The sequence below is a fragment of the Gigantopelta aegis genome, chromosome 7, assembly GCF_016097555.1.
Source record: "Gigantopelta aegis isolate Gae_Host chromosome 7, Gae_host_genome, whole genome shotgun sequence".
NCBI lineage: Eukaryota > Metazoa > Mollusca > Gastropoda > Neomphalida > Peltospiridae > Gigantopelta > Gigantopelta aegis.
The window spans coordinates 31,326,895-31,398,983 of NC_054705.1; the positions used below are offsets into that span (position 1 = coordinate 31,326,895).

The 72,089-nt window shown below is 40.0% G+C and overlaps 4 protein-coding genes across 4 annotated transcripts in view; all 4 read left to right on the top strand.

Annotated features, from left to right (window-relative positions):
* Positions 1-3,131, top strand: part of LOC121376944 — a 4,500-nt gene extending 1,369 nt beyond the window's left edge. The window contains exons 2-3 of the mRNA XM_041504753.1: positions 1,653-1,796; positions 2,438-3,131. Of these exons, the coding sequence (XP_041360687.1) occupies positions 1,653-1,796; positions 2,438-2,661 (368 nt within the window). The 3' untranslated portion in view covers positions 2,662-3,131. The remainder of the gene's footprint in view (positions 1-1,652; positions 1,797-2,437) is intronic.
* A 5,745-nt stretch (positions 3,132-8,876) lies between these two features.
* LOC121377047 lies at positions 8,877-17,532 on the top strand. The gene is made up of 3 exons (XM_041504898.1): positions 8,877-9,170; positions 14,436-14,588; positions 17,253-17,532. The coding sequence occupies exons 1-3, from the start codon at positions 8,903-8,905 to the stop codon at positions 17,489-17,491; spliced, it is 660 nt and encodes a 219-aa protein (XP_041360832.1). The 5' UTR covers positions 8,877-8,902; the 3' UTR covers positions 17,492-17,532.
* A 13,787-nt stretch (positions 17,533-31,319) lies between these two features.
* Positions 31,320-40,484, top strand: LOC121377090 (dipeptidyl peptidase 1-like). The gene is made up of 7 exons (XM_041504962.1): positions 31,320-31,499; positions 32,337-32,445; positions 32,966-33,244; positions 34,655-34,804; positions 36,602-36,844; positions 37,590-37,816; positions 40,146-40,484. The coding sequence occupies exons 1-7, from the start codon at positions 31,371-31,373 to the stop codon at positions 40,377-40,379; spliced, it is 1,371 nt and encodes a 456-aa protein (XP_041360896.1). The 5' UTR covers positions 31,320-31,370; the 3' UTR covers positions 40,380-40,484.
* A 3,617-nt stretch (positions 40,485-44,101) lies between these two features.
* Positions 44,102-53,534, top strand: LOC121376889. Its single transcript, XM_041504673.1, has 3 exons — positions 44,102-44,452; positions 48,426-48,578; positions 49,400-53,534. The coding sequence occupies exons 1-3, from the start codon at positions 44,200-44,202 to the stop codon at positions 49,597-49,599; spliced, it is 606 nt and encodes a 201-aa protein (XP_041360607.1). The 5' UTR covers positions 44,102-44,199; the 3' UTR covers positions 49,600-53,534.
* Positions 53,535-72,089: the final 18,555 nt, after the last annotated feature.

The following is a 72,089-nucleotide window of genomic DNA, read 5'->3' on the forward strand; positions in this document are numbered from 1 at the left end:
ATTATCCCCTGTGCCAGTGCGTTAATATCTATGTATGTCAACCTCGACATATATACAATATATAGATATTCATACATCAATACATACACATGCATGAATACATACATACAATATATAGATATTCATACATCAATACACACATACGTGTATACATATTGTAATACAAACACGTCACATGACAGACACATATCACACATACATCACGCACATAATTATATACATCACGCAAACATAATCATATCACACACATTCATACATAAAATCACAGACATCGTCATCACACACACACACACACGTGCATTGTACATATATTACACACATGCACGCACGTACGTCTACCTCTTTACCTATCTACATACATATTTGTACATACACGTACGTACGTACGCACGCACGTACATGCGTATATGTACTAACATGTATGTAGATAGGCATGTACGCACACGTACATCCTATCTACATACTAGTGCACACACACACACACACACACACACAGAGAGAGAGAGAGAGAGAGAGAGAGAGAGAGAGAGAGAGAGAGAGAGAGAGAGAGAGAGAGAGAGAGAGACACACACACACACACACACACGTACTTTGTTGAATATGAACATGCATGTGGTTATGCCATTAAAACCCCCAAATATGTTGCATTTGAAATCTGGCCAACTGTTTGCGCGGAATGTGTCGGTCAGCTGTTGATGAGAACTGTAAACAAATCATACAAGTTGTCGGCTGGCACGGCCCATATACCGCGGTGTCGTCGCAAAACGCCGAAATCACGTTTTCACCTAACCACGGCACCTTTTGGCAGTTTCGCGGCGTGCCCAGCGTTTCCCAGCTCACCTGTGTGTACACTGGTTACAGCGGAATGGACTGATACCTCGTTACTGTTAAAGGGTCAGGATTTAGTTCAGTCGGCAGAGCACTCGCCTAAGGTGCAGTCACAGTTTGTCTGTTTTGTTTAACAGTACCACTAGAGCACATTGATTCAGAGCTCGAACTTAAGAATTTTTTTACCCATGGCAATTTTGTAAAGAATTGGTATGGGTGAAACGGCCCACCGACGGCAATTTTGAGCCTGCCTATGGCAGTTATTTTTTAATTGACATTTGCAGCAAATCAACACGACTGAAAGGTTATTTTGCTGTATGTAGACATATTTCAAATGCACAAATGTTGAATACTGGCAGATAATATGCACCAGGTGTATACATTTTGTCATTGTTCAGGAGTTTTACCGACAGCACTTTTGTGCCGTCGGTGATAATCTCTACCTATGGCAATTTATATCTCAACGACGGCAATTTGGCAATTGCCGTCGTTAAGTTCGAGCGCTGTTGATTACTCATTTGGTAGACTTGACAGTCGTCATAGTAAATCCGCTATATATTTTTTTTCATTAGCAGCAGGTGATCTTTTATATGCACTTCCTCAAAACAAGGCAGCACATACCACGGCTTTTGATTTACAAGTGGAAAACAAGTCGGAGAATGGGCCTAGGCCGTTTGTTAATGTTTGTTTTAAAAGCATCTAAATAATTATAGGGGGAAAACAATAGTTATATAATTATATTCACAATGAAATTTAAAAACTAAAGATTTAGTGGGGCATGTTCCATATCTTGGCCTTAAAAACAGTACTTCTTTGTTTTTCAGCGTGGTTACTGGGCATTCAGGTTGTGATGTCCTTGACCTTCCTGCTAACAATTGCGACGCTGTTTTTCGCCCTCATGTTCATCTGTAAGGCGTGCCCCGCCAAACAACACACGCGCAACTGTGCCATCTTGAATATGATTATAGGTAAGTCAGAGGTCAGAGGTCAGGTCAGAGGCTGGGTTCTAACGATGTGATGATCAAGTATGAAACCTATAACCAGTTGAATATAGGGTGGAAAATGTTACATGTAATTATTCCTCCTGTCAAGAATATGTGACTGATGCATTGTGTTTGTTTTTATATGTACGTAAAGAAAACAGTTGATGAATTAAGTTTGTTTGTTTTGTTTAACGAAACCACTAGAGGCAGTGTTTTTGTTTTTTTCATCATTTGGTTATTTGATGTCAGACATTTGGTAATTCTGGCAGATGATCTTAGAGGAAACCCGCTGCTTTCTTTCATTAGCAGCTAGAAGTCTTTTATATGCACTTTCTCACATACAGGACAGCACATACCATGATCTTTGACATACGAGTCGTGGGCACAGATTGAGGTAAAATTAGCGATATTTGCAGGGTTTGGTCCCAACAATTTGACTTTCATAAGATCAAGGAACTTTGATCAGTTATTGCAACACACAATCGAAAATAGAAAAAACCGGCAACCGATTCACAATACACAATAGTTTATTATTATTTGTTTAACCTCAGTAGCTCATATTTCTGTATTTTTGAATCTGTTTGTATATTGTGTTATATTCTTATCCACGTTTTTTTTTTTTACAGCGATGGCTACCACAATCTGCATTATCGTGTTTGGGTTGAAAACGAAAGTAGACCGCCAGTGGCTGCCTCATCCTGATTCCAACTTCCTGTCGTGGTCGTTTGGGTTCGCCGTGCTCTCGGCATTCTTCGCCACGTTCGCTGCGATGTGTTTCACGTCGGAGACCATACGTCTGATTGCCGAAGAGAAGAAACCAAAACCTACTGTGGCACGACAACCATTTTAAAAATATAAAACAATTAAGGACATAGCAGGCGCGTGTGCAGGAATTTTAACGGTGGGTGGGATCTAGACTAGCGAGCGACGTTTATAGGAGAGGTCAAGTTATGCTCCCCCGGGAAATGTATTGAAAATAATTGCTTGAGCAAGTGGTGTTCGAAACCTGAAACCATCTCCCCAGCACACGCGTCTGCATAAGATTAGGGAGTTTATGATCAACGCTCCCCAACTTATTTTCTATTCCATTGGGTGTATCCAGATGGGGTGTAATATGTGTCTTACAATGAGGACATCTTAAACATTTCTGCAAATTATTTAATATGCAGAATTTCACATTTTCCAATTTAACTTGCAAATCCAGAAAGTATAATATAGGATGTATTACAAGTAACAAGTTTTTATTGCCATGAGTTATAAAACTTAGCAACATATACATGTATGCATAAATATATTTGTATACCATATACGTATACAGTAGAAAGGTGTTTTTGTTTTTCTCTCTCTCTCCTCTTTTTTTTTTCCTTGAATAATTTAATATTTACGAGGCATCAAAACTTGCGAATGCACGATTTTTCTAGGGAGAGTGTACAACTTTTAAAAAGGGCAATTACAGTATTCAAAAGTAAAGGAACATTCATCACATATTGCAATGTTTCTCTAATACACACAAGCGACCACGGTATTTCATGTGCCCCATTAAAACAATAGTATAAATTGTAATCATCCATTAAACACTGGTGTAGCAAAGTCCGTGGTATGTGCTATCCTGTATGTTGGATGCTGCATATAAAAGATCCTTCTCTGCCAATTGAAAAAAGTAACCCATTGCGTGGCGGCAGCGTGTTTCCTCTCTCTTCTGTGTGGTTCCTTAAACATATGTCCGACGCCATATAACCACAATTATAATGTGTTGAGTGCGTCGTTAAATAAAACCTTCCTTCCTTCCTTCCTTCCTTGCCTTCCTTCCATTAAACACATGAGGCCGAATTTACGAAGCCTGTTTATGTCTCACACGCTGTAACTACATACATTTACAATGCTTAAACACCTGTTTATGTCTCACACGCGTGTAACTACATACATTTACAATGCGTAAACATCTGTTTATGTCTCACACGCGTGTAACTAGATACATCTACAATGCTTAAACATCTGTTTATGTCTCACACGCGTGCAACTACAAACATTTACAATGCTTAAACATCTGTGTTTAACAAAAACAGGCTTCGTAAATTCGGTCCTGGATTTCTCAGGCACTTCAAAATTCTAGGGAAGGGTTATAACCTCAGCTACTTGGAATTCTCTCTGTATCTGCCACCGATTCTCACCAAGTATATGATTTCTCTCGCTCTCTTCTTTTCTTTTTTTTTTCCTTTGTTCACTTCACACCACCTCATCTGGATTCACCACTGAACCTAACAACATACTTTACTATATTTACTGTTGATAAACATAATAGGCTTCATCGTTATATATTCCAGTGCAGCGTCGATTTTATTTAATTTTTTAATTTTTATTATTTTGGGGGTGGGCAGCATCAGGGCCGCACCTGACCTAGAATAAGTTGGGTGGCAGTACAAAACGAATTATATGGTTTCTTTCTAAGGATTCCGAGAATTGAAAAATTGCGTAACCTGTTTGTTGGTTATGCAAAACAAATTCGTGTAATCCCTTTCCTTTTTGTATAAGCAGTTATATGACGGGGCGGAACGTAGCCCGATCTGGGATCGATCCCCGTCGGTGGGCCCATTGAGTTATTTCTCGTCCCAGCCAGTGCACCACAACTGGTATATCAGAGGCTGTGGTATGTGCTATCCTGTCTATGGGCTGATGCATATAAAAGATCCCTGGCTTCTAATGGAACAATTTAGCGGGTTTCCTCTCTAGGACTATATGTCCAAAATACCAAATGTTTGACATCCAGTAGTTAATAAATCAATGCTCTAGTGGTGTCGTTAAATAAAACAAAAACTTTCCCTAAATTTAGTGTGTGAACAAAACAAATTGGTTATGAAAAATTATTTTTGCGGGAGCGATGCGCGAACGAAACAACCGTTCTCGCAGTTTTCAGAGGCCTGAATCGAAGGATCTGCTAGACAGAAAAGACATTTTTAAAACTAAAAAGGCACTTTTTCATATTTGTATTTTTCTGTGGGTGCAACTGTACCCCCACCCCCACCCCCACCCCTTTATTTTCCTTCTAGGTACGACCTAGGTCATCATTTGTATATATGTTTGTAAATGTCACATGATTCTCACACAATAATAATGTCCGTACATACTATTATTTGAGATGGTATGCTGTATAATGTTCATGATCATTCATAATTATACATAAAATAACAATTATGTTTTAGTAATGTCATCAATGATATTTTAAAATATTATTTTCGCTATATTTTCAATTTTTGTTTTTTGTTTAATAGCATGAAAAACAATGATGTCAAGTTCGTGAATATTTTAAATCCATGTTTTATAATGGTGCGATCCAGTCCTATTAATAACAGCATAATTATGTCGATTACCTCAGAGATAAAATCTGTTTAGATAACGGTCCAATCAAATTCAGTTATTCTTTTAACTCTTCACAGTGCAGCCTGTCCATAAAGTAATACACCACTTAGTTTTCGATAGGCATATTTCGAAAAATATATGTCCTGAATTTATTGTGTTAGATGAGATGGCATATCTAATTATAGTCATGTGTTACTATGGTGATGTAATGGAACATCCAAACCGTATAGTCTCACTGATAACATGTTACACAAATTTAAGATGTTCACAAATTGTTTATCGTGACATATATTTGGTATACCACTTGCAAAAGGTGAGTAGTATAATAAATAAACATGGGATAACAACCATTGACGTTTTATTTACTATCATACCTGTCTAATACAGTCACCACAAATCATTTACTTTAAATTTACGATCTGATACAGGTGGTTGTTAGGTGGAGGTGGTCGTTTTAACAGGTTTCATTGTAGCAAACATTTCCAAGTGTGGAATTCTGTACAACAGAGCATGGAGTCCTGCATGATTTTTTTTTTTTTTTTTTTTTTTTTTTTTTTAAATTTTTTTTTTAAGGATTTGACGTAATTAAGATTTTTTAAAAAAAACCTGATATGTATGTTACTGACCATATTGTATATATATTTTTATGATTTGTATAAAGAAATCAAAGTTTTTAATAAATCATTTTGTATATAAAATAACGTTGTTTTGGTTATGTGTTGTGTGGGTGAGAGAGAGAGAGAGAGGGGGGGGGGGGGGGGGGGGAGGGGAGAAACATACCAGACCAAAGACAGTGTTAGTTAGTTTCATTTAACGACACCACTAGAGCACATTGATTTATTAATCATCGGCTATTTGGTAATTCTGCATGAAGTCAAAGAAAACCCGCTACCACCAGTTTTTTGAAAATTACTGAGGCAAGACAATTTACACGTAAGCACAAAAGGGTTTGTTTTGTTTAACGACACTACTAGAGCATATTTTATTAATCATTGGCTATTGGATGTCAAAAGTGGTAATTTTGACCTATAGCTTTAGAGAGGAAACCCACTACTTTTTTTTCCATTAGTAGCAAGGGATCTGTTATATGCACCATCTCGTAGGCAGGCTAGCACATACCACAGCCTTTGATATACCAGTCATACCATAGCAAGAAAACAATGTTTCAGGATGGGAAAGACTATAGATGTTTATTTGACTACATCTTGCCAAGATATTTTTAGGTCTGGTTATAATCTTATTTTTCTATTAGCAGCAAGGAATCCTTTATATATACCATCCCATAGACAGGATAGCACACACCACGGCCTTTTATACACCAGTCGAGAAATAGCCAAATGGATCCACCGACAGGGATTGATCCTATACTGACCGCGCAACAGACAAGCGCTTTACCACTGAGCTACGTCCCCCCCCCCCCCATAGCACGAAAGGAAACCTACTTTAAAAAGTTTGTTTTGTTTAACGACACCACTAGAGCACATTGATTTATTAATCATCGGCTATTGGATGTCAAACATATGGTCATTTTTGACATAGTCATAGAAAGGAAACCCGCTACATTAACAAGGAATCTTTTATATGATCCATCCCACAGACAGGATAGCACATACCACGGCCTTTGATATACCAGTCGTGGTGCACTGGCTGGAACGAGAAAGTAGCAGCAAGGGATCTTTTATATGCACCATCTCACAGACAGGATAGCACATACCGTGGCCTTTGATATACCAGTCGTGGTGCATTGGCTGGAACGAGAAATAGTTCAATGGGCCCACCGACGGGGATCGATCCCAGACCGACAGCGCATCAAGCGTGCGCTTTACCACTGGGCTACGTTCCGCCCCGGAAACCTACTTGTGCTACTCCTACCGCTAAAGCAGCAAAGGATCTTTTACATGAACTTTCACATGACAGTACGTACCATAGCCTTTGATGTACCGGTCGTGTGGCACAGCTTGGAGTGAGGAAAAAAAAAAAAACCAAGTTCACTGAGGGCGATCGATAATTCCTTTCCTTTTTTCTTTTCTTTCACTGCATTTCGTCTCTCGCTCTTGGATCGATCCCCGTATGTGGGCCCATTGCAATTTGGGCTATTTCTCGTTCTAGTCAGTGCACCACGACTGACATATCAAATACCGTGGTATGTGCTATCCTGTCTGTGGGATGGTGCATATAAAAGATCCATTGCTAGTAATGGGGAAAATGTAGCGGGTTTCCTCTCTTAATACGATATGTAAATATTACTAAATGTTTGACATCCAAAAGCCGATGATGAATAAATCAATATGCTCTAGTAGAGTTGTTAAAAAAAAAAAAACTTTAAACTTTAAATGCATTTTGTCTCTCGTCTAGATTAAATGTCGCATGACCATTATGAGGCGGGATTTATCTCAGTCGGGGGCGGGGCGTAGCCCTGTGGTACAGCGCTCGCCTGATGCGCGATCGATCTAGGATCGATTCCCGTCGGTGGGCCCATTGGGCTATTTCTCGTTCAAGCCACTGCTCCACAACTGGTATAACAAAGGCCGTAGTATGTATTATTCTGTCTGTGGGATGGTGCATATGAAAATTCTCTTGCTGCTAATCGAAAAGAGTAGCCCATGAAGTGGCGACAGCGGGTTTCCTCTCTCAATATCTGTGTGGTCCTCAACCATATGTCCGACGCCATATAACAGTAAATAAAATGTGTTCAGTCCATCGTTAAATAAAACATTTCTTCATTCCTTCCTGAGGTGCATGCGTCGCAGGATCGAACCACCTCAGTGGATCCATTCAACTGACTTGATTTTTCTCGTTTCAACCAGTGCACCACAACTGGTCAAAGGCCGTAGTATGTGCTTTCTTCTTTTTGGGAAAGTGCATATAAAAGATCCCTTGCTGCTAAGGAAAAAATGTAGCGGGTTTCCTCTGATGACTACGAGTCATAATTATCAACTGTTTGACATCCAATAGCCGATGATTAATTAATCAATGTGCTCTAGTGGTGTCGTTAAAAGAAAACAAACTTTAAACTCGTCTAGACTAAATGTCGCATTACTATTATATTCGGGGGGGGGGGGGGGGGGGGGTGCAGGCTGATTTTTGTGCGAATTAAATGCAAATGATCAAATTAGTCAAGTCATAGGGTTTAACGTGGGCATGGGTATCGGTGCCGGCCTCGGCCAGATCCTCCGTCCAGAACAGGAAAGGATTGGAGAGGAAGGGAGAAGGGACCGCCCGCACTGGGGATAAGGTAGAGATGAATTTTATTTGTAGAATGAAGGAAATTTCATTTCAGGATATTAAAATTTTACGTTGGAACATACCCCCCGAAACCCCCTAGAAACTTTGCTTTGAGCCCTCGATCTCAGTCAGCCTCCCAATCTCAGTCAGCTCTCCCCCCCCCCCCCCCCCCATGTCATGGAACTTTTGTTCGCATTAACGACAAAAAATTAATTGAAATAAAAATAAATGTAACGTACTTGTTTTAATAAATGAATGACAAAATATATAACATTAACAGGTATATTTTATTAATTAATAATACAGTTTCTGAGTGTTTTATAAAGACAATTTTAGAATGAACTATTGAAAACGTATTATATGCACATCGTTTGCTGGTGCAAGGAAAACTGGCATAACAAATATCTGTCATATCGTACAGGTCGCGATAACCTAACCTGTCACCCCTTGTCATACCTGTCAAATTGGACTAGCCCAGGTAATGTTGTCATTTTAAAAATAAAACCAAGATGGCGTCCAGTAGAATTACTTGGCTCTCCATTCTTGGTCTGGTGTTGACGTCGTTGTGCGCGATCTGCGTCGTCATCAGCATGGCGTCGACAAACTGGATCGAGGCGTTACAACAGCGTGACACCGGCTTCGGCAAGATGGGGCTGTGGGAGGCGTGTTTCTACAACTACGTCGACAACAAATCGGGAGGGCTGGGCAAGAGATACAATGGATGTCACGCTCTGTATTCTTTCGAATATCGAGCCATTTGGAGGTGGCTTACACCAGGTGAGAAATTCGTGACATCCCACATCTCCCCCCTCCCTCTACCTCCCTTGGCTTCCCTGTCCCTCCCTCCCTATCCGTCTACCTCCACCTACTTTGTTGTCATGGTCAGCTGACATTCCTCTCTCTCTCTCTCTCTCTCTCTCTCTCTCTCTCTCTCTCTCTCTCTCTCTCTCTCTCTCTCTCTCTCTCTCTCTCTATATATATATATATATATATATATATATTTCCAGTGAGGTATATGAAAACGTTTTATCCCGTTATTTATTACTCTGACACACACACACACTGTCATTCATTCTCTCTCACTGTCGCTCTTTCTATCATTCACTGTCTCTCTGTCAATTCTCTTCTCTTCCTCTCCCAATTATTCTGTTCGATTCAGATTACCTTTCCTCTCTTTAATCATTTATCTTTATTCATGGATGGATGGATGACTCGGCCTTTTATCTGGATGGATGGACGTCTTAGCCTTTTATCTAGAAGGATAGATGGATGTCAGCCTTTTATCAGGATGGATGGATGGATGTCTCAGCCTTTTATCTGGATGGATGGATGGATGGATGTCTCAGTCTTTTATATGGATGGATGGATGGATGGATGTCTCAGCCTTTTATCAGGATGGATGGATGGATGTCTCAGCCTTTTATCAGGATGGATGGATGGATGTCTCAGCCTTTTATCTGGATGGATGGATGGATGTCTCAGTCTTTTATATGGATGGATGGATGGATGGATGTCTCAGCCTTTTATCTGGATGGATGGATGGATGGATGTCTCAGCCTTTTATCAGGATGGATGGATGGATGTCTCAGCCTTTTATCAGGATGGATGGATGGATGTCTCAGCCATGTATCTGGATGGATGGATATCTCAGCCTTTTATATGGATGGATGGATGGATTTCTCAGCCTTTTATCTGGATGGATGGATGGATGTCTCAGCCTTTTATCTGGATGGATGGATGTCTCAGCCTTTTATCTGGATGGATGGATGGATGTCTCAGCCTTTTATCTGGATGGATGGATGGATGTCTCAGCCTTTTATCTGGATGGATGGATGGATGTCTCAGCCTTTTATCTGGATGGATGGATGGATGTCTCAGCCTTTTATCTGGATGGATGGATGGATGTCTCAGTCTTTTATCTGGATGGATGGATGGATGTCTCAGCCTTTTATCTGGATGGATGGATGGATGTCTCAGCCTTTTATCTGGATGGATGGATGGATGTCTCAGCCTTTTATCTGGATGGATGGATGTCTCAGCCTTTTATCTGGATGGATGGATGGATGTCTCAGCCTTTTATCTGGATGGATGGATGGATGTCTCAGCCTTTTATCTGGATGGATGGATGGATGTGTCAGCCTTTTATCTGGATGGATGGATGTCTCAGCCTTTTATTTGGATGGATGGATGGATGTCTCATTCTTTTATCTGGATGGATGGATGGATGGATGTGTCAGCCTTTTATCTGGATGGATAGATGGATGTCTCAGCCTTTTATCTGGATGGATGGATGTCTCAGCCTTTTATCTGGATGGATGGATGGATGTCTCAGTCTTTTATCTGGATGGATGGATGGATGTGTCACCCTTTTATCTGGATGTCTCAGCCTTTTATCTGGATGGATGGATGGATGGATGTCTCAGCGTTTTATCTGGATGGATGGATGTCTCAGTCTTTTATATGGATGGATGGATGTCTCAGCCTTTTATCTGGATGGATGGATGGATGGATGTCTCAGCGTTTTATCTGGATGGATGGATATCTCAGCCTTTTATATGGATGGATGGATGGATTTCTCAGCCTTTTATCTGGATGGATGGATGGATGTCTCAGCCTTTTATCTGGATGGATGGATGTCTCAGCCTTTTATCTGGATGGATGGATGGATGTCTCAGCCTTTTATCTGGATGGATGGATGGATGTCTCAGCCTTTTATCTGGATGGATGGATGGATGTCTCAGCCTTTTATCTGGATGGATGGATGGATGTGTCAGCCTTTTATCTGGATGGATGGATGGATGTGTCAGCCTTTTATCTGGATGGATGGATGTCTCAGCCTTTTATCTGGATGGATGGATGGATGTCTCAGCCTTTTATCTGGATGGATGGATGGATGTGTCAGCCTTTTATCTGGATGGATGGATGTGTCAGCCTTTTATCTGGATGGATGGATGGATGTCTCAGCCTTTTATCTGGATGGATGGATGGATGTGTCAGCCTTTTATCTGGATGGATGGATGGATGTGTCAGCCTTTTATCTGGATGGATGGATGGATGTGTCAGCCTTTTATCTGGATGGATGGATGGATGTCTCAGCCTTTTATCTGGATGGATGGATGTCTCAGCCTTTTATCTGGATGGATGGATGGATGTCAGCCTTTTATCTGGATGGATGGATGTGTCAGCCTTTTATCTGGATGGATGGATGGATGTCTCAGCCTTTTATCTGGATGGATGGATGGATGTGTCAGCCTTTTATCTGGATGGATGGATGTGTCAGCCTTTTATCTGGATGGATGGATGGATGTGTCAGCCTTTTATCTGGATGGATGGATGGATGTCTCAGCCTTTTATCTGGATGGATGGATGGATGTGTCAGCCTTTTATCTGGATGGATGGATGTCTCAGCCTTTTATTTGGATGGATGGATGGATGTCTCAGTCTTTTATCTGGATGGATGGATGGATGGATGTGTCAGCCTTTTATCTGGATGGATGGATGGATGTCTCAGCCTTTTATCTGGATGGATGGATGTCTCAGCCTTTTATTTGGATGGATGGATGGATGGATGTCTCAGCCTTTTATCTGGATGGATGGATGGATGTCTCAGTCTTTTATCTGGATGGATGGATGGATGTGTCACCCTTTTATCTGGATGTCTCAGCCTTTTATCTGGATGGATGGATGGATGGATGTCTCAGCGTTTTATCTGGATGGATGGATGTCTCAGTCTTTTATATGGATGGATGGATGTCTCAGCCTTTTATCTGGATGGATGGCTGTCTCAGCCTTTTATTTGGATGGATGGATGGATGGATGTCTCAGCCTTTTATCTGGATGGATGGATGGATGTCTCAATCTTTTATCTGGATGGATGGATGGATGTCTCAGCCTTTTATCTGGATGGATGGATGGATGGATGTGTCAGCCTTTTATCTGGATGGATGGATGTGTCAGCCTTTTATCTGGATGGATGGATGGATGTCTCAGCCTTTTATCTGGATGGATGGATGGATGTCTCAGCCTTTTATCTGGATGGATGGATGTCTCAGCCTTTTATTTGGATGGATGGATGGATGTCTCAGTCTTTTATCTGGATGGATGGATGGATGGATGTGTCAGCCTTTTATCTGGATGGATGGATGGATGTCTCAGCCTTTTATCTGGATGGATGGATGTCTCAGCCTTTTATTTGGATGGATGGATGGATGGATGTCTCAGCCTTTTATCTGGATGGATGGATGGATGTCTCAGTCTTTTATCTGGATGGATGGATGGATGTGTCACCCTTTTATCTGGATGTCTCAACCTTTTATCTGGATGGATGGATGGATGGATGTCTCAGCGTTTTATCTGGATGGATGGATGTCTCAGTCTTTTATATGGATGGATGGATGGATGTCTCAGCCTTTTATCTCGATGGATGGATGGATGTCTCAGCCTTTTATCTGGATGGATGGATGTCTCAGCCTTTTATTTGGATGGATGGATGGATGTCTCAGCCTTTTATCTGGATGGATGGATGGATGTCTCAGTCTTTTATCTGGATGGATGGATGGATGGATGTGTCAGCCTTTTATCTGGATGGATGGATGGATGTGTCAGCCTTTTATCTGGATGGATGGATGGATGTCTCAGCCTTTTATCTGGATGGATGGATGTCTCAGTCTTTTATATGGATGGATGGATGTCTCAGCCTTTTATCTGGATGGATGGATGTCTCAGTCTTTTATCTGGATGGATGGATGTCTCAGCCTTTTATCTGGATGGATGGATGGATGTCTCAGTCTTTTATATGGATGGATGGATGGATGGATGTCTCAGCCTTTTATCTGGATGGATGGATGGATGTCTCAGTCTTTTATCTGGATGGATGGATGGATGGATGGATGGATGTGTCAGCCTTTTATCTGTATTGATGGATGGATGTCTCAGCCTTTTATCTGGATGGATGGATGGATGTCTCAGCCTTTTATCTGGATGGATGGATGTCTCAGCCTTTTATCTGGATGGATGGATGGATGTCTCAGCCTTTTATCTGGATGGATGGATGGATGTCTCAGCCTTTTATCTGGATGGATGGATGGATGTCTCAGTCTTTTATATGGATGGATGGATGGATGGATGTCTCAGCCTTTTATCTGGATGGATGGATGGATGTCTCAGTCTTTTATCTGGATGGATGGATGGATGTGTCACCCTTTTATCTGGATGTCTCAGCCTTTTATCTGGATGGATGGATGGATGGATGTCTCAGCGTTTTATCTGGATGGATGGATGTCTCAGTCTTTTATATGGATGGATGGATGGATGTCTCAGCCTTTTATATGGATGGATGGATGTCTCAGCCTTTTATCTGGATGGATGGATGTCTCAGCCTTTTATTTGGATGGATGGATGGATGTCTCAGCCTTTTATATGGATGGATGGATGTCTCAGCCTTTTATCTGGATGGATGGATGTCTCAGCCTTTTATCTGGATGGATGGATGGATGTCTCAGCCTTTTATCTGGATGGATGGATGTCTCAGCTTTTTATCTGGATGGATGGATGCCTCAGACTTTTATCTGGATGGATGGATGGATGTCTCAGCCTTTTATCTGGATGGATGGATGTCTCAGCCTTTTATCCTGGATGGATGGATGGATGTCTCAGCCTTTTATCTGGATGGATGGATGGATGGATGGATGTCTCAGCCTTTTATCTGGATGGATGGATGGATGTCTCAGCCTTTTATCTGGATGAATGGATGTCTCAGCCTTTTATCTGGATGGATGGATGTCTCAGCCTTTTATCTGGATGGATGGATGTCTCAGCCTTTTATCTGGATGGATGGATGTCTCAGCCTTTTATCTGGATGAATGGATGACTCAGCCTTTTATCTGGATGAATGGATGGATGATGTCTCAGCCTTTTATTTGGATGGATGGATGTCTCAGCCTTTTATCCTGGATGGATTGATTTCTCATCTTTTTATCTGGATGTTTGGGTGGATGAGTGGAAGTCTCAGCCTTTTATCGGCATGGATTGTTTCTATTTCAGACTGGCTGATCAGCATCCAGGTGATGATGTGCCTCAATCTGATTCTCGGGGTGAGCACCACCCTCATCATCGTCATGTACTTCATCAAGTGTTGTTCGGCCAACTTAGACTGGATACTCGTGCTTTCCTCCAGTGTGGCCAACTTCGTCACAGGTAACCAGCTGTCAACAGTGACACTAGCTTTTTAATGTTAAATAGAGAATACTACATGTGTGGCCAACTTCGTCTCAGGTAACCAGCTGTCGACAGTGACACTAGCTTTTTAATGATAAACAGAGAATACTACATGTGTGGCTAACTTCGTCTCAGGTAACCAGCTGTCGACAGTAATCCTAGCTTTTTAATGATAAACAGAGAATACTACATGTGTGGCCAACTTCGTCTCAGGTAACCAGCTGTCGACAGTGACACTAGCTTTTTAATGCTAAACAGAGAATACTACATGTGTGGCCAACTTCGTCTCAGATAACCAGCTGTCAACAGTGATTCTAGCTTTTTAATGATAAACAGAGAATACTGCATGTGTGGCCAACTTCGTCTCAGGTAACCAGCTGTCGACAGTGATTCTAGATTTTTAATGCTAAATAGAGAATACTACATGTGTGGCCAACTTCGTCTCAAGTAACCAGCTGTCGACAGTGATCCTAGCTTTTTAATGATAAATAGAGAATACTGCATGTGTGGCCAACTTCGTCTCAGGTAACCAGCTGTCGACAGTGATCCTAGCTTTTTAATGCTAAACAGAGAATACTACATGTGTGGCCAACTTCGTCTCAGATAACCAGCTGTCAACAGTGATTCTAGCTTTTTAATGATAAACAGAGAATACTGCATGTGTGGCCAACTTCGTCTCAGGTAACCAGCTGTCGACAGTGATCCTAGTTCAGTCCGTGAAAATTCACACTAAAGGCTGAAATGTTTTATTTAACGACGCACCTCAACATATTTTATTTATGGTTATATGGCATCAGACATATAGTTAAGGACCACACAGATACTGAGATAGGAAACCTGCTGTCGCCACATCATGGGCTACTCTTTTCGATTAGCAGCAAGGGATCTTTTATATGCACCATCCCACATACAGGGTAGTACATACCACGGCCTTTGATATACCAGTCATGGTGCACTGGCTGGAACGAGAAATAGCCCAATGGGTCCACCAACAGGGATCGATCCCAGACCAACAGCGCATCGAGTGAACACTTTTCCACTTGGCTACGTTCCACCCAAATTCACACTAAAGGCTTATATAGACTGGATGCGATGTTTATGTTCCAACAGACCGGCCTTGGTGGTGTAGTGGTTAAGCCATCGGACATAAGGCTGGTAGGTACTGGGTTCGCAGCGCGGTACCGGCTCCTACCCAAAGCAAGTTTTTTTTAACAACTCATTGGGTAGGTGTAAGACCACTACACCCTCTTCTCCCTCACTAGCCACTAACAATTAACAACTAACCCACTGTCTTGGACAGATAGCTGAGGTGTGTGCCTGGCACAGTGTGCTTGAACCTTAATTGGTTATAAGCACAAAAATAAGTTGAAATGAATGAAGAAAGGAATGAATGTAGGAAATGCTATTAAGACTTCTACCACGGCTTATTTTTTGCCGTGGCTATTTTCTTGGCATATAACATTTTGACTAGATTACGAAGTATGTTTCTGACTAAAATTAAAGATTAAATATATTTTGTGATTAGAATATCAGTGTTTTTATATTGGGCTGTGATAATGTTTGTAGTAGTCCAAACATCATGTTACCGCAATTCATCTGATATTTTGTCCGTACATACGAAATTATTGGGAGATAAAATCCGGTTTGTGTTGCTGCAAATATTATTAGCACATTGAATATACAGACATACTTACTGTAAAGAAGTATCAACTACTGTTTAATGTTTAAAATTGAGTATTGATCGCTGAAACTTGTGTATCACATAATGACGTGATACTGAACAAAATGTCCCGATTTAATCATAAGTGTACGATACGGGGGGGGGGGGGGGGGGGGGGGGGGGGGGGGCAAGAGGTCAACCCCGTGCAGGCCCGGTTGCAAATTGTCAAATTCGGTCAAAAACATGATCTTTTAACCATGTATTTCCATCATGCTATCTGCAAAATTAGTAATTCATGTATAAATGTATAGTTATTCGTTTGCAAGCCTGCATAGCTGTTTGGCAGTAAAGAAAAAGAAAGAATTTTTTTATTTAATGACGCATTCAACACATTTTATTTACGGTTATATGGCGTCAGACATATGGTTAATGACCACATAGATTTTGAGAGGAATCCCGCTGTCGCCACTACATGGGCTACTCTTTCTGATTAGCAGCAAGAGATCTTTTATTTGCACTTCCCACAGGCAGGATAGCACAAACCATGGCCTTTGTTGAACCAGTTATGGATCGCTGGTCGGTGCAAGTGGTTTACACCTACCCATTGAGCCTTGGGGAGCACGCACTCAGGGTTTGGAGTCGGTATCTGGATTAAAAATGCCATGCCTCGACTGGGATCTGAACCCAGTACCTACCAGCCTGTAGACCGATGGCCTAACCACGACGCCACCGAGGCCGGTCTGTTTGGCAGTAATGCCCAGGGGCGTCGGAAGCGGTACGGCCGGTACCACTTTTTGGGCCAAGGAAGTCTCTCTCTCTCTCTCTCTCTCTCTCTCTCTCTCTCTCTCTCTCTCTCTCTCTCTTCCCCCCCCCCCCCCCCCCCCTTATAACAATAAGAATTGATTAACATGGACCCTCGTAGACTAGTGTTTTTTTGTGTGATTTTTTTAATCGTTTCTGCAGGTTTCTTCTCTGTTTTCCAGGTTTTTTCCTCGCCGTCTGCACGATAATGTTCGGAGTGAAGGTGGACAATGAGCGGGACTGGCTCCCCCACCCAGACTCTAACTACCTGTCGTGGTCGTTTGGTATCGCCGTGTTCGGCGGCTTCCTCGCGCTGTTTGCCGGGATGTGTCTGTTGGTCGAAGGCTTGAGACTCAGGCTGATCACTCAACAGCAGTCTAGAAGGTCGAACTATGCCATGTCACCCGTGCCCAGATACTAGACACTTGTCTTTTAGTGCTAGTGTCAGGCTATCAACGGCCACGTCGAAGTTGGTCAACTCAATGGTTGCGTTGTAATGTTCCCCCAACACATCGGTCGTAAGGAAGTGTATATGGTGAGAATTGAGTTTGTAAGAGCGCTCAAACTAGCAACTGGACAGTCTTAGAAATCGAGTGATCAGCAACTTGGTTAATTTTGTCGTGACAGTTGGTAGTCTGAATCTAGCATAATAGTATAAATACTAGTTGGATAATAGGACGCGATTCAGTTACATCCGCACAGACATTTCCAGACACGCGCCAAACAGGCCTGTGTGCAGAAATATTTGCAGGGAGGGGGTGGGGGTCTATACTGTAGCAACCGAAGTTTATAGGACGGTCGAGTCATGCTCTCCCTGAAAAACATATTTTTTTTAAAAAGAAGAAAATTTGCCCTTGCATGTTTTACAGAAATGAAACAAAAATGTACAGAGGGTGAGGATTTAGGAGTCCTCCCAATCCAAGAGAAATTTTCTTTTTACAGGGTTCGCAACACGGCACCGGCTCCAACCCAGAGCGAGTTCTTAAGGGCTCAATGGGTAGGTGTAAGGCCACTACAAACTCTTGTCTCTCACTAAACAACTAACCCACTGTCCTGGACAGACAGCCCAGATAGCTGAGGTGTGTGTCCAGGACAGCGTGCTTGAACCTTAATTGGATATAAGCACGAAAATAAGTTGAAATAAAATGAATAGCGACATACAGGTATTGCTTTTACGACGGCACCGACGTCAACTTTTGCGCTAAAGTTTCACGTTTTGATCAGTTCCTTGCAAACTATTAGTCCTAGGTCAGTGAAATTTGGTTTATAGTTGTACCTATGGATGTTCATCACAGTGAGCTGAAACTTGGTTTATAGTTGTACCTATGGATGTTCATCACAGTGTGCCATTTTTATTTATTTTTTAAATTTTAGGCGAGATATTCAATGCATTGGGATTTTTGTTATGGCTCGCCGAATTTCTTGTTTCCGTTAAAATATGCGTGCATGTACTTAACAGCGTCTGTGCGGATTCACTCGATTCGCGGTCTTAGTTGTTTTATGTGACAGAGTGAACGCGTGAATGGGTTCATGTGTATGAAAGGTGCTCATATTTGGATAACCATATAAATACGTACTTCCACGATTGACACGTTTATTTACAAAATAATACATCTTCAGTGTATGCGAAAGCAACTATTTATCATCCCCACAGTAAAGATCACCATTTGATTGTGCCTTATATACAGAGATCCAATTTGGAATGTGGTATCTGTTTTGATGTTCACATTCAATGCCATATATACCTCAGGGTTTTCTTATATAATTCACTTTGGTTTTACATAATAAGAACATAAAATCGTAAAAGTGTTCTATCTTTATGTGCAATTTTTAATAATGTTAAACAAGATATATAAAACTGCAATACCGAACCATAGTGAATACTGAAAAGTTAAAGTTTGTTTTGTTTAACGACACCACTAGAGCACATTGATTAAATAATCAGCTAGGCTATCGGATGTCAAACATTTGGTCATTGTAACTCGTAGTTATCAGAGGAAACCAGCTAAAAAAAATTTAATGTAGCAAGGGATCTTTTATATGCACTTTCAAACAGACAGGATAGGACATACCACGGAAAAAAAACAAATCAGTTGAATGGATCCACCTAGGTGGTTCGATCCTGCGACGCAAACACCTCAGGCGAGCACTCAACCGACTGAGCTAAATCCCACCCCTAGTGAATAATGAAGTCTGCTTTATATATTATCACAGGCATTTTTGAGGTCTCATAACAGACTTTTATAATTGTTATATCGTTAAGTGCTTTATATTAATGTTTGGAATGGACTACTAAACATCAGAATCAGATGCACATAATCATTAAGCACCTTTATCAATTTTGATTTCAATATTTTCCTTATTTATTATTATTATTTACGGTTATTAATAATAATAATAATAATAATATGACAATTCAATAGAGATGAAAACCCCCAGAAACTACTTCCAACGGAGAGCTCAAAAATAGGACACATTTCGTGTATGATTTTTTCCCACGCTTTATTCAAATTCATTTTAAACAGGTCTACGTCTATTCATAAAGGTGGAATGTATATATGATTGTATTATTTTGTAAAAATTTGTTTTAATAGTTTTTAATTATATTTTATATTCGCTGTTTTGTATATGAGATTGAAGTCGATGAATATATATATATATATATACATGTATATATTTGTTACAATGTTTTCTTCTTATATTTTCGTCACAATTTTATGTAATGCTTAGTTAATCTATTGTTGTGTACATAATTAGTTTCAGCAGTAGTTCGTAATAGCGGCTTATAAGAACAATAATTTTTAAAAGATAAAGAAATGGAGAAGCAAATTTATATAATGTCACCTTAGAATATTTTGCATTGAGGTTATTTGTTGTCTTATGTATGATTATTTTGATACTTGGTTGGCAGGGGAACGTGCGGGTGCGGGGTGAAAACACGAGAGAGAGAGAGAGAGAGAGAGAGAGAGAGAGAGAGAGAGAGAGAGAGAGAGAGAGAGAGAGAGAGAGAGAGAGAGAGAGAGACAGACAGACAGACAGACAGACAGACAGACAGGTAGTTAGTGAGAGGCATAGAGAGAGAAAGAAAGAGAAACAAAAAAAAGATAACCTGCTGCCCCACTGACCGATAAATCCGCAAGGAATATTTAATAAGTGCTTTTCCATAAACAGGACAGTATATACCACGGTCGTTGGTGTACCAGTCGTGGGGCACTAGTTCAGGACGATGCCGTTGAAGGCAGTCGAACCTACAACCCATCGCACGTCAGCGCTCTGTAACTGGTTTAAACAATATTGTCCCGTGTCAGACCCCCGATCCTATCGGAGGTCGGACTCTGGATAGGCGTGCTCGAAACCCTAGTGGTACATGGACACATTAAACCACTTAATAATAATAATAAACAATATTTATTGCCGTTCAAAAGAATTAGAGGTTTGGGGATTGGCCAACAGGCGTTAGCCTATATTAGGGCCTCTCGTAACATTTTACAAGCTATAAAGTAAAATATAATATTTAAACTTGTTGCAAATTTACCGACAAAGAGGGGAAATAGATATACATCCTCCAAACCAAACCAAAGAAAAAAGAAAAAAAGATAAGTATTTCGAGAGACAGATTGCGGTGGTTCGGATAATGTGACAGTGTGTCCCGTTTCAATAACACATTTTATATTTAAGAATCGCCTAACGGAGGTTAAGCAGTTTGTTTTGTTTAACGACACCAGTAGAGCACATTGATTTATTAATCGTCGGCTTTTGGAAGAAGAAGTTTGTTTTGTTTAACGACACCACTAGAGCACATTGATTATAAATCATCGGCTATTGGATGTCAAACATATAGTCAATTTGACACAATCATATAGAGGAAACCCGCTACATTAACAAGGGATCTTTTATATGCTCCATCACACAGACAGGATAGCACATACCACGGACTTTGATATACCAGTCGTGGTGCACTGGCTGGAACGAGAAAGAGCCCAATGGCCCACCGACAGGGATCGTTCCTAAATCGACCGCGTATCAAGCGAACGCTTTACTACTAGGCTACGTCCCGCCCCTTGAGGTTAATCAAGTCAAGGCACCATTTTGTGTAGAATACTGTGTAGCAGTATATTGGTAACTTGGTTTATAGTTGTACCTATGGATGTTCATCACAGTGAGCTGAAACTTGGTTTATAGTTGCACCTATGGATGTTCATCACAGTGTGCTGAAACTTGGTTTATAGTTGTACCTATGGATGTTCATCACAGTGAGCTGAAACTTGGTTTATAGTTGTACCTATGGATGTTCATCACAGTGAGCTGAAACTTGGTTTATAGTTGCACCTATGGATGTTCATCACAGTGAGCTGAAACTTGGTTTATAGTTTGTTTTGGGTTTTTTAATTTTAGGCGATATATTCAATGCATTGGGATTTTTGTTATGGCTCCCCGAATTTCTTGTGTCCGTTAAAATATGCGTGCATGTACTTAACAGTGTCTGTGCACATTTCTTGTGTCCGTTAAAACACGCGTGCATGTAATTAACAGCGTCTGTGCGGATTCACTCGATTCGCGGTCTTAGTTGTTTTATGTGAACGCGTGAATGGGTTCATGTGTATGAAAGGTGCTCATATTTGAATAACCATTCAAATACGTACTTCCACGATTGACACGTTTATTTACAAAATAATACATCTTCAGTGTATGCGAAAGCAACTATTTATCACACCACAGTAAAGATCACCATTTGATTGTGCCGTATATACAGAGATCCAATTTGGAATGTGGTATCTGTTTTGATGTTCACATTCAATGCCATATATACCTCAGGGTTTCCTTATATAATTCACTTTGGTTTTACATAATAAGAACATAAAATCGTAAAAGTGTTCTATCTTTATGTGCAATTTTTAATAATGTTGAACAAGATCTATAAAACTGCAATACCGAACCATAGTGAATACTGAAAAGTTAAAGGTTTTTTTGTTTAACGACACCACTAGAGCACATTGATTAAATAATCAGCTAGGCTATCGGATGTCAAACATTTGGTCATTGTAACTCGTAGTTATCAGAGGAAACCAGCTAAAATTCTAATGTAGCAAGGGATCTTTTATATGCACTTTCCAACAGACAGGATAGGACATACCACGGAAAAAAAACAAATCAGTTGAATGGATCCACCTAGGTGGTTCGATCCTGCGACGCAAACACCTCAGGCGAGCACTCAACCGACTGAGCTAAATCCCACCCCTAGTGAATAATGAAGTCTGCTTTATATATTATCACAGGCATTTTTGAGGTCTCATAACAGACTTTTATAATTGTTATATCGTTAAGTGCTTTATATTAATGTTTGGAATGGACTACTAAACATCAGAATCAGATGCACATAATCATTAAGCACCTTTATCAATTTTGATTTCAATATTTTCCTTATTTATTATTATTATTTACGGTTATTAATAATAATAATAATAATAATAATATGACAATTCAATAGAGATGAAAACCCCCAGAAACTACTTCCAACGGAGAGCTCAAAAATAGGACACATTTCGTGTATGATTTTTTCCCTCGCTTTATTCAAATTCATTTTAAACAGGTCTACGTCTATTCATAAAGGTGGAATGTATATATGATTGTATTATTTTGTAAAAATTTGTTTTAATAGTTTTTAATTATATTTTATATTCGCTGTTTTCCATATGAGATTGAAGTCGATGAATATATATATATACATGTATATATTTGTTACAATGTTTTCTTCTTATATTTTCGTCACAATTTTATGTAATGCTTAGTTAATCTATTGTTGTGTACATAATTAGTTTCAGCAGTAGTTCGTAATAGCGGCTTATAAGAACAATAATTTTTAAAAGATAAAGAAATGGAGAAGCAAATTTATATAATGTCACCTTAGAATATTTTGCATTGAGGTTATTTGTTGTCTTATGTATGATTATTTTGATACTTGGTTGGCAGGGGAACGTGCGGGTGCGGGGTGAAAACACGAGAGAGAGAGAGAGAGAGAGAGAGAGAGAGAGAGAGAGAGAGAGAGAGAGAGAGAGAGAGAGAGAGAGAGAGAGAGAGAGAGAGAGAGAGAGAGAGACAGACAGACAGACAGACAGGTAGTTAGTGAGAGGCATAGAGAGAGAAAGAAAGAGAAACAAAAAAAAGATAACCTGCTGCCCCACTGACCGATAAATCCGCAAGGAATATTTAATAAGTGCTTTTCCATAAACAGGACAGTATATACCACGGTCGTTGGTGTACCAGTCGTGGGGCACTAGTTCAGGACGATGCCGTTGAAGGCAGTCGAACCTACAACCCATCGCACGTCAGCGCTCTGTAACTGGTTTAAACAATATTGTCCCGTGTCAGACCCCCGATCCTATCGGAGGTCGGACTCTGGATAGGCGTGCTCGAAACCCTAGTGGTACATGGACACATTAAACCACTTAATAATAATAATAAACAATATTTATTGCCGTTCAAAAGAATTAGAGGTTTGGGGATTGGCCAACAGGCGTTAGCCTATATTAGGGCCTCTCGTAACATTTTACAAGCTATAAAGTAAAATATAATATTTAAACTTGTTGCAAATTTACCGACAAAGAGGGGAAATAGATATACATCCTCCAAACCAAACCAAAGAAAAAAGAAAAAAAGATAAGTATTTCGAGAGACAGATTGCGGTGGTTCGGATAATGTGACAGTGTGTCCCGTTTCAATAACACATTTTATATTTAAGAATCGCCTAACGGAGGTTAAGCAGTTTGTTTTGTTTAACGACACCAGTAGAGCACATTGATTTATTAATCGTCGGCTTTTGGAAGAAGAAGTTTGTTTTGTTTAACGACACCACTAGAGCACATTGATTATAAATCATCGGCTATTGGATGTCAAACATATAGTCAATTTGACACAATCATATAGAGGAAACCCGCTACATTAACAAGGGATCTTTTATATGCTCCATCACACAGACAGGATAGCACATACCACGGACTTTGATATACCAGTCGTGGTGCACTGGCTGGAACGAGAAAGAGCCCAATGGCCCACCGACAGGGATCGTTCCTAAATCGACCGCGTATCAAGCGAACGCTTTACTACTAGGCTACGTCCCGCCCCTTGAGGTTAATCAAGTCAAGGCACCATTTTGTGTAGAATACTGTGTAGCAGTATATTGGTAACTTGGTTTATAGTTGTACCTATGGATGTTCATCACAGTGAGCTGAAACTTGGTTTATAGTTGCACCTATGGATGTTCATCACAGTGTGCTGAAACTTGGTTTATAGTTGTACCTATGGATGTTCATCACAGTGAGCTGAAACTTGGTTTATAGTTGTACCTATGGATGTTCATCACAGTGAGCTGAAACTTGGTTTATAGTTGCACCTATGGATGTTCATCACAGTGAGCTGAAACTTGGTTTATAGTTTGTTTTGGGTTTTTTAATTTTAGGCGATATATTCAATGCATTGGGATTTTTGTTATGGCTCCCCGAATTTCTTGTGTCCGTTAAAATATGCGTGCATGTACTTAACAGTGTCTGTGCACATTTCTTGTGTCCGTTAAAACACGCGTGCATGTAATTAACAGCGTCTGTGCGGATTCACTCGATTCGCGGTCTTAGTTGTTTTATGTGAACGCGTGAATGGGTTCATGTGTATGAAAGGTGCTCATATTTGAATAACCATTCAAATACGTACTTACACGATTGACACGTTTATTTACAAAATAATACATCTTCAGTGTATGCGAAAGCAACTATTTATCACACCACAGTAAAGATCACCATTTGATTGTGCCGTATATACAGAGATCCAATTTGGAATGTGGTATCTGTTTTGATGTTCACATTCAATGCCATATATACCTCAGGGTTTCCTTATATAATTCACTTTGGTTTTACATAATAAGAACATAAAATCGTAAAAGTGTTCTATCTTTATGTGCAATTTTTAATAATGTTGAACAAGATCTATAAAACTGCAATACCGAACCATAGTGAATACTGAAAAGTTAAAGGTTTTTTTGTTTAACGACACCACTAGAGCACATTGATTAAATAATCAGCTAGGCTATCGGATGTCAAACATTTGGTCATTGTAACTCGTAGTTATCAGAGGAAACCAGCTAAAATTCTAATGTAGCAAGGGATCTTTTATATGCACTTTCCAACAGACAGGATAGGACATACCACGGAAAAAAAACAAATCAGTTGAATGGATCCACCTAGGTGGTTCGATCCTGCGACGCAAACACCTCAGGCGAGCACTCAACCGACTGAGCTAAATCCCACCCCTAGTGAATAATGAAGTCTGCTTTATATATTATCACAGGCATTTTTGAGGTCTCATAACAGACTTTTATAATTGTTATATCGTTAAGTGCTTTATATTAATGTTTGGAATGGACTACTAAACATCAGAATCAGATGCACATAATCATTAAGCACCTTTATCAATTTTGATTTCAATATTTTCCTTATTTATTATTATTATTTACGGTTATTAATAATAATAATAATAATAATAATATGACAATTCAATAGAGATGAAAACCCCCAGAAACTACTTACAACGGAGAGCTCAAAAATAGGACACATTTCGTGTATGATTTTTTCCCTCGCTTTATTCAAATTCATTTTAAACAGGTCTACGTCTATTCATAAAGGTGGAATGTATATATGATTGTATTATTTTGTAAAAATTTGTTTTAATAGTTTTTAATTATATTTTATATTCGCTGTTTTGTATATGAGATTGAAGTCGATGAATATATATATATATACATGTATATATTTGTTACAATGTTTTCTTCTTATATTTTCGTCACAATTTTATGTAATGCTTAGTTAATCTATTGTTGTGTACATAATTAGTTTCAGCAGTAGTTCGTAATAGCGGCTTATAAGAACAATAATTTTTAAAAGATAAAGAAATGGAAAAGCAAATTTATATAATGTCACCTTAGAATATTTTGCATTGAGGTTATTTGTTGTCTTATGTATGATTATTTTGATACTTGGTTGGCAGGGGAACGTGCGGGTGCGGGGTGAAAACACGAGAGAGAGAGAGAGAGAGAGAGAGAGAGAGAGAGAGAGAGAGAGAGAGAGAGAGAGAGAGAGAGAGAGAGAGAGAGAGAGAGAGAGAGAGAGAGAGAGAGAGAGAGACAGAGACAGAGAGAGAGAGAGAGAGAGAGAGAGATATATATATAGACAGACAGATAGACAGACAGATAGACAGACAGACAGGTAGTTAGTGAGAGGCAGAGAGAGAGAAAGAAAGAGAAACAAAAAAGATAACCTGCTGCCCCACTGACCGATAAATCCGCAAGGAATATTTAATAAGTGCTTTTCCATAAACAGGACAGTATATACCACGGTCGTTGGTGTACCAGTCGTGGGACACTAGTTCAGGGCGATGCCGTTGAAGGCAGTCGAACCTACAACCCATCGCACGTCAGCGCTCTGTAACTGGTTTAAACAATATTGTCCCGTGTCAGACCCCTGATCCTATCGGAGGTCGGACTCTGGATAGGCGTGCTCGAAACCCTAGTGGTACATGGACACATTAAAGCACTTAATAATAATAAACAATATTTATTGCCGTTCAAAAGAATTAGAGGTTTGGGGATTGGCCAACAGGCGTTAGCCTATATTAGGGCCTCTCGTAACATTTTACAAGCTATAAAGTAAAATATAATATTTAAACTTGTTGCAAATTTACTGACAAAGAGGGGAAATAGATATACATCCTCCAAACCAAACCAAAGAAAAAAGAAAAAAAGAAAAGTATTTCGAGAGACAGATTGCGGTGGTTCGGATAATGAGACCGTGTGTCCCGTTTCAATAACACATTTTATATTTAAGAATCGCCTAACGGAGGTTAAGCAAAGTTTGTTTTGTTTAACGACACCAGTAGAGCACATTGATTTATTAATCGTCGGCTATTGGAAGAATAAGTTTGTTTTGTTTAACGACACCACTAGAGCACATTGATTATAAATCATCGGCTATTGGATGTCAAACATATGGTCAATTTGACACAATCATATAGAGGAAACCCGCTACATTAACAAGGGATCTTTTATATGCTCCATCACACAGACAGGATAGCACATACCACGGACTTTGATATACCAGTCGTGGTGCACTGGCTGGAACGAGAAAGAGCCCAATGGGCCCACCGACAGGGATCGTTCCTAAATCGACCGCGTATCAAGCGAACGCTTTACTACTAGGCTACGTCCCACCCAAATTCCGCCCCTAGAGGTTAAGCAAGTCGAGGCACCATTTTGTGTAGAATACTGTGTAGCAGTATATTGTAAGGAATGGTACCTTAGCTTGTGGAGGTGTGTCTGAACGTACACAAATAATTGCTAGTTGGGTGGGGAAGGTCATGAAAATTTCCCTCCAAAACAAGGGTGGCGCAGTGGTTAAGCCATCGGACTACAGGCTGGTAGGTACAGGGTTCGCAGCCCGGTATCGGCTCCAACCCAGAGCGAGTTCGTAAGGGCTCAATGGGTAGGTGTATGGCCACTACACCCTCTTCTCTCTCACTAACCACTAACAAAAACTAACCCACTGTCCTGGACAGGCAGCCCAGATAGCTGAGGTGTGTGCCCAGGACAGCGTGCTTGAACCTTAATTGGATATAAGCACGAAAATAAGTTGAAATCAAATCAATCCAAAACAAGGTGTAGTAATATACGCAGCTCGAGTCGCCTCCAGCCCTCGCCTTATTGATATTGATATCCCCTTCATAGCAATATCAATAAGGGGAGGGCTGGAGGTGTCGAGCTATAGTATATGGTGTGATCCAATCTGATTAAAATTAGCTCTACTAGATTGGGTTTCATCTCCAGGTTAACATATGGGCCGAATTAATGATACCTGTTTTCAAATGTTTTAGGGTTAGTAGGGTTTTAACGTGCTCGTATACCTCTATGGTTTTGAACACGCCTATCCCGAGTCCGACCTCCGATATGATCGGGGGCCCAACTCGGGGCAGGAAAACCTAAATACAAGGGCAATTTTGAAATTTGGACAATTAGGATGTTTAAGCATGTATATATTACATACGTGCACATAGATCTATTGTGCTTAAAAACACCTGCGTTTAAGAGAGAAAAAAAAAGCTTATGTAAATTCGGCCCAATCTTTTTCGTATTCCCCGCCTTTTACTGACCGAACCACCATCCGATAAAGTCTCTTGCTCTCTTTTAACTAGCCCATCCAGTTTTATTCATGTATTCAGCTATGTTCTGTTTTATTATTGATACTTTTGTAAATAAATAAATAAATCTACATGGAATTTGAATTTTGTTGAGTTCTTTGTACTAAAATATGAGAAGATTAAATGTATGTATTAATTTATCTTCAGTTTAATAATATATAGATGCTCTGATACGCAGTTCGCGGCATTTAAAATTCAGTTTGTTTATAGTTATTTTCGTGCTTATATCCAATAAAGGTTCAAGCACGCTGTCCTGGGCACATAATTCAGCTATCTGGACTCTGTTCAGGACAGTGGGTTAGTTGTTAGTGAGAAAGAATTAAGAGGGTGTAGTGGTCTTACCCACTGGGTCGTTAAACTCGCTCTGGGTGGAAGCCGATACAGGGAGGCGGACCCAGTACCTACCAGTCTTATGTCCGATAGCTTAAACACTTCACCACCGAGTCTGGTAAATTCAGTTCTTATATCATTAGCTTCAACAACGGGACAAAAGGTCAAAAGATTAGTACGTATCATAATGGTATAATGATACCGGGGAAAAAGTGGTGCACTAGCTAAAACGAGAAATAACCCAATGGGTCCTCCAACGGGGATCGATCCTACACCTATCGCGCATCAGACGAGTGCTAAATACCAGTGGACTACACAGGATATATTATTATATTATCGTGCATGTTATTAAAGGGACATTCCTGAGTTTGCTGCACGTTTTAAGATGTTATCGACTAACAGAAACTTTTTAACGATTGTAATTACATACAAAAATATATTTTGGTGCATAAAATATTAGTGGCTGTATATTAAACGTGTTTCTGATCGTTCTAATATTTGTACTAGGTTAAATTTCATCTTATTTCCTAAAATATAGTTTTTTCGTACGTACGAAATTATTTGAAGACAAACTCCAGTTTGGGCTTCTTAGAAATATTAAGACGACCAGAAACACATTGAATATACAGACACTGATATTCTAAACCAGAAAATATATTTAATATGTAAGTTTAATCGTAGAAATATTTTATTAGTCGAAAACATCTTACAATGCAACAAACTCGGGAATGTCCCTTTAACATTGCCATGGTACGCCTTTGTCGAGGCATATATTCCGCTGCATGTTGTATTCAACAATGTTGGTTCTATTATTTACGATCTGTTTACAGTTTACAATGGAGTGTCAGGGAGTTAGGTTATATTAGGTTAAGAGTTTTTCACGTGCACGTTCTGAGCAAATTGTTGAAGCACATGCCTGTCATGGGCGCAACGGTCGTGGGGGCAAGCATATTATAAGCGTACGATACGGGGTGGGGGAGGGGGGCGGGGGCAAGTGGGGACCAAATCCTCAAATTCGGACAAAAACGAGTTATTCGGGCAAAATATGCTAATCTGAACCTTTTTACCATGTATTTCCATCATTCTACCCTTAATATTAGTGGTAATTCATGTAAAAATGTGTAGTGATTCATTTGTAACCCTATACAGCTGTTTGGTAGTAATGCTAATATAAATAAATATAGTCATGCAGATTTGGGAATTTTCGTTTAATTCGGGTAAAAGCCAGTCTCCCCCCCCCCCACCCCACCCCCACCCCACCTCCACCCCACCTTACAAAAATGGAAGCCCTAACAAACCAATATAATCCTAACTGTACAAATGGAAAAACATAACAAGGGAACACAAAAATAGTAACAAATATTGCAAGGCCGTACCCTGATCAAAATCCTAGGGGGTGGGGGCGCTACTTTTTATAAACAAAATAAAATTTGTTTTATTTAACGACGCCACTAGAGCACAATTTTTTTTTTTTTCTTATCATCGGCTATTGGACGTCAAACATATGGTCATTCTGACACTGTTTTTTAGTGGAAACCCGCTGTCGCCACATAGGCTACTCTTTTACGATAGGCAGCAAGGGATCTTTTATTTGCGCTTCACACAGGCAGGAAAGCACAAACCATGGCCTTTGTTGAACCAGTTATGGATCACTGGTCGGTGCAAGTGGTTTACACCTACCCATTGAGCCTTGCGGAGCACTCACTCAGGGTTTGGAGTCGGTATCTGGATTAAAAATCCCATGCCTCGACTGGGATCCGAACCCAGTACCTACCAGCCTGTATACCGATGGCCTAATCACGACGCCATCGAGGTCGGTACCACCACTGGGTTACGTCCCGCCCCTGTTTGAATTGTTTTAAATAACTATACGGTTCGAATTGTTTCTAAATAGCCGTATTAACCGGGACACAATACTTTCGGGGTAGCCTGAGTACTCTGACTGTAAGAGAGCTGGACGGACATTTGGACATAAATACGCTCTCATTACAAACGGGCTACTTTCGGGGGTACTAAAATGACAAGGGGCGGGACGCAGCCCAGTGATAAAGCGCCATCTTGATGCGCGGTCGGTCTAGGATCGATTCCCGTCCGTGGGCCCATTGGGTTATTTCTCGTTCCGTTCAATGCATCACGACTGGCATAACAAAGGCCGTGGTATGTGCTATCATGTCTGTGGTATGATGCATCTGAAAGATCTCGTGCTACTAATGGAAAAATGTAGAGAGCTTCCTCTCTAAGACTATATGTCAAAAATACCAAATGTTTGACATCCAATAGCGGATGTTTAATAAATCACTGTGCTCTAGTGGTGTCGTTAAACAAAACAAACTACTTTTTTTTAAATTCCTATAATTGGGCCTACATTGCAGCCGGAATATTATATTATGAGCGGAACACATATGATTTATCGCTTACTAAGCTGCTACGTGTGCATGCATTTTCGTAGGGGGTGTTTAGACTGTGGCAAGCGAACAACATGGGGGGTTCGGGGGAGGGAGGTTCGGGGGAGGCGGGTTCGAGACATGTTCCCCAGAAAAATTTATTGAAAAAAACAGAAGAAAAAAAAAAAGCCGAAACACTTCCCTGAACACGTGCCTACTAAGTATGTATACTAGTACGTCATTTGATCTGGTATTGACCTAGATATGACTAAACAAAACAAGTAGCTGTCATGTCACATGTGAGTCGCGTGCTGTTTAAAACCGCCTTTCTCGATCGTTCAGTTAGAGAAAATGTCGCCGTCCCTGCTCGTCACGTTAACGCTGTGTCTGGCGTTCGTCCCGCCGTCCGTACGTGCAGACACATTTGCCAATTGTTCCTACGAACAGATTGTCGGCACTTGGACGTTTTTGATGGGACCGGTAAGTAGAACCTGTAGTTTGTCACCTTTCTACTTAGTTACACAGAGTTTGTACGCTACGTCTACAGTATAAAATAACTCTTTAGAAGGTTTTAGGAAAGAAGGGAGGAAATGTTTTATTTAACGACGCACTCAACACGTTTTATTTACGGTTATATGGCATCAGACATATGATTAAGGATCACACAGATATTGAGAGAGGTAAGGCTGTGGTATGTGCTATCCTGTCTGTGGGATAGCGCATATAAAATATCTCTTGCTACTAATGGGGAAAATGCATTGGGTTTCCTTTATAAGTCTACCGGCCTCGGTGGCGTCGTGGTTAGACCATCGGTCTACAGGCTGGTAGGTACTGGGTTCGGATCCCAGTCGAGGCATGGGATTTTTAATCCAGATACAGACTCCAAACCCTGAGTGAGTGCTTCGCAAGACTCAATGGGTAGGTGTAAACCACTTGCACCGACCAGTGATCCATAACTGGTTCAACAAAGGTCATGGTTTGTGCTATCTTGCCTATGGGAAGCGCAAATAAAAGATCCCTTGCTGCTAATCGTAAAGAGTAGCCCATGTAGTGGCGACAGCGGGTTTCCTCTCAAAATCTGTGTGGTCCTTAACCATATGTCTGACGTCATATAACCGTAAATAAAATGTGTTGAGTGCGTCGTTAAATAAAACATTTCTTTCTTTTCCTCTCTAAATCTAGATATGTCAGAATTATCAAATGCTTGAAATCCAATAATCGATGATAAATTAAAAAAAAAAAAAATGTCTCAACATATTAATTAAATTGTTTAATCAGAAAACAATTTATTTCTTTTCTCGTCATTTTTGATATTAGGACAACAACGACAACACGATTAATTGCAGTATTCCATTTCAAGAGGTGACAACGTATACGCTTACGTTATACTTTCCGGATATCGCGGTGGACACAGCTGGGAATCAAGGTACATTGGTTTCAAGTGACAGACCCTAGTTTGAAAACACTACGATGTATAACACTACGGTGGAACTACACACACACACACACACACACACACACATTCTCTCTCTCTCTCTCTCTCTCTCTCTCTCTCTCTCTCTCTCTCTCTCTCTCTCTCTCTCTCTCTCTCTCTCTCTCTCTCTCTCTCTCTCTCTCTCACACACACACACACACACACACCTTCCTCTCCCGAGCTGGAGCAAATTCGGGCAAACAAATAGAGATATTCGGGCAAAATAAGCTTGCCTGAAACCTTTTCACTATGTATTTCCATCATTCTACCCACAATATTAGTTGTCAAAATGCGTAATGTAGTTTCCTATATGGCTGTTTCGCAGTAATGCTAATAGGAATATTGTTATCCAGATACGGGCGTTTTCGTTTAATTCGGCCAAAACTCATCCTGCCCCTTCCCCCCCCCCCCCCCCCCCCCCCCCCCTTACAAAATGTTCTGACTACATCTTGTTTTTATTTTTTCATTTCAGGATTTTGGACTCTTATTTACAATCAAGGCTTTGAAGTTGTTATCAATAATAAAAAGTTCTTCGCCTTTTCCTTTTATGCTGAAAACCCAAAGCCTTATGTTAGTGTTTGCAACGAAACCTTTCCTGGATGGTCGCACAATATCGACGGGCACAACTGGGCGTGTTATTCCGCGAGAAAGATATCCAAGTCGCCAAACAGTCCTCTGGTGTTCAAAGAGACAAACAGACATACGTGGAAATACGGCAGAAAATATATTCCAAATGTAGAATTCATTAATGGTATGTTATTACTTTTAATACAGTATTTATCACAGAGATGGTGTGATCGTAATCAGTAATCGTAATCGATGTTTTCATGTAATCGCAATCGTAATCGATTGCATTGCTAATGTAATCGTAATTAGCGATTACTTTCATAATTACTCATAATAATTTACTGCTGCACCATGCCCCAGTTTTGTGTCCTAATTCACTGCCGTAAAAAAATGGCATTCTGTGACAACAATGATTTTATTTAGACCATTTCATTCTTTCTAGTTGTTGAATTGTCTTACTATGTAATTTGTATTGTGATACCCTCGCCTCGGCCCCTTCCTACGCCCGTGATATTGATGTATATTTTGGATATAAATAAGGAATAGAAGTTATGACGAGCGGGCTATATTTATTTATGTTTAGATATTATTGGTGAACAGGGGTTATGGCGAGCGGGCCTATATTGATGTATATTTCAGATATAAATAAAGAACAGAAGTTATGCGAGCTGGCCTATATTGATATACATATATCTTATATGTAAATAAAGAACAGAAGTTATGGCGAGCCGAGCTATATTGGTGTATGTTTCAGATATAAATAAAGAACAAGTTATGGCGAGCTGGGATATATTGATAAATATTTTAGATATGAATACAACAGAAGTTATGGCGAGCCGGGTTATATTGATTTTATTTATGTTTAGATATAAATAATGAACAGGAGTTATGGTGAGCTGGCCTGTATTGATTTATATTTCAGATATAAATAAAGAACAGAAGTTATGGCGAGCCGAGCTATATTGGTATATATTTCAGATATAAATAAAGAATAGAAGTTATGGCGAGCTGGGATATATTGATAAATATTTTAGATATGAATAGAACAAAAGTTATGGCGAGTCGGGCTATATTGATTTTATTTATGTTTAGATATAAATACTGAACAGGAGTTATGGCGAGCTGGCCTGTATTGATTTATATTTCAGATATAAATAAAGAACATAAGTTATGGCGAGCCGGGCTATATTGGTATATATTTCAGATATAAATAAAAAACAGAAGTTATGGCGAGCCGAGCTATATTGATGTATATTTCAGATATAAATAGAGAACGGAAATTATGGCGAGCCGAGCTGTATTGATGTATATTTCAGATATAAATAAAGAACAGAAGTTATGGCGAGCCGGCTATATTGATTTATATTTCAGATATAAATAAAGAACATAAGTTATGGCGAGCCGGGCTATATTGGTATATATTTCAGATATAAATAAAGAACAGAAGTTATGGCGAGCCGAGCTATATTGATGTATATTTCAGATATAAATAGAGAACGGAAATTATGGCGAGCCGAGCTGTATTGATGTATATTTCAGATATAAATAAAGAACAGAAGTTATGGCGAGCCGGCTATATTGGTGTATATTTCAGATATAAATAAAGAACAGAAGTTATGGCGAGCCGATCTATATTGGGAATACCGTCACTGGAGTAACGCCGATCTTCTTCAAAGGGCTGGCGGATTCCGAAGTGGAAGGGCGTTTCCCAAAACGGCCCCTGTTACGTCATCGCAAGAGAAAGGTAAATTGCATTTTCTGAGATTGTCAGTCAGTTTAACATTCGTCTTTACATTTCGACAGGATCTAGCTCAGTCGGTTGAGCGCCCGTCTGAGGCGCTTGGTTCGTTGGGTCGAACCCTCTTGATGGACCCATTTTCTGACTGAGGTTTTCCCCCCGTCCCAACAACTGCCATGCTGCTAATATATCAAAGGCCGTGATAAGTGCTGTCCTGTCTGTGGGAAAGTAAACATAAAAGATCCCTCGCTGCTAGTAACATAACGTAGTGTTTCCCTAAAACAACGTGTCATAATTATCAAATGTTTAATACATGAATGTGCTCTAGTGGTGTCGTTAAACACAACAAACATCTGGCCACAGAACACATTTATTTTCCCATTTGGTTGACCAAAATCCGGAGGGGGCGGGACGTAGCCCAGTTGTAAAGCGTTCGCTTGATGCGCGGTCGGTCTGGGATCGATCCCCGTCGGTGGGCCCATTGGGCTATTTCTCGCTCCAGCCAGTGCGCCACGACTGGTATATCAAATGCCGCGGTATGTGTTATACTGTCTGTGGGATGGTGCATATAAAAGATCCCTTGCTGCTAATCGAAAAGAGTAGCCCATGAAGTGGCGACAGCGGGTTTCCTCTCTCAATATCTGTGTGGTCCTTAACCATATGTTCGACGCCATATAACCGTAAATAAAATGTGGTGAGTGCGTTGTTAAATAAAACATTTCCTTCCAAAATCCGGAAATATATTTAATATTATCTATTACATAGACATGTATATCTATATATAGTAATTCCAACCCATGCAAAAGTAGTGGGGGGGGGGGGGGGGGGGGGGGGGGGGGGGGGGTTGTGTACACCGGCCAGGTTTAGTGGGTGTGTTTGTTTAAACCAATATTCTGGGAGAAAGAGCAGGGGTTGACTTTTCCAGAGTATGTTGCCCCCAGACAGGCAGGGGTGCATCCAAAAAAAAAAGAAAAAAAAAAGATCTCCGTGGGCCTGCTGAAATTAATTTAAAAAATACTAGTGCTATAGCCTATAGCCACTAACACTGTATAGGAAGGAACTGTTTTTATTTAACGACGCACTCAACACATTTTATTTACGGTTATATGGCGTCAGACATATGGTTGAGGACCACACAGATATTGAGAGAGGAAAGCACTGGCTGGAACGAGAAATAGCCCAATGGCTCCACCGACAGGGATCGATCCTAGACCGACCGCGCAAAAAGCGAACGCTTTACCACTGGAATACGTCACGCCCTAACGCTGTATAGAAACATATAGCGTAAGGTCTCACTACACAGATGTCATCTGCCATTCAAACCCATGTTAAACTGCCCAACTTCAAGCGAAGATTGCCCATAGAACGGGTTCTCGTTGGCACTAACAACATACACCATTGCAAACATACATTATATAAGCATTTATTTTCACTCCAAAATTGAGAACATTTCCGTCTCAGTTTTTTGCTATATGACCGCATCTGGCTGTAGTACCGGTCCGAACAGGTGGTTCATTAACCGATTCACTCCGGCTGTCACTTGCGCTATATACCCATGTCCATAAAGGTCGATGCACAATATTACAAAATAACATGGGCAAAATACAGCCAGAAGGCTTACCATTAAACATACAGATTGTTTTAATTCTTCACCATTTCCTAGAAGTGAATATGTGAACCATAACATGTGCCACAATTAGGAACTATAGTGGACCGTCATCAATGAACTCTCACCCGGAAGTGATCTGTGTAGTGAGACCTAAATAATAATCATTGTGGTCTGTGGCCATCTTTACACTTCAGTTGCTGCCTCCTTGCCAAAAGAGTTCGACTGGCGAGATGTGAATGGCGTCAGTTTTGTGTCTCCGGTCAGAGACCAGGGAAGCTGTGGTAGCTGCTACGCGTTCGGCTCGATGGCTATGTACGAGGCACGTCAACGCATCGTCACCAACAACACCGTGCAGTTGGTGTTTTCCACGCAGGATGTCGTCAGCTGCTCACAGTACTCACAGGGTTGTGAAGGAGGGTTCCCCTACTTGGTGGCAGGTCAGTGGTTAGCAGAGTTTGAACCCAAGAGTCCCCGCTAACAGGGTGTTTGCTCCATATACTTATAAGCATGACGAGCGAAAATAAGCCATATCACCATCATTATTATCGTCGTCGTCTTTACATTATTATCATCGTAATCATCATCATCATCATGACAACGTTACATCAATATTACACCACCATTATCATCATCATCATCATCATCATCATCATTATCACAGACGTATAAGAATTACTAACACTGGGAAAACAGCGCTTTGTCCCAGGGGACAATGCGTTCGTGTGTACGCACGTGCTTTCCTTGTTTGCGTGTGTATGTATGTAAGTGTGTGTATATGTATGTGTGTGTGTGTGTGTGTGTGTGTGTGTGTGTGTCTCTCTCTCTCTCTCTCTCTCTCTCTCTCTCTCTCTCTCCTCTCTCTCTCTCTCTCTCTCTCCCTGTGTGTGTGTGTGTGTGTGTGTGTGCCCCCTAAGAATTTCGAAAACTCCAATTTTTTTAACTCGAACTATTTCTCTGTCCTCTTCAATTTCGAGTTATCGAAGTTTGTCTGTATACAAGTATGAAATATACCCTTGAAATTTTAATTTGCTCCCCTCGGTTAACACAAAAGGTGGGGGGAAACAAACGATAAAATATATGATATTTTTTTAGTTCTAGGAACCCTCCTCCCCAACTACAACCCTTTGTCTCGTACGTCTACGATAATCATTATGGTTTTTGTTTTTTTATTCTGTTATTTAGGAAAGTATGGCCAAGACTTCGGCTTGATCGAGGATTCCTGCTTCCCATACTCTGCCAGAGATGAACCATGTAAAATGTCACAGTGTCGCCGTTACTACACACGTGACTACTACTACGTTGGAGGATTTTATGGCGCGTGTAATGAGGCTCTCATGCGCATTGAGCTTGTCAAAAACGGACCAATAGCCGTGAGCTTTGAGGTGTATCCAGATTTTCCAAGCTATAAGGTATCAGTATTTAGTTAAAAATATGTCTATATAATTATTTAAGTTTAATGTTTCATGTACATCTAATTTATTGTAGCGGGAACTTTTGCTTATCTACACCCATTTATTAAATGGGGGCATGGCTAATTTTTCATCCAGGCAATAGGATTCTGATTTTCTGTAGGATGTACCCCAGTACCGTGTTGCGTAGCGTAGCGTAAAGTCTATTAACGTGCCTCTATCCAATTAAGGTTCAGGCACGTCTCTCCCACACCCAGTCTCTGGCATGGCCAGTGGTCGAGTGTGGGACAGATAAGTACCGTGTTGTAATAACAATACTACTACTACTACTACTAATAATAATAATAATAATAAGTTATAAAAAAAACACACATTACAGGAGGCCGAGCAATTTTGACGATACTTTATTTACACATTGTCATTAATAAATACGAAGTCAATAATTATACTACACAGTCATAAAATTAGCTATATACAAAATTCACCCCCAAACCCAACATTACCGACCGAGTTAGGTCCGTCAAGTGTCAGACGCAACGATTTGACTAAGAAAACTTTATTTCGTGGTGCGGAATCATTCATTTATTTGTTTGTTGTTACTTTTACTGTTACTATTATATTGCTATTACTCACCGCCTGGCCTGTATCACAAGACAAAATGTTATTAATTAATACTTATAAATCATCGATTAATTCTATTTATTTTCCTTTTCTGTCCTTATATGTTTATTCAATCGTTTTTCACAAACGTTTACATTCATTGAAAATTGTATTCGCTATTACCTATTATGGTAACTTGTGCTCATTTCATTTGTGTGTGTGTGTGTGTATGTGTGTGTGTGTGTGTGTGTGTATATATATATATATATATATATATATATATATATATATATATATATATATATATATATATATATATATATATATTCTTAAAAAAAGATGGGGAACCTGAAATATTAATGTTAATATCAACTAGACTGAACGTTTTGACCACAGACATCCTAGTAAAGAACATTCAGAGGCCTAATTCACTAAACTCTCGCAACTTTGTGATCTCGCAGTGCAATGCTAAAAGACTTCCAAAGAGGATGCTTTGTTGTCTAGCAGAGCCTAAGAGAGCTTTGTGAATTAGGCCCCAGGTCTGTTTATCAACACACCGAAACACATTCCATAGTTTGCACATGCATCATGCAGTAACAGTGAGTTGCCTCGTACACGTGCGTTGGGTGTCATTCTCGATTTTGACAATTTCCAGGAAGGTCCATTAATCACCGTGGAACATTATTTCTGTCAATCTTATTCATTCTGTTGATCATACAGTTGTTATTATTTTGTTTTTAGTCATTTTTATTGTTTGAATTTGCGATTTACTGATAAAAAAACGTCAACTTGCAAATTTCACTTTTGGTGGTCATAAAACCTACTGTAACACTGAACTACCGGTTGTAATGTTTGCCCAATTAATTCACTATTATCATATAACCATTCCCCACAGCTAATATACCTTACAATTTTGGCAATTGTAAATTCTTATTAGAGTTCCCCTACTTTTTTTTAAGAGTATATATATATATATATATATATAATATATATATACATGTATATGTAATAAAATGTTTTCAGTAGATGTGTTTTCAATCAAAACCTGTGCTTCGGAAGGGAAAGTTTAGATGAGGTATAATGTCATTACACTGGACTTTTCTCCCAAAATCCGACCACCCTGTAGTCAAGCCGCCGTGTATATGACCACTTCTGTGCTCATGTGTGTTCACAAAGATAGTCGCCCACGTGGAGGTTGTATTTATGGAATTCATCTTTGTACGCAATATTTAGCACCATGTGTTCACGGTAGTCGAGAGGCCTTGTGCGCAAAAATATCCTTGCTAGGTGCAGTATCGGGTACATACAAAGGTAGTTGTCGGCAGTGCAGATTAAAACAGAAGCTATCAGAAGACTCGGGAACTGTTGAAAAGGGCTTACGTATTATGTAATTAGTCCTTCATCAGTCCAACAGGAGAGTTTAGGGGGTTTTATCTGTCCTTCTGACTGATTGTCTGTCTGTCTGTTCTTATGTCCGTCTGTCCCACATATAGTTTTCCGAACCTTTTGCCTCAAAATATTGAGCTGAAATGTTGTCTGTAGGTTTATCATGTACTATTACAGATCAAGTTTGACTTCCATAGTGATTTACCCATTTTTGACAGTTATGGCCCTGGAACTGAGGAGATACGGAAAAAGGTTTGGGCACGGAAGGAGACAAGTATTGCTTTAGCAGTACTCTCAGTAATATCTTTGATATTGATGTCTGCACTTATTTTTTTAATTTCAGGGTGGAATTTACATTCATACCAAGTTGGCTGACCGATTTAATCCTTGGGAAATAACCAATCACGTGGTACTCATTGTCGGCTATGGAAGGGATTTGAAAAGTGGGGTGCCGTTTTGGATTGTGAAGAATAGCTGGGGAAACAAGTGGGGAGAAGACGGCTACTTCCGAATTAGGAGAGGAACTGACGAATGCAGTATGGAAAGCATGGCTGTCGGGATAACGCCGATCTTATAAAACTAAACAATCGGGTGTTTCCGGTTATTCCCGACCATACCCGTTGGGAAGCATAACGGGCTTTCAGAAATAAATGTATATAAATATTTTTCAAAATGCATATTATTTAAATTGTGTTGTTTGTTTCTTTTAGTTATTAAAAAACCCCACACATACACTTAGCACACTAAGTAGGCCTAACTTATTTCAGACATTTGTTAATTCTGACACGAAATAATCAAGAGGATATACATACTAAATTTTTCCATTATATTAGTAGCAAGGAATCTTTTATATGCACCCTGTCAGATAAAAGATCTACCTACTGCGCTAGATGCCTTCTCTTCTTAAGTAAAAGTAAGAGTTTGTTTTGTGTATTAATAATGTAAAACATGTAATTTTGACATATAGTCTTAAAGGAAACCCGCTATATTTTTTCATTAAAAGCAAAGGACCTTTTTATAAGCATCATCTCACAGATAGGATACTACACATTACGGCTTTTGATATACCAGTCGTGGTGCACGGACAGGAACGAGAAATAGTCCAATGGGCCCACCGACGGGGATCGATCCTAGACCGACTGCGCATCATGCGAGTGCTGTACCACTGGGCTACGTCCCTCCCATAAAAAGAAGTTAGTTAAACAAAAAGACTTGACAAGATAAAAGGCGCGGATCCAGCGTTTGTCTTGACCTTCCACTCCACCCCATTTACGACAACAAAATTCACTGGCAATATTTTTTTCTCGTTCCAAACAGTGCACCACAACTAGTCAAGGGCCATGGTATGTGCTTTTCTGTCTGTGGGAAAGTGCATATAAAAGATCCCTTTCTGCATTAGAAAAAAATGTAGCGGTTTCCTCTGACGACTACAAGTCAGAATTATCAAATGTTTAACCTCAAATAGCCGATAATAAAATAATAATAATACAAAGTAAAATACTTTTTTTTTTAAAGTACAAAAATTCAATAAAGGTTTGACCTATAGGATATTTGGCAATGTTTTTCTTTTTTTAATTTATGTGAGCCAGAATAATGAATACTTAAGATTGCACGCAGATCTTCTAATAACCCCGCATGTTCATAATTAGTACATTTGTATTTCACTTGGACATAGGAGTACGGGCTCCCGGCAGACTGACTTTTGACCAAAATAAACGAAAATCTCCGAATCTGGATAACAACATGTATTTATATTAGCATTACTACCAAACAGCTATATAGGGTTGCAAACGAATCACTATGCATTTTTACATGGATTACAACTAATTTTTAGGGTAGAATGATGGAAATATATACATAAATACATGGTAAAAAGGTCTTTGATTAGCATATTTTACCCAAGAATTATAGTTAAATACTCACGCGGATTTCCAGTGATGTTTAATTCTCCACATGTATCAGTATTTAAAATTTAATAAAATATGCCTCCCCTTCCCCTTAAAAAAACAAACAAAACCCCTAACTCACATAGACCTTTATCACAGCTCTATTTTCTCCTTATCGTTTCATTAAAAAAAGACAGTCGTGCAACTACTAATCAATGTTACATGTCTATCCACAAATTACTTATTTATGTATTTACTTATTTATTTATTTATTTATTTATTTTATTTATTATTTTATTTTATTTTATTTTATTTTCACTATCATTTATATCAGATACATACAACTTCACTTGAAATAATATCTCATATTTACGAAGTTTTAAAACATATATGAGCCGTCAGACGCGAAAACCTACAAGTTAGCATGACGTCAGAAACAGAGTAAACGCGGCTCAAAGTTTTGAAGAATTTAGAATATGACATCTTCTTCTTTACATGAAGATCAGTTTGAAGTAAACATATATCTGTATGTACAATAGTGTTTAGTTACTATTTTATATTTTGTACCTGAGAACATTGGTCGAGATCGTTAGCGATACCATCAGCACTTTAATACGCATTTACAAGTGTAGGGAGAAGTCCTATATATCGATATGGTATGCAAGTGTCACACGTTTTTATAACTTTTATAAACCCGGTTTTAAATATGGCTTTTGCCCCCCCACCCCCCCACCCCCCCACCCCACCCACCAACTAGACTGTGTCCCTCCACTACAGATTGTGCCCGCTCCCCTCCCCCAACTCCAAATATCGTTTCTACAGGCCTGTATCATTTAATTTTATTCCAAATACCGAACAAAATTTTAAATAACTTGATGAAAAGAAATCCCAACAAGAATCCTGAATGTATTTCTCTGTATAATGTTTTATAAATATTTAAATTATTTTAAATACAATAAATATCTGCATACATACACGCGCGCACACGTTAATATTATTTCAGCCCATATCCGATATTTATTGCGTACGAATCTGAACCGATGGTTTGTCGGGCGTTAACAACAAAATATTTTTTTATTTTGTGATAAGCAATAATTCACAAATGTCTCCAATTAGTCTTGTTGGATGTCGACGGAATTTTCGGGTTCCCTACTGATAGAATAATTAATCATGGAGATATTCACATTCCTATTGTGTGGCCTCCCATTGTCTACGCCCCCCAACTTGTCCACAGGTCTGTTTTTGCGAGATCTCGCGTGAGTTCGCGGTTTGCGTCCTCGAGTTACCCCGCAACGGGCACATGCGCAGTCGAATGTGAAAGAGGTCTATTAGCTCAGAGGCGGATTTAGGAGGGGGGCCCACCCCACCACCTCCAAGTTTTGCAACAGTTATAATTTTATTATATATTAATTTTCACCCCCCTCCAAACTTTCCCCAAAGTTCCCTTGGCATTCCGCCTCCTGTCATTGATCCCCACCCCCCCCCCCACCCCCCCAAAAAAAAGAGAAGAAAAAAAAAGAGAGAGGATTGTTCTGGATCCGCCACTGTAGTTAACCTATACCAAATATCTACATCAAAGAGAACAGATCCAAATTAACCGAACATTAATTAGCCTAATCAATATGCTTTAATTTATAATCACCGGTTAAATAATTACACCTGTCAACACCTGTGCAGGTGTGTTTATTAGAAAGATCGTTTGATGATGACTTTACCTTTTCTTCCTTCTCTGTTAGTAAATTTAGAACAAGTTATGTTTATTATGTTTTTTATTTTATTATATTCATAAATATAAAATGCTGAGAGAGGCGTTAATATACGCTATAATATCTGTTGGAGGGGCGGGATTTAGCTCAGTCGGTTGAGTGCTCTCCTGGGGTGCTTGCGTCACAGTATCGAACTACCTAGGTAGATCTATTCAAATGATTTTTTCACCACAACTGGTCAAATGCCGTGGTACGTGCTTTTCTGTCTGTGGGAAAGTACATATAAAAGATCACTAGCTGCCAATGAAAAAATGTAGCTGGTTTCCTCTGGTGATAATATGTCAGAATTATCAAATATTTAAAATTCACTAGCAGATGATTAATTAATCAATGAGCTTTAGGGGTATCGTTAAACGAAACAAACTTCATAATAGTTGTTGGCCAATTCCCAGACCACTAAATTTTTGAACGATGATAAATATTATTTAAACCAAATAATGTGCTGGGGTGTCGTTAAACAAGCATTACACTCCCAGTTTTGAGTACCAGCAAACGTAATAACAATGGAATGGACGTACGACAATCAACCACCCCTTCTAATACACAACAAATGAACTCAACTAGCTAAGTCACCTCGAGAACAAATCTAAACATCAGTTATCTCCCTTATGACAGCTGCAAAAACCTATGACGCTTTATAACCAATGAGATTATTCAGGCGACAGGTGAGATGACCCAATAACAAAACAACGCTGGATTGAAACTTCTGGTTTTTGAAAAAAGTTATAATATTGAGACTTAAAAAATGGGCAGAGCGACGGCATTTATCGGCATTGGGTGCGTCGCCCTCGCCGTTCTGTGTATGGTGTTGGCGTTCGCAAGTCCGTACTGGGTGGAATCCTGGGGTAAATTTCAGGGTCGGTTCGTGAAGATCGGACTGTGGGAAGTGTGCTTCAACGACTACACCTTCTACAAGGATTACAATGGGAAACGCTACAAGGGCTGCTGGTACATCTTCTCCAACGCCATCAGACCCATCTGGGAGTGGATTTCTCCACGTGAGTACTTCATTAACGCTAATTACACCTGTCAACACCTGTACAGGTGGGTTTATTAGAGAGATCGTTTGATGAAGCGGAATCCAAAATGGCGGACTTTCAGGTGCTATTTTAAGCAGTTTTAACTGGTGAACTTAAAAGTTTGGTTTATCAGCATCATATAAATATAAAAAATAACAGATTAACAGGTGATAAATACGGGGTAATAGTAGATACTGATTTAATGTGTACTGAACAATCAAATTGTTTAATTGCATGTATTTAAAGTACTCGCCAATAGCCTCTGCTTATGCAACCACCTGTCGTAAGAGACCACACTAGTGTTGATACTGTAAGTGACAATCTGATTAAAATTAGCTCTACTGGGTCTACCAGTAGATCTAACAGCATTGTGTGGACTCCCAGACAGACCAGACAGACAGATAGTTTATTAAAGTCTCACCTCATTACAACAAAATAAAAATACAACATATACATACAATCAATAAAAGTAATAAAATTGTAATGAGCCACTCTATACTGAGTTACGAGAGACTATTGAATAAAAACATCTAAAGAAGACAAAAAACCAAAAACAAATATACAGCTAAAACAATTGCAGCACAGATAAAACAATAAGATATATACACAAATCATTTCATAGTGTATAAAAGGGATTTTCTATGTTTAAGAATAAAATAGCAGGTTTTGGCATATAAAATACATATATCGGGACAGGACAAGATAAAACACACTTTTTGGATGTCGGTGCATTGATCAAAATTTAAAAGTAATGTTCTACAGTAAGCGAGTACTTCTAATCTAATATTTACATAAAACGTGGCACTCGTCTTCAGTGTGGTTGGGACAATTAAAACACGTTCTTTCTTCCAGTGGTGTATTATTGTATCGACCGGTTTCAACTTTCAGGGGGGCAACTCTGCATCTAAACTTAGCGAGAGCACTTCTGTGGTATTGAGGCAAGTAACTGGTTACATAGGGCTCTACTTTAAAAATATCTTTAAAACAAGAATAAATTCTTAATTTATTCCCCCCCGACACCTGTTCTGCCGTGTGGTTGTAGTAACGCCCGTTTCCATTCTGTTAAGACTTCTTCGTTGACTCTGTCCTTCACCTTGCTGACTACATACTTTTTACCATATTTGCATTGTAAGTTAAGGAAGTGATTTAGGCCAAGTTTAATGAATTTATTGTTGACTTTAAAGGACCAGTTATTTTTCCTGCGTGTTGACCACCGGTGAGACCACAACCAGATGCGAGACGTGATTCGGTGTTGATTCAAATTTCTCAATCTCATATAATGCCTTGATACAGTCCCCCACTGCCGAACTATTGGAGGAATCCAGCCCATGTCCCCGCCTGCACGCGTTATTTGGGGTGTATTTTCGTAATCCGAGAAAGAAACGTATGGCTCTGTTATGTATAGCATCAATACAAGAAAATTGTGAGGTTCCCCAGATAGCTGCTCCATAGTCAATAATGGACCATACCATAGTATCGTAGAGCTTGGTGTATGTACGATATTGCATTCCATCGAGACATTTGTATTTAGAGATTAACAGACTGAGTGCCCTGCTGGCGGAACAGGCTACGGATTTGGCCATGCGGCTGTAGTTGAAATGTTCAGCTAAGAGAAGTCCCAAATAATTATAGCATTCAACAATCTCCAGTACATGATCACCACACATAAAGTTACAGTTTGTCTTTACAACTGATGGATTTCAACAATCTCCAGTACATGATCACCACACATAAAGTTACAGTTTGTCTTTACAACTGATGGATTTCAGCAATCTCCAGTACATGATCACCACATATAAAGTTGCAGTTTGTCTTTACAACTTATGGATTTCAGCAATCTCCAGTACATGATCACCACATATAAAGTTACAGTTTGTTTTTACAACTGATGGATTTCAACAATCTCCAGTACATGATCACCACATATAAAGTTACAGTTTGTTTTTACAACTGATGGATTTCAACAATCTCCAGTACATGATCACCACATATAAAGTTACAGTTTGTCTTTACAACTGATGGATTTCAACAATCTCCAGTACATGATCACCACACATAAAGTTACAGTTTGTCTTTACAACTGATGGATTTCGGAAGTGTATCACTTTAGACTTTTCAACGTTGATGGTCATCTTATTTGTATGACACCAGGTATTCAAACAGTCAAGCATGATATTGAGGTCATCCTCCGATTCTGCTAAAAGAATAATGTCGTCAGCGTAAGCCAATATACCAACAGTAGAATCATCAATCATTATTCCTACTTCGAGCTCTGTTATTGCAACAATTGGGTCATTAACGAAAAGGTTAAACAATAAGGGAGACAGCAAACATCCTTCTTTAAGGCCACAACTAACATCGAACCAGGATGTACAGCATCCATTTAAGCGTACACAACTTTTTACATTTTTATATAGTGAGACATTAAACATTCGACCTTTGATGTTAGACTCGAGTAACTTCGTCCAAAGAATATTTCTATCTATACAGTCATACACTTTTCTAAAGTCGATAAACGCCACATATGTAGATTTCTTCATACTTTTTCTGGTTTCTATTATAGATGTTACACTTGAGACGTGTTCTGTTGTGGATCTTCCCCTTCTAAATCCATTTTGACAATCACTAATAATTGGATTGTCTTCGGTATATTTCATAATATGGAGTTCAAAACACTGCAGTATAATTTACTTGTAGCACTGGCTAGTGTAATACCTCTATAAGACATAGGGTCTCTTTGATCATTAACAATAGATTTGGGGATGGGGTTGATGATTCCTTTTCCCCACACAGTGGGGGAAACACCTTTATCAAAACACAAATTAAAACGTTTATGAAGGAAATACACTGAATTATGATTCCGGAGTGCCTCGACTGGGATACCGTCGAAACTAGGGGACTTTCCATTCTTAGCTTGTACCATGGCTTTTCGTATCTCACTTACTGTTATGTCGACATTCATTTCTGTCATTCTATCACCATTTTCTTGATATATTACAGTCTCCTCAGAGCCTTTATTACAATTCAACAGGTCTGAATATGCTTTCTTCCACGTTTCTAGCACAACATCCTTTTCTGCACTAACCGACCCATCTGCTAATTTAACCTCCATAGGTATTGCCCTTCTCCTTTCCCATCCTACTCCTACTTTCCCTATCTGTTTCCAAAACACATGCTTATCAGTCTCACACAAACGTTCTAATCTTCTAAAGTTCTACGAATGTGCATCCGTTTGGCTCGCTGTGTTGCCCTATCAAAGTATTTTCGTTTAGTTACATAGACAGCTTTAAGACGTTTTTTCTGCGGCCTGTTACATTTACACCAGTTTTTCTCAGCTAGGCACATACCTTTCCATAGGTTATCTAAATGCTCGTTCCACCATTCCTTTTTTCGTCGACCTTTCTTATGTCTCATCGAATCATATTTAAAAGTTCTAGTTGGTAGTGATGAATGCATATCCTCCAAGACATACTTGGCAAAAGTATTAAAAGCACCATCAACATCATTCTGTTCTTTATCGGATGCCGCAAACGAAACTATTGCTCTTGCAATTTTCACAGGTTTGTTCTTTTTAAATATTCAGCAAGAGGCGCGCTAAAACCATGCTTTAGGTGGATGATTAAAATGCTTCGGAGATAAAATGAAAGTGCTTCTTAGTTGTGAAGGACTGGATTTTTATTGTTCGTTCCAGCATGGTTCATCGCTGCACGGGTGCAAGCGAATTAGGGTTTCACCATTTTTATTTTTCATTTCAGCATGGTTCATCGGTGTACAGGTGCTAGCGAATTAAACCCTGATTTCACCATTTTTATTTTTCGTTCCAGCATGGTCTATCAGTGTACAGGTACTAGCAAATCAGACCCAGATTTCGCCATTTTTATTTTCGTTCCAGCAATGAGCAGGTGCTAGCGAATTAGACCCTGATTTCCACTATTTATATTTTTCGTTCCAGCATGGTTCATCGCTGTACAGGTGATGGTGAGCATATCGCTGCTGTTTGAAGTCATTGTCGCCATCTGCCTCATCCTGTACCTCTTCAAGCTGTTCCCGTCCTACCTACATACTGTGGTGATGCAGGTGTCGGCCGGCGCAATGGCCATATGTCGTAAGTCACCTACTCTTTATCATTTTGAGGGTGGGGCATAGCCCAGTGGTAAAGAGCCAGCTTGATGCACGGTCGGTCTAGGATCGATCCCTGTTGGTGGACCTATTGGGCTATTTCTCATTCCAGCCAGGGGCGGGACATAGCCCATTGGTCAAGTGCTTGCTTGATGTATAAAAGATCCCGTGCTGCTAATCGAAAAGAGTAGCCCATGAAGTGGCGACAGCGGGTTTCCTCTCTCTATATATATATATATCTGTGTGGTCCTTAACCATGTCTGACGCCATATAGCCATAAATAAAATGTGTTGAGTGTGTCGTTAAATAAAACATTTCCTTCCTTCCTTCCTTCATTCCAGCCAATGCACCACGACTAGTATATCAAAGGCCATGGTATGTGCTATTCTGCCTGTGGGATGGTGCACATAAAAGATCCCTTGCTACTGATGAAAAAAATGTAGCAGGTTTCCTCTCTAAGACTATATGTCAAAATTACAAATGTTTGACATCCAAAGATTGATTAATCAGTGCTCTAGTGGTGTCATTAAACAAAACAAACAAACAAACAAATGATGTCATGTATCTTGTATGATGTCATGCGGCAAACACCTTGCTAGGTTGACGATACTCTATTTGCATACACAAAAATGGAATAAATAATAATTTTTCCAACTATTCCCATAGGATTGCAGGATAAAAGAAATAACTCGCAGAGCGTTGCTGCATTGGCCATTCTAACCGTCACAGGATAAAACTGATATCTTAAGACAGTAATCAGTTATTACCTATATATCTACATTGTCAGTGTGTTTGATGTGATTTCAGTGCTGTTCATCTTCATATCGGTGGTGGTGTTTGGTTTGATGAAGGAGGACCGGGACTGGGTCCCACGACCCGACATGAACTTCCTTTCCTGGTCCTACGGTCTGTGCTGTATGTCTGGCATCTTCTGCATCGCATCCAGCTACCTGCTCTTCAAGGCTTCCAAAGAGAGCAAAGATGTCGACACCGTGTACAGAAGTTAAACTCTTGTTAACCAGCATTGCCTTTAGCTATCTTATATTCATGACTAAGAACCAGGAGAGAGTAAAGATGTTGATGATCACAGTTTACAGAAGTTAAACTCTGTTAACCACCAAATTATATATATATATATATATAAGACATCCATGTATAATAATGGGTAGTCAAACAAAATTTATAATGTATAATATTGAGTGCCTCCCTCCCCCCAAATATATAACCCTACTGAATATGGAATTACCTAAATAGTATAGGTATATTTCACACCCAGCAATAAATGCAATGAGCGTCACATTTTTTTTACGTACAATTTTGCATCTGTTGCTATTTTAACAATATTTGACATTTGACATATGGGCGTGAAATGTTCACTGAAGGTGGAAAATATCCATATTGTAATGGGCATAAAATATCAAAGTAAGAGTCCACATACTTTTTTTTTTGTAATACAATTCCATAATCATTAGGGTTAATGTTTTATTTTGGGCCGTCCAATATATGTACTTCTTGTACAGCTGATCTGCAAGTTAGTAGCATAAGTAGCTGTATGTTTCTAGGGGAGGTCCACAAACAAGTGGGGAAGGTGTGGAGCAGATGAAAGTGATGTGGCTAGCCATTATTAAATGGAATACAGCAAACTGTTTCGGGGGAGGTTAGAGTAGGGGAGAGATAGTTCGGAAATAAAACAAGCATATACACACACACACACACACCCCCCCCCGTACCTTTGTCAAAAATGTCTGAATATCATTTTTATATGACATTTAATGTATATCAGCACAACAGACTCATGTTGATCAACCTATTGTGTACCCTGCCCACCCCTTTTTGATCTCCTACTTGAACTTCAACTCGTTTTACCATGCCCCTATACCACTAAGGTTTCAGGCATGTCCATCCTGGGTCCCGTCTTTGGATAGTCAGGGACTTGACCCGGGACAGAATGTCCAACTCTTCTTACTAATAACATATTGGTTACTTGGTATCTTGTCTGATCACATTAAAGGGCAATAACTCTAAATATTATTTTAATATCTGAAGAAGGTATGGGCTAAACTTCAATATTACACATTGTTGCTGCTCAAAAATCTTTGTATAACAATGAATAAGTTTTAATAATTTAACGTGGTATAGCATATGCTTTTTAACATATTGGGTTGTGATAAAAACTAAATATATGTGATTTGGTGCTGAATACATCACACAAATTTAATTTTTTTTATTGCCATAGTTCCACTTGACTTGACTTTAATCTTTTAACATGCTCCTATATCCCAGAGGTTTCAAGCATGTCTATCCCAGGGCCCCCGTCTCTGGAGGCCACGGGCCGGCTCCGGGACACCCATAGTTCTACAATATTTTTTTAATAAACAATATATACACATTTCTCTTCAAATCATTCACAACTGCTTGAGTTCAATTTTGATTGATGATGTATATTACATCTGTATAAATATATATAACACTGTTGTACTAATGTGTATTTTGTATGAACGTAATCAAACAAAGTATTCGTTAAACACTGAAATATGCACAATTTGTGATTATATTTCTTTTGTATATAACTGTATTTCCTAATTTTGTTTTATTTAAACCAAATTTAGTTCAAATACAGATAACATTTTATTTCATGTTAAATTTTTTTTTATTATATATTAACGGATACTTTGTAAATGGTTACATTTTTAATATGTTATTTACTTGAAAATTGCTTGGTATTCCATTAGTTTGGAATAGAAAAACTCATAACATTCCAATTTGTATATAAATAAAACATATCCATGTATTCAGGAATAGATTAGTGGATGTCGACATATTTTTAGTAATTTGTTTATAGTATGACATAAATGTTGTATTTACCTATGTGCAATCTGGAAAAAAGGTTAACTAATCTATGTAATAACATTACATTTGAAGAGTTCAGATGCAAAAACTGATAAATCCATTTTTGTAATTTTCTGTAAAACATAAAGTCCACAATGGGCGATCTTAATTTGAAATAAGTAAAGTAAATAAAGAACAGAATTAAAAAAAAAAACAAGTATGAAAATCAGAACATAACGCCTTGAACTGACTAATAATAGCAGAAGTCGGTTTTTAGATCAAATCGCATTTATCGGTTTTTGCACCTAAACTCTTTCATTTACACATGAACATATAATGGAGATACTAACAAAAGTCACATCAGACTGAGCTGTCGGTAAACTGGATTATGTTCATTACGTGGATTTCATTATCTGGTTCAGTTTGAATTTTCTACTAGCTATTAAACTGACCTTCCATTCTAAATTGCGATATATGAAAAGAGCAGACTGTAATAACATTTGGCTTAAGACTTTATTGACAAAATCTCCGTAAATAAAATGTGTTGGGTGTGTCGTAAATAAAACAATTCCTTCCTTTTATTAACAAATTCAGAGACAAATTGCTACCCATTTTCAGTCTTCACCACGAGCACCTGAAGATCATTCTCCTAAAATGGTGCTAGGCAAGCAGTCACATGTAGTTTTGAATAACATTTATGAACAAATTTATTGAGTTGTGATAAATTTTCCACTTTCCAGGGGAGTGTAATTAATAACTCGCCTTTCCTGGCAAAGACTGCATTTTACTTGGTTAAAACATGTAGTTTTGAATAACATTCGTTGAAAAATGTATTGCATGGTGATAACATTTTCACTGTTCCAAAACTTTCCAGGGGAGTGCAATTGATAAAGCAACCCTTCCTGGTTAGTTATTAATATTTTTTGCACAGCATTCACCAAAAATGGTAAAAAAATATTTTAGAGATCTAGATTGCTCCTGGGTGTTAGATTTAAACTCTTAAATAGTAGATGATTTTGCATCTAGTATTTATCAAAAATGGTTTTAATGCATTGCAGTTACGTTATGTTTTACCTTTGTCATAAATTTTGCATTTGTTTTATCTTTTTTTAATATATTTTTTTGTATTGTTTTAAGACATTAATATTTTAAAACTAAAAACTTTTTTTTTCTTCTTGAAATATTAGTACATTTTTTAAAGAGGTGAACTTATTTAATTATTGATATTAAAAGCTTTCCATATAATTTTACTACATAGTTATTTTAATTTGTTTTAATAACCGATTTTTAAATAGTGAATAAAAAAAGGAACTTACTGTTATTTTAACTATTGTCCTTAATTAGGGCTACCTCTAGGTGACCAGAAAATTTCGCCAAATTGTCTATTAAACTTTAAAAAATGTTAAAACACAGTTATTTACTAACAATATCAATTATTATATACTAGTCTTATTCAACTTACCGTACTAGCACAATAACAATGCTATATGACCCTGATTTATAACCTCCACTTCATATACGGTCTACCCATGCGCGGGTGTAGGCTATACATCCGGCAAGGGGAGATAATTCTGCAGTGGAGGTTATAACTCAGGGTCGTATAGCATTGTTGTTGTGCTAGTACTATGTAAGTATGAATAATAATGAAAATTAAGAAAAAAAATTTCTCAAATTATTTCGCCAATGGTTTTTAAAATTCGTAAAATTGGCGAATTTGGCGAGTGCCAAATCTATCCCTGCTTAATGCTTCGCATGTTCATTACGGTATGCTTCAACTATAGCAGTCTTATAACATTTTTATATTCAGGATCCAAAGTTTTCATTTTCATTATTATATGAATTAGTTCTAAAAATTCATTTTTTAATTTAAAATCTTTTTTTAAAAGAAGTAGAACAACATTCCAAGAAAAAAAAAAAGAATCAAAATTACCCTCCTGATTTGTTTTAATATTGTTTTTTAATTTTACATTCCACAAAATAAATGCATTGTAAATAATATTAATACAGATGCAGTGAGTAGTACAAATATACTGGTTTTGTGCTCATTTGTCATATCATTATGCATTGTAAATGTAAGAGGACATTTTTTTTACATTAAAATAATTAAATACCATGTGTTTGTTTGTTTGTTTTGTTCTTGCTGTACAGTAATTAAAGCCACTTTCTCTAGTCTTTCCTACAGGGAAAGCCGTTTTCTTATTTTGTGTATGTCGTTGTCTATTTCTGAGCCGATTGTTTTCTGCATTGCACACAAAAATAGTGGGATTTTGGGGTTTTTTAAAAATTATTTGCAAAACATACTTTTCTGTTTACCTCAATTCAAACTGAAATTATTTACAAAAAAGGTCACTGTTCATGGAGGCTGGAAAGGACTATAGAGTTGCAGCATAATGTTACATAGGATCATCCATATAAAAATTTATGACTGAGGTTGACTTACTTAATAGTTTATACCGGTAAAAGGGGTATGTGTGGGCATAGCCTAGTGGTAAAGTGCTTGCTGAATGCACAGTCCGTTTTGGATAGATTCCTGTCTGTGGGCCCATTGGGGCTATTTCTCATTCCAGCCTGCACCAAGACTGGTATGACAAAGGCTGTGGTATGTATTATCCTGTCTGTGGGATGGTGCATTAAAAAGATTCCTTGCTACTAATAGGAAAATGAAGTGGCTTTCTTCGCTTAGACTATATGTCAAAATTACCAAATGTTTGACATCCAGAAGTTCCATGATTACTAAATCAGTGTGCTCTAGTGGTGTCGTTAAACAAAACAAACTTTTAAACTGATAATCAATTTATTTTTTTAAATCATCTGACATGAATATTATGTATTCAATACTAAAAAACATAACATCTTGGGCACGTACGATGGTGGGTGAACGGGATACCCTTCCCCATAAAAACTAATTTAAAATATTGTCCCCCATTTAGTGCAGTCGAGCAAAAAAAAGGGCATTTCTAAACTTTTATTTGTCGAGGTGTGTGGGTGGGGGGAGGGGCAAATGTCTCCTTTCTATTCACAGCTGTGTAAAAAAAAAAATACAACTAAAAAAAAAAATCCTTTATTTTGACCCTGCATCCCACCTGCCTTTGTCAGAAACCATTTGCAGGTGAAATCTCCGTCTATCCCTGTGTTCACAAGGTGAATTGCCGCTGGATCATCTCCATGCTACGGTGGCTGATTGCCGCCAAAACAAATAAATCACTACTTTTCGTACGGCGTTTTAATGCCGTAATAGGGCATTATAACGCCGTATTACAGCGTTATAATGCCCTCTTACGGCGTTAAAACGCACTATTACTGCGTTATAATGCCCTATTTTACGGCATATTAACGCCATAATTTACGGCGTTAATTCGCTATAATATTGTAGGGGAATATGTAGCTAAAACAGGTCCCGTGGGAATTTCATGTTGATTTTTGGAACCAATGATATTAATAATCATTATTGTATACAGATTCAGAAAAAAATATGGTGCCATTTTTTCTAACGAATATCAAGGTCATTTTGAGGTCACTAAAGGTCACCACTAAAATCTGTTCAAGTTGCTAAGTGAAATAATGTGTCACCGTATACTGTCTTTAAAATACTGGCATGTAGCATGTTAAAAGAAAGGATACCATGTAAACTACATTAAAACATCAGTAAATATTTGTTTTATTGTTGTTAGGAGCGGATATAGAAATTTGAAAAGAGGGGTGGGTGTGAACTATTCTTACTACTAGATGTTATATCATATTTGGTGAAATTAACCACAAATTTGCAGTTTTTGTTTAAACAAATGGTACATGTATTTAGTGTCTGTCAAAAAGAGTCTGTTCAGTGTAACTCAAACGTAGTGGTGCACATACCTTTTTGGTAGTGTGTACAACGTGGGCATCGACTAAGCATAGCTAAGTTTGCTCATAGATGTGTGCAATCTTTTCACTGTAAAATAGGTAGTAGGGCATTCAGACTACTAATTGGAGACCATCCATAAAGTAATTATTTTTCAAAATACAAGTATTGTTTTATCACCCCTCCTCAAGTACATGTTTTGTACATTTGAGCATGTTGAGGACTACGTTGATCTTCCACGCTGAAAAGTACATCGGATACAATTAGGAACATTAATTGCATCCATGTTACACCAATAAAATTATGTATTTTGGCGTATGTATCACCTCCCCTTGTAATGCCCAAATCCCTCCCCAAATAGGCAAATGTACGTTAATGATGGCCCCTTGCTGCATTTTAAAAAATAGTCATTAACAAGTATTTTTTGACCTGACAGCCTGTCACAATACAGGATATACTAGTATGTCATAAAAAGAGTACTATCCCTTGTACCCTTAGGATCTGCCTGTTTAACATACTGACATGTATCTGCATAATAGAAAAGCCTTGAAACATTTCAACACCATTTTTTGCAGCGACATAAATGGAATTTCCTACATGCATTAATGGCCTACGGTAGAATTTTCCCACACTGACTTCTAGCTCTCAGTGGGGTGGGATCTAGCTCAGTCAGTAGAGGATTCGCTTGGGGTGCTTGAGTTGAAAGATTGGATTCCTTAAGTGAACTCAAGCTATGATTGTTTGTGTTTTCCCGTCTTAACCAGTGCCTCATGTCTGGTACACCGAAGGAAAGCTATTACTAAGCTACTCCAACGTAAGGCATGTGCCGATTTAGTTCGTAATGGCAATTATTGTAAACTACATTTTTTTTGTATGCTAGTAGTACATCCGGCACTTGAGCGCCATGTATGCAAATGAGCTAGGTCACGTGACCTGGGCGTAGCCTCTTCTGATTGGCTGACCTCTAAGCGTGGGTGTGACGTCACGGGGACGCTAACCTTGACCTACTTCGAGTATTTAGACCTCTGGGTTAATGACTTGGGCGTGGGAACCTGACCTCTGTGTCAGGAAACATCGGCTGTTGGCCAGATTTATGGGTGTGTTAACCGTCGGGGGTCCTTTGAAGTACAGGAAATAGATGATGAGGAAGTCGTTAATGGCTATCAGATGGCAAAATAGTGTGGGTTTAATGGGTTTGGTAGCTGTCGGGGGTCTAGACAGATGGTACAGAAGTCGTTAATGACTATCGGATGACAAGATAGCGTGGGTTTAATAGTTTTGACGTGTGTGTGTGTCAACCAGATGTGAGTCAACGGGGAGTGGAAAATTCCATGGCGTTTGAAACGTGCCCGGCGATGGCCATGAGTCATCCTAGAACGTGTTCAGACACGTCTTGACATCGAGATAGCGTGGGGACGCTATGAATGTCGGGGTGTGTGACGTCACAAGACATGTCCGAATCATTGCTGTAGTCGGTGGTTAAGACTTAAGACTGGTAGGTTCTCGGGGTTCGTATCCAGGTATCAACTGGTCACCACCCAACCTTTTTCACTGGATAGCCACAGATAGCTGATGATTGTCCAGGACAGCGTGCTTGAACCTTAATTGAAATATAAGCACGGAAATAAGTTGAAATAAATACAAATGACAAGCTTTGTACACAAATCATATAAAAAGTTTTAAAAGTTTAACAACACCATTAGAGCACATTGATTTATTAATCATCGGCTATTGGATGCCAAACATGTAGTAATTTTGTAGCAAGGGTCTTACACCATCCCGCAGACAGGATAGCACACACCACACTACTCCTACTGTCTTAGATAGCCACATATAGCTGGCGTGTGTGTGTGCGCGCGCGTGCTTAAACCTTAATGGGATGGAGGCACCCAACATATTTTTACGGTTTTTTGATACATTAGAGTATTTCGTATTGCTAGACGTTCAAAGAGGATGGCCCCCGAGACTTCATAATAAGATTAGCCAATGAGAAGGTTACTAGTTTGCTGTTGTTTTGAAATACGACCTTTTTTCATATCTCGCAATGATCGCACGATGGTAATTTCAAAAATAAACTGACAAAGCATTGATGAATATTACATATGTATCACTATAAAAGAAGTATTGAATGTATACTTAAACGATATATATAACATTTAACGAATAACAAACACGGGGTGTTGGTAGTGGCATTTTATCGCAGTAAAAATGTCTCACAGAGGTACCAGCTTTAAGAGCAGATAATCTCTCTCATCCCTACACTATCCCCACTATCCTAGATCACGGCCGTAGCTAGCGGGGGGGGGGGGGGAAGGGGCGGTTGCCCCCCCCCCCCGAAAAAATCCGGAAAGCATTATAGAAACTTAAAAACAATTCTCTTCTTGACTGTTAAGGATTTTTAGACTATTAACTACTCAGTTGCGCCCCTCCCCCACCAAACAAAAAATCCTAGCTACGGCCCTGTAGATAACTGGTGTGTGTGTGTGTGGGGGGGGGGGGGACCTTAATGGGATAGAGGTACGGAAAAAATAAATATAACCACATAGTTTGAAACTTTATTTCAACATTAATCACTTCCCACAGATGAATCTCTTAAAATACAGAAATAATATACTCTTCAAAAGAAGAAACGCAAAACCACATTGTCGTAACATTTGGAGAATTGATTTAATTATTGAATGGTGAGTCCGATAATTACCAAATGTTGCAGGATTGTTCACAATTCACTCTAGTCCATTGTGAGTAAGTGATAGGACACACCACCAAGGTCAAGGTCATCTGGAGTCAATACCGGGTGTGGCCTCCGCGTGTGTTGACAACTGCCTGGCACCGCCTGCCCATTGAAGCAACCAGAGTACGGATGACGTCCCGGGGGATGGTGGCCCACTCGGCCTGCAAGGCTGCTGCCAGCTCGGGCAGGGTCTGGGGCTGTGGTTGTCGCTGTCGGAGGCGTCGGTCCAACTCGTCCCATAGATGCTCAATTGGGTTCAAATCCGGTGATATCGATAGCCAAGGAAGGACATTAATGTTGTTGTTCTGTAGGAAAGCCGTTGTGAGACGTGCTGTGTGAGGCCTGACGTTGTCATGTTGGAACACTGCGTTGGCGTTGGCCATAACTGGAACGATGTGTGGCCGGAGGATCTGGTCAATGTAGCCCTGTGCATTCAGGTTGCCCTGCACGTGGACCAGGTCAGTTCTGCCAGTGTGTGAGATGGCTGCCCACACCATGACACTACCCCCGCCGAATCTGTCCACTTCCTGCACGCAGTTTGCCGCATAACGTTCACCACGACGCCTATACACGCGACATCTTCCATCATGACGTCGGAGCAGAAATCGGGACTTGTCACTGAACCACACCTGTCTCCATCGCAGTTGAGGCCATTGTCGATGAATCTGGCACCACTGCAGTCGGAGTCGACAGTGTTGTGGTGTTAAGATGACACCTCGAACTGGACGTCTGGCACGAATTCCTACCTCACGTAGGCGGTTCCGTACGGTCTGGTCGGATATCCTGCGCAAACCTGGTATTGCTGCGGCTGTGGAGGTGGCAGTAGTCAATCGTTCCCGAAGGTGGCGTACCCGGATGTAGCGGTCCTGCCCGGGGGTAGTGACCCGTGGTCGACCGGATCTAGGGAGGTCACGTGTTGATCCATGTTGCTGGTAACGGTCCCACAGTCTGGAGATGGTGCTTGGGGACACATGGAATGCCCTGGCAACGGCCGTTCTGGATTCGCCTGCGTCTAGTCGGCCGATGGCATTGTTTCTCTGCGGTTCACTGAGACGTGGCATGTCCTGGATTGTCAACTGTCGGCCAGATACAGAGGCCAGGCAAGCGAACACCCTGCACTTTTATACTGTCGGTGTTCATGTTGCACGTGCAGACAACGCACGTGCAGTGGTGACATGGTTTGCACGTGGCTGCGTTTTTACGAATATTCACATTTTGAAACTTTATTGTACAGTAGCTGCGTTTTATCGAATGTAACCGTGGGAATGTGTTTGGGACATGCAATGACCTTATATTCACAAAGCATGAACCGGTAGGAAACATAAAATCGGAGTTATAACCCATTTGTACCCTTTTGCGTTTCTTTTTTTGAAGAGTATATTATATCGTCTGCTAAAGATACGTAATGAGAAAAACACACGCGGGTCGCTCGCTTCCAAGTATTACTTTCTTCCCACGCTGTGGCTGACTTGCGGAAATATGATACCCCTGTACAAAGTCGAGCTTAAATGAAAACATACGTTATTATACAAATCAATACCTCAATTTCCGATATGTTTCAAAGAAAGAAAGAAATACAGTGGTGAAAGTACATACACTTATTCGGTGGCCAGTAGGGGAAGAAAGGAATGTGCGTAACACCACAGCTCATTACAAACATTAATAAAGGAATGTATAGACGCCTTAATTGTTAAGGAAAGAAAGGAATGTGTGTGTGTGCGTGCGTGCGTGTGTGCGCGCACGCGCGTGTGTGTGTGAAACAACCCCGCCCATTGCTTTGAAGAAGGAGCGCGTGACTACAACTCAACGCTCCAACCTAACCTATGATCTTTTAACTGCATTTTAAACACGAGTATTTCCCTAGAGTACAAGCCTTTATAGACAACCAGTGCATTATGTCTGGTATGTCAAAGGCCGTGGTATGTGCTGTCCTGTACACACAGCTCTTGCTACTATAAAGTAGCGGCAGAAATATCCAATCACAAATCTAGTCATAAATTAGAAAACACCAAAAGCAAAAGCAATGGTTGAGAGAGAGAGAGAGAGAGAGAGAGAGAGAGAGAGAGAGAGAGAGAGAGAGAGAGAGAGAGAGAGAGAGAGAGAGAGAGAGATGATACACCACATATGATTAATCCATTAGTGTAAGTCGGCGACACGCGCGCCGCCAAAGTCTTAACAAGTAGTACGTGTTGACCAAAATAAGAATATTTCTCTAGTGTACTAGCCTTTCTACAGGGCTTTTTAATTACCAAATAGGTAAATACAGTGGCCGATCTAGGATCGATCCCCGTTGGTGACCCATTAGGATATAGCCAACCAGTGCATTATGTCTGGTGTATCAAAGGTTGTGGTATGTGCTCTCCTGTACACACAGCTCTTGCTACTATAAAGTGGCGGGGTAGAAATAACAACTGATATCCAATCACAAATCTAGTCATGGATTAAAAAAAACACGAAAAAACTTTTAAAAAACGCAGTGGTTTAGTTTTTCATTTTTTATTTCTAAAGTACAATCGCTGGTCTCTCTAGAGACGACTACGCATGCAATGGACACACATTGGGTTACATCGAGAGGCCTCCTCATCAGTATCATCAAGCTCTTCCAAATATTCACCGATCCATGAACGATACTGATTTAATTTAGAATGAATATGTTGTCTCACATCTCTGTTGGGATTCATAAACTGTAGAAGTTTCCTCGTGTTGGGGCCTTTGTCAAAGTAATGCATATACGTCAGGAAGCGAGAGTATGTGTCTTTAAATAACTTCCATTGTAAAATCTTCATGTTTCTTTCGATGGCATCTTGGGACATGTTTGTTTCTTCGTAACGTTTCCTCTTGCTTTGGAGATAGTCACGACTGATGTCGAATTCACGCTCGATCATCAGACGAACACCTTCGTTTTCCAAATTTGACGACGGCTCTTCATTTCCCTCCTCGCACATCTTCACGTGTTGCTGCAAGTCTCGCCCGTCTTTAAAGATCAGACCACACGTATGGCAAGACTGCATCCTCTTGAATTTTTTCAGATAGGGTTCCACCTCATCTTCTTCTTCTTCGTCGTCACTTTCGTAGGCGGGTATGCCTGGTAATTTCCTCTTGAATGAGTCCCATTGATTGCTTTGCACGTAGAGCTCCTTCTCCGTCGGTGGTTGCAACTCTTCTGAGACATTCACATGTCATGTCATGTCATAGGGTTTTACGTGCACATTCAGAACAAGCTGTTGTAGCGCACGCCTGTCGTGGGCACAAGGGCCGGTTTTGGCTGGCTCCTCCGTCCATGACAGGAAAGGTGGGGGGGGGGGAACGGGAGAGGAGGGACCGCCTGCACTGACAGGTGCAAGGGAGCACCAGCAGCCCGATCGAATCGGTAGCAGGCGGGTGGGGGGTGGGGGGGGGGGGGTGGTGCTATGGAATTTTGAATGGAGCCGTTAATGCCAAAGAGAAAGGGGTGCGCAATTTTGATTGAGGAAATTTGACGCAATTTTGAACGGTCGGTCGAAAGGTAAATGGCCGAGCTAATATAGGTTTTGATATTAGTGAATCGAGAGTAGCTCGTTAATTATAGACCTCTATGATGCTGGGTGTCTCCCTAGGTTGCCCATAGGGCCCTTATAAGGGGCCTGACCGCTTCTAGTCGTGGCATGACAACCCAGGGGAGATTCGCGCAATTGTGTAGTTGGCACTGGCAGGCAAGGCAGTTGTTCTGGGTTGGTCGACGTAATGTTGTTGGCGTAGTCCTCCGTGTCCTCTTCTTTAGTGTCACCAAGTACAAGTTATCACCAGCAGCAAGTATTGGGGGTTTGGGTGGGGGAGGCTGATATTCTTTTGTTCAGCTTCCCCCGGGTGCATTGCAATTGTGTACTCGGAACCTGTATTCTTTTGTCCAGTTCCTTATTAGAGCACATGCTGGGCCATTAAATGGGGGGGGGGGGGGGGGGGGGTGCATTGTTATCATTAGTCAATGCACCCTGTGTACTGATGCAGTGAGCGTGTAGTCTGTGTGTGAATCCTAGTTTTGTGTTACGGTTGTACCTATTGTCTTAAGTCCCTATTCTAGTGAGTTCAACGGTCATTCATGACCACCCATCCCCCTCCGTCTTTGTATAGCATTGAATACAATGACGGAGGGGGATTTAAACTGGCCTAGCTATCTAATTTGAAGGGTGGAACTCTTATAGTGTAAGTATTGGTTTAAAAAGCCTAGTGCTTGGTATACTTAACTTTATTACCAATGAATGAAACGAAATTAACAGTGGCAGGTAGCAACTGTGCAGTATAACAGTTGACAGACAGGTACTTAGTTTAGAGAATTTTGATTCCCGCCCCTAAATAGAATATCTTAGTAGTCTTACTTGGTTTGTCTTCAGGTTATCTGGTTTTCCTGCTTGTTTTTTCTTCTGGAGCCCTAGTTGACTTACCTTAGTCAGCTAGGATTTCATGCATCAGTAATAAAGAACATTGTGCGAGTGCAAAGACAAATTCGTGTAGTTTATTTACAGTTAGGTGTGGTGGGGTTCTTGATCCGTGATTGGTTGGATTGGACCACTGAGGGGTGCTGCAAAAACATAGGTGATATTTAGTGGTGCCCTATCCTGGTTGATTGTCCAACGATGTTGATTGGCTGGTTATTAGCCAATTGGGTTGTTGCGATTTCGATCCTGTCTTAGTGGAGAGAGAGAGAGAGAGAGAGAGAGAGAGAGAGAGAGAGAGAGAGAGAGAGAGAGAGAGAGAGAGAGAGAGAGAGAGAGAGAGAGAGAGAGAGAGAGAGAGAGAGTCTAATGTGTCGCTAACGGACGTGGGGTATGCCAGTTGTCAATCACGGGTTTCAGAACATTAACATATTTACAGTAGAATAATATGGTTATCGTGGTTAGGTCTAGTTGGCATTGGCATATCTAGTGGTTATTAATCACTCGCTACCGTTCCGTCGTTATTCCCCAGGTTGAAGTGCCTGGTCGAACGCTTAAGGTCGCTCTTCCATCCAAGGGATATACAGGCGGGTGGTTTTGAGTAATTGTTAATTTATATTGCTAAATTTATGCCAGCTAATTTGGTTGAGCATATGCTTTTACTTTTGTCGTTTCATCGTTCTCCCCCCGGGTGGAATACGTGGTCTGTTCGAGTGCGTAGGGTGGATGTTCCACCAAGGGGGTCACAGGTGTCACGATCCAAGCATTGTCATATCTAGCGGTTCTTAAATCATTCGCTACCGTCCCGCCGTTGATCCCCGGGTTAAAGTGCTTGTGTGGTCGAGTGCTAAAGGTCGCTCTTCCATCCAAGAGATGTACAGGCTGGTGGTTTTGAATAATTGTTAATTTATTGCTAAATTTGTGCCAGATAATTTCAGGGAATATGCTTTTACTTTTGTCGTTTCACCGTTCTCTCCCCGGGTTGGAATACGTGGTCTGTTCGAGTGCGTAGGGTGGATGTTCCATCCAGGGAGTCACGGGTGTCACGAGTTAAGCAGCGTATTAATTACTTATCTTAATTATAGATCGCCACCTTCCCTCCGTTGGTCCCCCGGACTGGAGTGCATGTTGGTCGAGTGCAGAAGGTCGCTCTTCCCTCCGGGAGACGTACAGGCGGGTGGTTTGTGATCATTTTCTAGTTTTAATTTTTAACTTTATGACTGTCAGGAGCCCGGTGGGTGTGCTACGGGTTCCCATCCTGCCTGCGATCAGTCGGGTTGGGGGTCCGCGTCGATTGAACGCTGGCAAGGCGGGCAGTACGTGGCACTTATAGTTTTGGTTTGGTGGACTGGACGAATTGATATACTGCTTTGAAGGTTTTATGTTTTAGATATTTATCAGGGTTAAGTAGAAGGTTAGGCGTAATTGGTTTGTTATGGTTGGCTTCGGCTATTGATTCTATCATTAGTATTCTCTGACTGTTGTGTAACGTGCAATCCAGAAGATAATGTTTCATGTCTTTCCGGATGCCACACTCACAGTCAGGGTTTTTATTGGTGAAAGAGCAGCTGTTGAGCTGCTATGATTTACCTATGCACAATTTAGTAATTATTTTATCCACATAAGTGTTTAGGTGTTTAGGTCGGATAGAGTTGACTAGTGGTTTGATGTTATAGTGCCATGTATTGGTTGTTAGGTCCCAGTTAGCCTGCCATTGATTAATGTAATGTTTTCTTGCTCTTGACATGAGTTCTGAAATTCCTAAAGGTAGTGTTGTAATTTTACTAGTGATTGAAAGTGCAGTTTTGGCTCCATAGTCAGCTATTTCATTGCCAATTATCCCTACGTGAGCTGGGACCCATTCGAATACTACTGTTAAATTGAGATGGTTTAGTTCATGAAGTTTATTGTGGATAGCTGCGAGAATGTCTGGTCTGGTAGATTTATTAGTTTGAAGTGATTGGATAGAGCCTCGGTGGCGTCGTGGTTAAGCAATCGGACTACAGACTGATAGGTACAGGGTTCGCAGCCCGGTACCGGCTCCAACCCAGAGCGAGTTCTTAAGGGCTCAATGGGTAGGTGTATGGCCACTACACCATCTTCTCTCTCACTAACCATTAGCCAACTAACAACTAACCCACTGTCCTGGACAGACAGCCCAGATAGCTGAGTTATGTGCCCAGGACAGCATGCTTGAACCTTAATTGGATATAAACACGAAAATAAGTTGAAATGAAATGAAATGGATAGAGCTAAGACTGTCTGAGAAAATAACGCTTTTTGAGTATTTTGGGGGTTTTATCCAGATTAGAGCTTCATGGATGGCTGTCAGTTCTGCTGTATAGACTGATAGATTATCTGACAGCCTGGAGTATTTAACTAATTTAGAGTGTTTAGATATTTTTTCTTCAACTATTGCGAAGCCAACCCTACCGTTATCTGGACTTTTTTAGCCATCCGTGTAGATATGGATGTGCTCAGGGTAATTTTCGTTGGCTGCGGCTTCGAACAGGATTTTCTTAAATGGTGGAAATGGAGTTGAATCCGTAGCTTGTTTAATTAGATATGGTGTGTGGTACTCGACTGGCTGATTGATATGGTATAGTGCCACTGGCGTGTTGTCTATACCTACTTCTATTTATATTTTACTAGCTTTAGTGGCGAAAGAATTGTTAAGATTTTGATTGGTTTTGAATACTAGTCCTGGTTTAGCTATGATAGGAGTGAGTTCCTGAACTGGGTGATCTAGTTTAAGAGAGTGGATTTTTAGATGATAATTAAGATGTTTAAGATTGCGACGATATTTCAGTGGCGTAATGTTAAACTCAACTTCTAAGCTCTTTTCGCTGGTATTTGATGGAACTTTAGCTATGATTCTAAGAGCTTGGTTTTGAATAACATCTAATTTATGTAACAGTTTGGGGGCGGCGCAACTGTAGGCTTGGGCTCCATAATCTATTCTGGAGAATATGCATGTTTTGTAAATCATAAGCATTGCTTCTGTTTGCGCTCCCCAACTGGTACATGAGATGGCTCTTAGCAAGTTTAGAGTATTTTTTGAGTTCCTGACTATGTCATTGATATGGTCACTAAAGGTTAGTTTTGAGTCAAAAGTTACACATAGAAATTTAAATCTTTTGACTCTTGGAATTATTTTATCACCTGATTTAAGTTGGTGATTATCTGATTTATTGACTTTATGAAAAAGCATATAGACAGTTTTAGTTTCTGATAGTTTAATGCCCCAGTCCAGGGCCCATTTGTTAAGTCTATTCATATCAGCTTGCATTAGGTGAAATAAATTAGTGGTTGTGTTGCCTGTGCGCCAGATGGCGCAATCATCGGCAAATAGTGCTGTGTTTAATGGCGTGGTCGTTTTTGTTTTTCCTTTAGCATTAAGTGCTTTAGTTATGTCATTAATAAAAATGTTGAATAAGGTTGGTGAGAGGACCGAACCTTGTGGTATGCTATTAATTATTTCGGTTCTATCTGAATAGTGACCGTTCACTCTAACTGAGATTGATCTATTATGGATGAAATTGTTGATAAAATTAAACATATTACCTTTAATACCGTTACTCTGTAGTTTATTTAGTAGACATTGACGCCATACCATATCAAAAGCTTTTTCAATATCTATGAATATTGTTAAAACCGTATGAGATTTTCGAAATGCATCATTAATACTATTTTGTAATCTATTTGATCTATTGTTGAATGTTTAGTTCTAAATCCGCTCTGTACATTAGTTATTAGGTTATTTTCGAGTAGGTAATTGTTGAGTCGTTTATTGATAATAGTTTCTAAGGTTTTGCACATGTGGGATGTGAGTGTTATCGCTCTATAACTCCCTGGGAGGGAATGGTCTTTTCCCGCTTTAGGGAGACTATTTAAGCATTCTGCATGTTTCCACGCAGTGGGCATTTGACCCTCCCTCCAGATTCGGTTAAAGAGCGATAACACTACCTTTAGGACTACGTCCGGCATGTGCTTGAGTAATGTGTAACTTATTTGATCAGGCCCGGTGCAGTACGTTTTTTTTTTAGCTTTAAGAGCTGTTTTTAAGTCTAACATTGTTATCGGTTTATTAAATTCTAAATTATCAGTAGTTGGGTGATTTGCTGTTTTAGTATCATTAGTTGGTAGAGAGTTATCTTAAGTTTCTTAAAAAATTGTTTAGGAAAATTTTCGTTGCTACTGTTTTTACTGAAAGTTTTACTGAGAAGGTCGGCCTTTTGTTTATTAGTAGTTGCTGTTTTATGTTTTTGAAGGACTGTGGAATTAGCGCGTTGTCCTTGAATAGCTTTAATATTTTTCCACATTTCTCTAATAGATGTTCTATTATTAATTTCACCGCAAAATGTATGCCAGCTGGCTTGTTTAGCATTGATGATAAGCTTACCTACTTCATTTTTGGCTATTTTATATTTAGTGTGATAGTCTTGTTCCCTGGGGGTTTTTTTTTTATAAAGTTTACGCATCCTGTTCCTAAAGTCGCATTTGGATTTAATTTCGTCCGTCCACCAGTTAACTGGTCTATTTTTATTGAAGGGTTTAGTTTTAGGAATATTCTTTTCAGCTATTTCTATTATTTTATTAGTAAGTTTATTAGTGGCGTCGTCAATGTTTAAGCTATTTTCTAACTTAATTTTGCTACAGTCGCTTGTAAAGCCAGCCCAGTTAGCTTTATTAAATTTAAATTTAGGTATAAATGTTTCTTCTTCTGTATAAGTAATATTACATTTATAGCTGGTTAGAATGGGGAGGTGGTCGCTATTGAGAGCTTCTAACACCTCCCATTTGGGTGTTTGCACCTATATTGTTAGAGGTGATAGTTAGGTCGATGGCGGATGTGCCCAGATAGTCGTGTATAAAAGTAGTACTGCCATTTTTGAGACATACTAGATTGTGTGTATTGATGAATTCCTCTAGTATGTCTTCCTGTGCGTCGGAGTGCAGACCTCCCCAGTGTGTGCTATGACAATTAAAATCTCCAACGAGAATTAAGTTATTGTTTGAGTTTATGAGTTTATTGTAATCTCTTAACGTTAGCTGATTATGGGCTGTTCCCGGTGGGTTATAAACATTGATGATATCAATAGGCATTTTATCGTTTTGTATAGTAAGTCCTAGGACTTCTAAGTTTTTATTAATAGTGTCACGGGGATCCTATAATACCCGTAACTGAATAAAACACGATTATCCAAATATCTCTCATAACTGTATATCTATTAGATCTCTCTGTATCTGGCAGTCCAATACCCGAGTGGCTCGGCTCTAGGTAATCAGAGATACGATCTTATATAAAGTATATGTAATATAGCACGTTTAGTTCACTAGAAAACACAACAAAACACAATACACTTTGAAATCTGTATTAACCTGCGCTAACAAATAGATTTGCCGCAGTTAATTAATTAACAACAACAATAATAATAACAACCCAGAACTAATCACTTAATTAGTTAATCACTAGGTGTCTAGTTTACACAATATTCAAATCACTTCACCGTGATACAACACACACACGTGTGATAATTGAGAAACGCTGCCAGGGGAACTTAATTAATAAAGGAATTACAACTCTATTCCTAACTGGTTAATTTTTAATTAACCCTGAACTACTCATTCAGTAACCTTGTAATACAGAAATAATACTGGTGCATATCACCATAAAGACAATAACCTACAGTTTACCTAGGTGCTCTAGGATGACTGGTTAAGCTTTAATAATTTTAGAACAGTGAAGCCTACAGTTTACTTGTCAGATTACCGGAAACACTGTCTAATTAATATTGGTATAATACAGTATATCAATCAATCACATCAAGGTTATACAACAGAGCAGAAATATATATTTACCAGTCCAAACGGACACGTTCCCCGGAAGCCTTCCAATATGTTTCTTCCCAATATCTCTAAAATCCTATCTATTTATTCAAAAAATCTCAGAGACAGCGAATATCGCCTTGGGGGCACAACACGGTCCCTCACCTATCATGTGAATTTCCACCACTCCCAGAGTGGATATATTTTCTTAGATGACCAGACATATTGTCGCCAGTTCGCCAGAATTACAAGGTCGTAAAACAGAACTCGCGGAGGTATTACGTAACTACTGGCCACATGGCCTCCGCACCTGGTATGGGTGTGTATTAGGGGGTACGGTCGCGCGGAGGTATTACGTAACCAAGTGCCCACCTGATTTAAATGTGCATATTGGGAACAGCTCGATTACCATCGCGCGGGGTATTACGTAACCACGCCGCACACGGCCCTCTGAAACAATTAACATCGCCATAGGCGAAAAAAAATAAGAGCATGTTCCGTCACAAATAGAATCATATTTAATTTCAGTATCGGTATGGTATTTTTAATTAGAGTGGCTATTCCACCTCTGGTACTATTTTCTCTATTTTTATAATAACTTGTATATCCTAGAATTTTAAATACTTTAGTTTTTGGGTTTTTTTTTAATCTTTAGTGCCGATTCCTAGCCAAGTTTCTTGCAGGCAAATTATATCTGGCTTGATGTTGCTAGTGCTAATGAGTTGAATGAGTTCGGCACCATGTCCCATTGAATGGGCGCCTTTAGCGTTCCATTGGAGAACGCTAAGGCCCTTATTTCCTATGTTTGAATTATTAGCGGGAGCGTATGGAGACTTGTCTCCCATGACGCTGGCCTGATGGTTTTTTAAAGATTTAATTAGGTTAATTTTTTGGGATAATTAGGCTAGCTTTAAATGTTGATATCTCCTGTACTAGAGTTTGAATGATGGATTTGAGTTCACTAACTTCTGACGGTGAGTTGGTTTTTAGTTTTTCTGCATAGGAGCAGTTTTGATGAACTGTAAGAACTGACTTAATGCTAAAGGTTTTTTGGTTCGCTGGCTTATTTGTTTGTTCGCTAGTTCTGTTTAATTTGCGAAGCGCCTTCTGGTAGTGGTGGCATCTGGTGTCGTGAGCCATGTGCCGGCTAAGGCAGTTAGGGCATTGCACAGATCTGGTACAGGGTGAGTTGCGTGATGATCTTTCATGTTTCTGTCCACACCTGTGACAGGTGGAACGTTCTCTGTGATGGCGGCACTTAGCCGCACTATGTCCCCACTGCTGACAGTGGAAACACTTACCTGGCTTACGTTCATAGGGCGTGAGCTGGTAATGGCGCCCTTGAACGCATATGCGCTGGTTAGTATTGCTGAGTGAAGCAGCTATTAAGACATACGCATTTGACCAAGTGGTCGCCTCCCTCAGGTTCAAGTGTGGGTTATCCCTTCTCAGCGTGTTCAATGTGGTCGCTTCTGCTGGGAGGGGATTTAGTTTGATAATCTACTTGGTGCTGAGAGGGGGTGGGGTGTTTCCAGTTGTTGTCGCGAGGGGCTGGGGGTTCCTTGTTAATTTGAGGTTGGGATTGTCTGAGTCCCCCAGCTCTAACTGGAATTTCCTTGTAGAAAGGCCCTGGAGTTTGGGGACCTGGCTGTGAACCGGTTTTGGGCGCCTCGCTTGGTCCTACATTTTTTGTTTGTTTTTTAGTTGGATGTTCAACATTTATATTTTTTACGAAACCCTTAGCAGTTGGTACTTTAACACAAGTATCGCAAGACTGCATCCTCTTGACTTTTTTCAGATAGGGTTCCACCTCATCTTCTTCTTCGTCGTCACTTTCGTAGGTGGGTATGCCTGGTAATTTCCTCTTGAATGCGTCCCTTTGCATAATTTGCACGTAGAGCTCCTTCTCCGTCGGTGGTTGCAACTCTTCTGAGACATTCGCCGTTACCCTCATGCTTTTATACCATCCGGACGGCCCCGTCTCTAAACCATTAGGTCGAAGGCGCCAATGATCGGGCGTGGTCGGTTTCAAGTCCACCAAGAGATGTCCGTAGGGCCTGTGGGTGGCTTCCTCAAACCGTTGCATAAAATAACGAGTATTTCCAGGATACATCTGCTGTGCCAAGGTTAGGACTTGCTGCTTGTCGATGGGGTTGTTGAACAGTGCCAGGTAATGACAGTTTCTTCTCTGCATCGGGTCCTTGCTGTTATAGAGGTTCTGGTTGATGGCAATCACCGAGAGGTTTCTGTGGTGACTTCCTTCTGTGAACAGGTCGGTGATACGAGAGCCTTTTCCAGCTGTAGACATCAGGTCGTCCAACACGATGAGATTTCTGATTCTGGGATCCAAATAACGATCCTTTTCCAAATTCTCAGGTATACCTTGAACAAATTTTACTCGAGCAACCATTTTGATCGTATCATAGAGGGGTTGCCATCGTTTGTAGAACCAGATGATGTGCTGGGGAGGCGGGTGGATTTTACCATCCCTCAGCAGTTTGTATACCAAATAAGTCTTTCCACACGACGTGGGTCCCGACACGATCATGGTGAAGGGATGGATTAGGAAAGCAGGAGCCATAGGAGCCGGAGTCGGGGCCAGAGCCAGAACCAGAGCCGGAGCTAGAGGAGTCAGAGGAGCCAGAGCCTAAGACAGAGAAGCCGGAGCTACAGGAGCCACAGGAGCCGGAGCCGGAGCCGGAGCCGGAGCCAGAGCTGGAGCCGGAGCTAGTGTTCGTTGTGGTACATTTTCCCAGTGCCGTATCATATTCCATGGTTTGGAATAAGTCTTTGCACATATGGGACATGACCTTCTATACATACTGACTCATGGTATTAACTCTTCAACGTGAACTGACGATGTTGAAACTGTCACGCCCCTTTTATAGTCTTCTCAGAAATGCTTGTGCCGTTTTTGACCTATGCGAGTCTGCTCTCGTCGTTTCTGTTCCACGCCACTCTGTTAACGTTTCCGTTTCTGCTCGGCCTTGGCTTGCTCTACCACCTGCTGCGTTGGGGAGACCATGACAACTTTGGGTGTCGGGGGTTTGTTCTGTGCCTCCTTTTCTTTTTCCCACGTGGGATCGTAGAGTTCTAGACATCGATTCACACTAAACATCATCTGACTTTTCCCACCACGTTGACCTGGAAAATGAGGCTGAAGTTTACCTTCTGCTTGCAATTTGTAAAAGCGGGTCCACGTCGGAAGCGTACAACTTGTACTGGTCTGACATGTTACTTCTCTGAAGGTTCTATCTCAAATGACGATGTTACCCATTACCCCTTTATTTATACTCTCTACAATTTCATGCATGCGCACAAAGATGTAGTTTGAATTTTGTGTGGTACGTGTGACCCATCCCTCCATCCCAAAACATAGCCTGTGCACGGCTCAGGTCCACTCTCGGGGGTCACTCTCAGGGCCACAGGTCCACACTCGGGGTCATACCCAGGGCCATAGGGCCACACTCAGGGCTACAGGGTCATACTCAGGGCCACACCCATGGCCACACTCAGGGCCACAGGGACATACTCAGGGCCACAGGGCCACACTCAGTGCCACTCTCAGGGCCACACATAGGACAACTCTTGGCCACACTCAGGGACACAAGGACACACACAAACACAAACACACACACACACACACACACACACACACACACACACACACACACACACACACACACACACAGAGGCACCCTCAAATTAATAAACAAAACGTGTTATTCACAAGTTTATTTTACAAAACGTATCACACCCATGCAATACGTGTTTAATGTTTGAACACATTGTTAATGTAGGAACATCTCGGGGACAGTCTGTAATGTTCCATCACTGGATCGTCCAACTTCTGCCATC

Coding starts and splice junctions, on each gene's coding strand:
- LOC121377090 (XM_041504962.1), top strand. CDS start 31,371: ATGTCGCCGTCCCTGCTCGTCACGTTAACGCTGTGTCTGGCGTTCGTC. Junction 31,500..32,336: donor GGACGTTTTTGATGGGACCG/GTAAGTAGAACC, acceptor TTTTGATATTAG/GACAACAACGACAACACGAT. Junction 36,845..37,589: donor GTTCCCCTACTTGGTGGCAG/GTCAGTGGTTAG, acceptor TCTGTTATTTAG/GAAAGTATGGCCAAGACTTC.
- LOC121376889 (XM_041504673.1), top strand. CDS start 44,200: ATGGGCAGAGCGACGGCATTTATCGGCATTGGGTGCGTCGCCCTCGCC. Junction 44,453..48,425: donor CTGGGAGTGGATTTCTCCAC/GTGAGTACTTCA, acceptor TTTTCGTTCCAG/CATGGTTCATCGCTGTACAG. Junction 48,579..49,399: donor CGGCGCAATGGCCATATGTC/GTAAGTCACCTA, acceptor ATGTGATTTCAG/TGCTGTTCATCTTCATATCG.
- LOC121377047 (XM_041504898.1), top strand. CDS start 8,903: ATGGCGTCCAGTAGAATTACTTGGCTCTCCATTCTTGGTCTGGTGTTG. Junction 9,171..14,435: donor TTGGAGGTGGCTTACACCAG/GTGAGAAATTCG, acceptor TTTCTATTTCAG/ACTGGCTGATCAGCATCCAG. Junction 14,589..17,252: donor TGTGGCCAACTTCGTCACAG/GTAACCAGCTGT, acceptor TCTGTTTTCCAG/GTTTTTTCCTCGCCGTCTGC.